The 69,742-nt window shown below is 34.4% G+C and overlaps 5 protein-coding genes across 6 annotated transcripts; 3 read left to right on the forward strand and 2 right to left on the reverse strand.

The window, feature by feature from the left end:
- The first annotated feature begins 12,241 nt into the window (after positions 1–12,241).
- Positions 12,242–30,381, forward strand: LOC117913596 (protein trichome berefringence-like 7). The gene is made up of 4 exons (XM_034828602.1): positions 12,242–13,599; positions 19,927–20,085; positions 20,514–20,824; positions 29,941–30,381. The coding sequence occupies exons 1-3, from the start codon at positions 12,806–12,808 to the stop codon at positions 20,809–20,811; spliced, it is 1,251 nt and encodes a 416-aa protein (XP_034684493.1). The 5' UTR covers positions 12,242–12,805; the 3' UTR covers positions 20,812–20,824; positions 29,941–30,381.
- A 1,235-nt stretch (positions 30,382–31,616) lies between these two features.
- LOC117913353 (leucine-rich repeat extensin-like protein 3) lies at positions 31,617–32,519 on the forward strand. The gene has a single exon (XM_034828293.1). It carries the CDS (start codon positions 31,617–31,619, stop codon positions 32,517–32,519), a length of 903 nt encoding a protein of 300 aa, XP_034684184.1.
- A 265-nt stretch (positions 32,520–32,784) lies between these two features.
- LOC117912309 (pentatricopeptide repeat-containing protein At5g04780, mitochondrial-like) lies at positions 32,785–35,586 on the reverse strand. Its single transcript, XM_034826847.1, has 2 exons — positions 33,780–35,586; positions 32,785–33,450 (listed from the first exon to the last, which is right to left on the reverse strand). Exon 1 carries the CDS (start codon positions 35,321–35,323, stop codon positions 33,845–33,847), a length of 1,479 nt encoding a protein of 492 aa, XP_034682738.1. The 5' UTR covers positions 35,324–35,586; the 3' UTR covers positions 32,785–33,450; positions 33,780–33,844.
- A 442-nt stretch (positions 35,587–36,028) lies between these two features.
- On the reverse strand, positions 36,029–45,987 carry LOC117912063 (chromatin assembly factor 1 subunit FAS2). 2 transcript variants are annotated; one of them, XM_034826517.1, is made up of 12 exons: positions 45,750–45,987; positions 44,853–44,964; positions 41,426–41,452; positions 40,411–40,483; positions 39,178–39,281; positions 38,876–39,090; positions 38,674–38,770; positions 37,389–37,461; positions 37,043–37,131; positions 36,807–36,945; positions 36,600–36,700; positions 36,029–36,515 (listed from the first exon to the last, which is right to left on the reverse strand). In XM_034826517.1, the coding sequence occupies exons 1-12, from the start codon at positions 45,861–45,863 to the stop codon at positions 36,289–36,291; spliced, it is 1,371 nt and encodes a 456-aa protein (XP_034682408.1). In that variant the 5' UTR covers positions 45,864–45,987; the 3' UTR covers positions 36,029–36,288. The 2 variants fall into 2 exon arrangements, with proteins under 2 accessions (XP_034682408.1, XP_034682407.1); XM_034826516.1 differs by having other exon boundaries at positions 38,674–38,776.
- Positions 45,988–57,388: 11,401 nt separating this feature from the next.
- On the forward strand, positions 57,389–58,452 carry LOC117913009 (cell wall / vacuolar inhibitor of fructosidase 2). The gene has a single exon (XM_034827851.1). It carries the CDS (start codon positions 57,615–57,617, stop codon positions 58,161–58,163), a length of 549 nt encoding a protein of 182 aa, XP_034683742.1. The 5' UTR covers positions 57,389–57,614; the 3' UTR covers positions 58,164–58,452.
- Positions 58,453–69,742: the final 11,290 nt, after the last annotated feature.

The following is a 69,742-nucleotide window of genomic DNA, read 5'->3' on the forward strand; positions in this document are numbered from 1 at the left end:
GATATCTCACATCCAGAATTCTGTTCGGCCAACGTTCCACCTTCTTCGAATATCTCACATTCGGAATTCTGTCCAACCGACGTTCCACCTTCTCCGGATATCTCACATCTGGAATGTCCGGCCAACATTCCACCTTCTCCGGATATCTCGCATCTGGAATTCTATCCGACCGACGTTCAACCTTCTCCAGATATCTCACAGCCGGAATTCTGTCCGGCCGACGTTCCACCTCCTCCTCTATTTGCTTCTTTGATTGAGAATTTATTGTTTTTAAATAGATTTTTTGAATCATTTTTCAACTAAATATTCTCAGCATTAAAAAACCCATATTTAATAATCCCTTGCTGCCATTTTTCCTCTCGGCATGCACTTTCACTATTTTCTTTGACTTTCAACCATTTTCTAGATCTTCTTGATTTTTCACAAGCATGAATAACTTTCATGATTCCAAACAATGGAATTCACTGAACCGATTCATGCAAAAGCAATTAGGGCTTTGGTGGGGGCCTGACATTCATGATATTCTCATCAATATTGTTTGCTTGGTATTTGATTGATTGTGATTCCTCTTTGTGGCATTGAGATTATTTCGCACTTGTTACTAAGCAAACTTGTTTCTCATAGAGGAGTATTAGCTTGCTATCCGGGTACGCTCTTCTTGCCCTCAAACTCTAAAATTCTATGAATGTGTATGTTATCATGAGCCATATCCATGTTTGATGCCTTAATTGATTGCCTTGATGCTTGTTTGATCATCTTTGATAAAAATGTATATTATGCGTCATATTTTCAAACTAATCTTTGATGTCTTGTGATAGCGCTTAAGAAGCAGTCCAGGTACATACCCTAAATCTTCTTCATGATTGTGATTGGTTTTCCTATTAAGCCGTGCTATTTTTTCGAAATCACCTAGCCTACTAAGGTATTCATGATTAACCGTTTAATCGCTCTATTTCCCTCAACTTAGTTAGTAAAGACCTCTTTAGGGCTTAGAGGGGTGTTACCTCCTAGAGGTACCTTCCCAATAAGTAACCTGATCCCCAAACCTAGACTCAGGTTTCCCAAAAACATGTTTTTTTCCAAAACCATGGAGTCACTTTTTAAGGTTTTTCTTTCTTATTTTATTTTCCCTTTAAAATAAAAATAAAATAGATGGTGACTCCAACTTTTCTAAAATTAATTTTTCACTAATAAAAAGCGAGTCTCGCCGATCGAGTGGGGACGCACGTGAAAAATGCGGGTCCACAATTGGTTTTTTAAAATTTGATTGATTCAAATAAAATAATTCTTTTGAGTCAAGATAAAAAGGTTTTTGTTTTTCTTTAATCAAAAATGAAGTTTTTTCCAACATGGATATGGCTCCTTGATCATAATGAAAGGTGGCCAAAAAGAGAATCCAATTTGATATTTCTTTTATTTTCAAAATTGTTTTAATTTATAAATAGAAAAATCCTTATTTTGTATCCAATGTTTTGGGTTTATCAAATCACATGGTTCTTTCTTTCTTTTTTTTTTTCCTAAAATCATTTTCAAAAGAATTTAAATTATTTATTATTTAAAAAAAATCATTTTAGGTTATAAGGCAAAGATCTCACTTTCTTTTTAGAAAATATGCAACTCAGTTTTATCAAAGTTGCATTCTTTTTTTCTTAGTTTTTCAAACTTGTGTTTTTTTTATTCACATAGGTTTGAACTTGTGCTTCCAAACTAATGGGAATACATAGGCGAAACTTATGGATATTGAATGGGGACTTGATGGAACCCCTATATGAAAGAGTTTTCAAAACTCATCTTTGTTGTCAGCTTCCATTCTACTACTGACCCTTTAGTTTTAAAATTCATTTTGATAATTTTAAAGTATTTTAAAAAAAAAAATCCAAAAATCGTACGATGTTCTTTACTTCTCAAACTTAATTCTGGAATGTTATTTGAGTAAAAAATCTTTTCTTATAGTCGAATTATGATCATCTCTTTCAGCATGTACTTTTTAGGCCAACTTCTGTACACTCAAAAGCACTTTGCAAAATTAAATTATTTTTTTGATATTTTAATTTAAATGAATATTTTTCCCGTATTATTGACTTTTGACACATAAAATATTTTTTAAAAAAAATACGTTTTCTTGAGGAAAATATGATTTTTCAAATTCTCATTCACCGCACATGACTGAATCTAGAATACTAATAAATTATAGTATTCTAAAAATTTTTATGAATGTTTTTTGCCCTTGGATTAATTTTTTGTACAATCTGACATCTTAAGTGACTTGTGTGATTTTATGTATGAATTTAGGCCTCTAGGTATTATTTTTTTAAAATTCAGTTTACAATGGTTACTATTTTATGCCTAATGTTGGATGTTCATGAACTTTTGGGTGTTTTTGCTTAAATCTATGATTTGAACGAGTGTTTGAGCTTTTGTATGTTGTTTTAGACGTGTAGAAGATGTTTCTTGAAAATTTTTGTAATTAAATTCCACTTTAAGATATTTTTTTTAGGATTTGTTTTGTGATGCTCCCTATTCTGACTACATGCTGATGATCTTGTACTTTGCTTGATATTGTTATTTATTTTGGGAATTGTTTAACTTATCTTGGCTCGACTTTGGCTCTAGTATTGTATATAGACATAATTAGGATGCTTTATAATTCATTCCATGATCAAATAATGCCTCTAGGTATTGAATTATGATTTTTCTTGTATAAGTTATTATTCTGCCCCTTTGCCTCTTGTCCTGTCATGGTTGCTAATTTTTATTTTTTTAACTCTCTTGTACATTAGTTTAGTTTTAACCTTGAACTTCATGTATGTCATATATGATAGTTATGGTCTCAAACTAATTTTTGACAATGTATGAAGACTTGTTTTGTTGATTGCATGAGATATACATCTCTGAGTTTATTTTTTCCTTGTCATTCGATCTTGCTAAGTTCTTGCTATTCATTTGAATTATGCATGTGCAATGTGTATTAGGATTCACTATCATTATTATTTTTCATTATTCTTGTTCTCATTGACTCTACTATTTTTGGAAGCACCTTGTAAATTATGCATGCTATCAAGATACACCTCTTTCCCCTTTCATCCTTCTAATTTCTGTTAATAGATATGTTTTGTGTGTAAAGTACCCTCATGTTTGATTGTGTTTCAGATTGCTTTGATTAGTGTCTGATCTTGTGAATAGAAGAGAATGCATGTTATATTTTATATATATTGTTGTTTGAATTAACTTTGATGTCTTATGATAGCACTTAAATTGCGGTTCAAGTACGCATACTATCATTTCTTTATGATTGTGTTTGGAATTCTTGTTTGGAATGCTAGCAATAATAGAGTTTTAAAAACCTTAGCCTATTAGGTATCTTCAATCAACTGACTAATTGTCATATTTCCCTCAACTCAGCTAGTAGAGACCATTTTAGAGCTTAAAAGAGTGCTACTTCTTTGAGGTACCTTCATAGTAGGTAACATGATCCCCGAACCCAGACTCGAGTTTTTCACAGACAGATTTTCCAAAAGTCATTAGTCATTTTAGGGGTTTTGTTCTTACTTGATTTTCCCTTTAAAAATAAATAAAAGTAAGTGGCAATTCCAAGTTTTTTTACAAAAAATACAATTTTTTTTATTTTATAAAATTTAGTTTTTTTCAAAAAAAAAAATCAAAAGAAAGTGTTACCAGTTGAGTAGGAACGCACGTGCAAAAATGCTGGTCCACATGTATGTTCATGGTCCTTCACTTAATTCCATAGTCTTTTAGCATTTGTTTCATTCACAAGAGTTACATACAACAACTTTCAACAACAATATATTCAATTTCAGCAATAAATAAGGATATAGAGTTTTGTTTCTTATTAAGCCAAACTATAAGACAATCACCAATAAAGAAACAAGCACCAAATGTGTTTTTTCTATCCTCGACATTTCTGACCCAGTCAATGTCAGAATATCCAAAAATCATAAGAGAATAAGGATACCACAAACCATAATCAAGAATCTCATTTATATAATGTATAATTCTTTTAATAGTAGTTAAGTGTGACTCTTTAGGATTTGTTTAGTACTTAGCACAAGCTCTAACACTAAAAGATATATCATGATGACTGACTATAAGGTATAGTAAGCTTCCTATCATACCTCTATAGAGCTTTTGCTTAACATCTTTTCTAGATCCATACTAGTTGAGCTTAGTGGTAGTGTTCATAGGTGTCCTAGAGCATTAGTGGATTCTAGAATGAATTAATTTCTTAATGTTAGGACATGGAGTCTTGTTTTTATGTTGGCAATTTTGTTCTAATTTATGTTTAGCCATAGAAGTCTTTTTAAATGGTGATTTGCTCTCCATTGAAGATCAAGGTTGTTGTTCATCCAACCAAGAAGCCACAAGTACATCTAAAAAGCTTTGGTTTGTGACATATAAGGCTTCTTTGAGGTATAAAAAGGTTTGATATCATTTTTAGGCTTAAAATGTTTTAAAATGGATTTTCAAAATAAGCAAAGGTCGCTTAAGTGGTAAGGACCCCTCAAACGGTCAACCTGCTCAAGTGGTAAGGACCGCTCAAGTGGTAAGAACCACTCAAGCAGTCTAGATCAGCTCAAGCGGTCATGACTATCCTACCGAGTTTAGAAATGGATTTTAGATGAATTTCACTCAATAGCATGCATAAATTGATTTTTTAAGCTAACATATAAATGCTAAAAAAAAATCATACCAAAAATCAAGAAACATTTTTAGATTGTATCAATAAAAATAAAAACAAGGTCAAAAAGCACATGGATCAATTTTAAAAACTATCAAACCGCCCTTCTGTTCAAAATTAAGGTAGTGCAATGAGTGCATAAAGGGAAACTTATATCTTTCAATTAGGAAAACTATTTTCAATATTTTGTGTCTAAAATCAATTTCAAGAAGTCTAAAATCAATTTAAAATATCAAATAAAATTTATAAGGTCACCTTGTAATTTATTTTTACAAAAACATTCCAAGTGTCCAAAACTGGGTGAAAACAAAATCCCTAAAAGACTCATTTATATCATCCATCTCAAAAGTGCTTTTTAACTCAAAAAAAAAAAGTTCTAAATTTGAGTTCAAGAAGTCTAAAATATCATACAATCAATAGAAATATTTTTGGAGTATCATAAGTGAATCAAATCAAAATTTCTTTTTAGGGATGCAGTAAATTAAATAACTTAACGATAAAAGGTTTTTTAAAAGCAATTTTCATGTAGGGGTTTCACCAATTCCCCAATTAATATACACAAATCTATCCTAGAATTATCCCATTAATTTGGGACCACAAGTTTGAATTCGTGTTCCATTCAAAACTAGAATTTTAACGAAAACAAAATAGTGCAAACTAAATGAGATATAGTTGCATATATTTAAAAAAAAAAAATATTTGACCCTAAGGATTCTAAATGAATTTTTTAAATATATTTTCAAAGGGATATTTTGAGAAAATATTTTTTTTCTTTTAAAAACGAAGAAATTAATTTGAAAACAAAAAACGCATGAGACAAAATATCAAGCAAAACAAAAGAAAACAAAATCACCAAATAAAATTTTTGACAACTGAGCAAACTAAAGTAATGAAAAGGGACCAATCATCATTATTTTTTAGTTGTCTCTAAAGATTAAATTTGAAACATAATCACCAAACTAAAGATTTGTTCACTAGAATTCTAAAAGCACATGAGCTAAAGTATATTCAATCAAGAGCAAATGAAAAATGAACCCAATAGGATAAACCAAAAGATAAACTTAACCATTCGAAACATGGATATAATGACATGAAATCAATTAAACTAGGAAACTAAATTATAAAAAACTCAAGAACCATATAGGATCAATCAAAAACTGAAGTTATCAAAATGAAAACACAAATAATGGCATGGAATTAATCAAACTATGAAATTAAAATTGTACAAAATATCTAAACTAAAAGAATAAATTAAAACTAAGCTTAAGATAGAACCTAAAGAAAGAATTTGATCATATGGGATTGATTATTTATTGAGCTGAAATGACGAGAATATAATGACATGGAATTAATTTAACTAAGAAACTAGAATTCTAAACACTCAAAAACTAAATGTAATTAATAAAAAGGAAAAAAAAAGTTATAAACTTGAAAACTCAAATACAATGACATGGAATTAATTAGGCTAGCAAACTAATATTCTAAAAACAAACATGTTTGGAATCAAAAAAACCAAAACTAAACAAAATCCAAATTTTCTTTATTTATTACATGCAATGAATTGAAATCAAAACTAAACTAATTTTGAACCATTTTAATTTAATCTAGCAAATTAGAAACTAAAACGAAATAAAACCAAACCTTTTGAATTAATGTAATGAATCAAAATTAAGTTAACAAATTTCCAACTTACCTTTCCAGACAATGCGCATGGGCTGTAGAATCTTCAAAGGTGTGGGTTGTGTCCTTGGGGAATGATTTGAAGTGGTGGCTTTGGAGGGTTTTTTCTAAAATTCTGGGTTTGTTCCCACTCATGGTGCAAGTTGTTGATGCAAGTTGTTGATCCTTGCTTCTATTGGAGAGTGCTCTAAATGGTTGTATGGTGTCCTCCTTGCAGCGTGTTGACTTCTTTGGAGCGGCTACGTGTAGAGATTTAAGGGTGGTGGTTGTTTGTTCCTTTGCTTAATGGAGCCTGCGTGCTGCCCTAAACCCATATCACCAGGCTACGTGTTGTCTTCCCAATGGAGCCTACATGCCTCTCCACATGTTGATGTCTTTCAAATAATAATGCAACCAATGGAGCATTACAGCTGTGCATGTGGATCCTTCTTCAGTGGCAATTTGCATGTGTCATTCTTCTTGAGTGGCAATCTTTGTGTCATCCCTCCCATGTGCGACTGTGCATGGAGATTTCTTCCTAGCGGTGTCTGAGACCTTGGTGCCTCGGATCCTTCTTGAGAAATTCTGGTGCTTCTCTCAAAAAAAATCCCCCCCAAAAATTCGATTTTGAATGTCTGTTGTATGGTAAGTATCCCACCTTCCCCCATGCGCTATGTCGCCTTGTTTTTTTTATCTTTCCATGGTGTGTGCCACCCCCGGATCTTTTAACATTGCAACCTTCTTATTTTCTTCCAAAATGGTACCTGTCCTATGTGGAATATGTGGCTACCCTTATATGGAATGCTTGCTTGTCGCTCAAAAATTTAGTGTATTTTATTCTTAAGGTAAGTCAATGGCAGCCTCAGTCTTCCTAGAGGAGTCTTCTCTCAAAATTCCATATCTACTCCACCAAAAAATGATCTTTCCTATTTCCAAAACTCATATTTTCGTGTGTTGGGCTTCCCTTAGAATATCTTTATGTGCCATGGACTAAGTGAGTTTTCCCAAAAGAAAATACAAAACTAATCGGTGCACCACCAAGGAGTCTCACCTTTTTCAAAAACTTCTTGATCACCATATTTAACTCTCCAAAGGTGATCTTCAATAACGCCAAAAAAGAGTTTCTTTCCTTTTCAAAGCCTTACAAGAATCAACTCTCCCTTATCCATCGGTAAATTTCCCTATATATAAAAAAAATCAAATTATTAAATCAAATAAATGAATAAAAAAATTTAGAGAATGATAAAATAACAATAATAAATAAGTAAATAAATAGCAAGATAATAAATATATAAATAAAAATAATAAATAAGTGATTGGTAATAATAAAAATATAAATATAAATAAATAAATAAATAGAAAGAGTCATGTAAGACATGCAACCATGCAAGTCATACAAGTCATGCTAAGAATGCCTAATGAGCCAAAGTGAACCTAAGTGGACCTAAGTGACCTAGATGGGCCTAATGAGTCTAAATGGGCCTAGAGGTGTCCAAATCGGCCTAAGTAACCTAAATGGGCCTAAGTGAACTTAGATGGGCCTAAAGGGGTGAGGCAAATAAGCTAGAATCTAGATTAGAAGTTTGTCAATTTGTTAGGTATCCAAAAGGAATTAAGGATTATTGTTTTTATAGTCAGGTCAACTAGAAGGTATTTGTAAGTATAAATATCAAATTTTTGAAAGATGACTATATGATAAGTAATAAGAATAGGAGTGAGGTCGATTTGAGAGCATTAGATGAGACTCCCATAACAGCACAGGATACTATGGATCCCATACCAACTATTCTCATTTCTAATACATCGGTGTCTCATCATAGTGGGAGGGTTGTTATTCAACTAGACTAATTCATGTATTTAGTGGAGTCTTTCAAGGCCATTTCAAAGGAACATGAGATCAATTCCATGGATTATGATGAAGCAATAAGCGATATGGATGCACATATTTGGTAAAAAACTATGAAGGCAAAGGTTGAATCCATGTATTCTAACCAAGTTTGGGATCTAGTAAAAGCACCTAAAAGGATAAAACTCATAGGGTGCAAGTAGGTCTCCAAGAGGAAGGGGGGAGTAAATGGAAAAGTTGAGACTTTTAAGGTTAAACTTGTAACAAAGGTTTATAACCAAAACCCGATTTCTACTATGAGAAGACTTTCTCGCCAATAGTCATGCTCAAATCCATCAAGATTCTTCTATCCATTATGACACATCTCAACTATGAGATATGAATGTCAAGACTGCATTCTTGAATAGCAATCTTGACGAGAGCATCTATATGATGTGCAAATTGCACAAATCCATTTATGAATTAAAGTAAGCATCCTGCCCATGGAACAAATGTTTCGATCGGGCAATCAAGTCATTTAACTTTGATCAAAACAATGATGAACCATATGTGTACAAGAAGGTACAAGGAAGCATGGTGGTTTTTGTGGTCTTATACGTTGATTACATCCTACTCATTGGTAATGATGTAGAGCTATTATATATATCATTTTTTAAATAAATTTTTATCCTTATTAGTTTAAAATAATAAATATGAAAAAAAAATTATTGGCAAAAGAACCGGTCATTTTTAAATTATAACTGTTAATATTTAAATAATAAATTTTATTTTATCCTTATCACATTAAATTATATTTGTACTATTTAAAATTAGAAATATGAATGAACTTATAAATTTACATTTTATTTTCATCATGAGTTAATTTGTTAGTGCTAAGAATAAAAAATGAAATATATTGAAGTTTTAAAATTATTTATATGTTTTTTATTAATTTTTTTGTAATCATTTTTATTTTAATAATATATAAATTGTATATATATAACTTCACCGGTTCAACCCACTGGTCCAACCATAAAACTGTGAATCGAAACTTTTTTGATTCAATGTTCAGTCCAATTCTAAAAATATTGAGCACAAGTTATAATTATCTTTGGCAAAATGATGCAAAGAAGCATTAAGCATAAAGATTTTACAAAATAATGTATTAAATTCATAATTTGCCAAAATATACCTTAAGCATAAAGTTATAGCAAGGTACATTTTTCAGGGATGACAGTAGGTTCTATCGTGTCAAATTTATATCATATTGATATTAGAAATAATAAAAACTTACTCAACCTGAATCCAATCCGTGTAATAATCATATTAAAATGACTAACAAGAACATGACCAGTTTCTTACATGGATAAACATGACACAACTCATTTAATCCATTTAATAAATGAATTAATTTTATTGTATATGAATCTACATGGATAACCCATGAACACAAATCCAATTGGGCAAACCCTATAACTTCTAACCCATTAAACTTGTTAAAATGATTATAATTCTTTTAACCTATTTTAAAATATTATATTTATAAATATGTATTATTTTAAAATACTTTTTAGTTGTTCTAATGTTCAAGTTTAATTTTAAAAAATTTAATTAATCTAATTATTTAATTTTAATTATAATATATTTATAATACAAAAAGTAAATTAAAATTGACATTTTACACTTGTTTATTATTTTATTTAATATTTTAATCTTTATTATGAAATATATAAATTTTAACTTAGATAGTCTTAAATTTCTTTAAATATATAACATTCACAATTAAAAAGTACTTTTAATTTTTTATTTTAAAATATATAAAATTAATAAATTTGTATAAATTAAACGGATTATAAATAAATTAAGTTGTAAATAGATTAATTTGACATAATTAAATAAATGAATCAAATTAAACAAGTCACAAACAGATTGTTTTGGACCCGATTAATGAAACGAGTTTAACTTGACATACAATGTGACAAGATTATGACACAAATATGACTCTACTAACTCAAATCCTCAAATTATATTGTTGTGTCATACTAAAATCATCATCCCCAATATTTTTCACTTATCTAAAATAAGAAAAATATTCAAACATAAGAAAAGAAAAGGAGACATCAAATAACCTTAACCCTAACCTAAATCATTTCATTCTCTTGATCTTCATTTTCTTCTTCTCCTTCAATTTATTATTATTATTATTATGCAATCATAATGACAATCACACTAACCAACCACCATAAGGTGTAGGTCCTTCAATTTTTCTCATATCTCCTTCATTTTCTATTCAATTTTTATTATTATTATACAACCATAATGACAATCACAATTACCAACCAACCACCATAAGGCGTAGGTCCTTGAATTTTTCTCATATCTCCTCTATTTTCTATTCCATTTTCTCTTTAATTTATCTCGAGATTTTATTATGATAATTAGTTTTTATCTTATTGCATTATACAAATTTAGTAATAAAGAAAACAAAATTTATATCTCTAACCATTCAAGTATTAACAAAAATTGAAAATACCTATAAGCCAAAATGAATACTACAATTTGCAATCAATTAAATAAAGTATCAAAATAGAGTCAATGAGAGAGAGAAGTGTTGCATGAGAGAAAGACAAAAAAGTGATGAAAGCAAGAAAGATATCATTGAGGAAGACAAATGAGTAAGAGAGGAAGAAAGAAGAGGACATGCAAGGAGAAAGCAGAGAAAATGGGAGGACGAAGAAAATGGATGAGAGAGGGAGAGGGGCAAAATAAGGAAAAAAATATATTTAATACTAATGCTAATCAACAACGCCTAACATGGAAGTACAATATGGCATTATTAGTGTGGAAAAAAGGTTTTATTTGAAACCTAATGTGTTTTTTTTTTACTTAATTTTAAATAAAGATTAAAACAAAATACTGCTTAATAATATTAAGTATTAGGTTATTATTTTTATAATATTTTATTTTTATTAAATATTAAAAAAAAATTAATATATTATTTTTCTTATTTAGAAAAAGTCAAATACTTTGACTTTTTCTATTCAATAAAAAATTTACAGTAAGTTATGAAAAAAATAGAAAAACAAATAATTTAGAGTTTGAAAGTAAATTACTTTTAATAAAAATTCAAAAAATAAAATACCCTCTTAAAGTTTAATTTAATTATTTTATTATTATTATTATTATTATTATTTACATTCTTCTTCTGTGTTCTAAACCATGCATCAACAAACCTACTAACTCATGTTTCTTGTGCTTGAACTTGAAAAGACTTGCGAACAAATCAATTTTAAATTTTAATAATATAATATTAAGTTGAAGTGCATGCGACAAAAAAATAATTGAAAGGAGGTAAATGCATTTGAATATTGCCACTTCACTAATATGATGGATAACAAGGCTGATTTACATATACAAAAGTGATCATTACAACTTTTTACCTTAGCTAGGTATCATTAAAGTGACTAAGGAAGTCATTCTATAAGTTGGATTTCTAACTACATAGTGGATGATTCGCATTCTCAAAGGGGGAAGAAGAAAAAAAAAGATCAAAAGATAATCATTTCATTATGATTCATTATGAAAGGTAGCTTTATATCTAAATGAAATTTAATAAGATTTTAATGAAGAAATGATTTCAAATTTGTTGAGCAAATTTGAATATTCAAGTGGGTGATCTCATCATTTCAGGATTGGTTGGGATAGTTGGGTTGTGCCTTTCAACCTATTTTTTTTCTTTTTCTTTTTTGGGACCAGTAAAAAAAATTAAAAATTAAAAGTAAAAGTAAGTAATTAAGAGGGAAAAAAAAACTTCTACAAACTCAACAAAATTAAAATTAAAATTTAAAATTCCGTAAATATACAGAAAATTCCATTCTTTAAAGTAGTGGAGAAATTATTACTTGAGAAGTTAAATATCATTTATTTTGGACCAAACTAGAACACCCTTACCTCATAATTACACAAAATGCCATTGAGCTGGAAACTTACAAAATTGACCTCCTTTATGACCAACTCCCTTTGGCTTTCTGTTTCTTTTTTCATGTGCTGCTTTCAACCACCTCCAACTCCGATCTCCACCATTTCAAGCCGAACCCCATTCTCCAAAGCCCTCAACCCTTCGCTTCTCTTTATTCATCTCTCTGCCTTGCAATCCTCGAAGAATCAATGGTAGATTCTCTTAATCTCTGCGCAGCCCAATTTGCTACTATCTCATAGTTTGACTTGTTCTGTTATTTGATAAAGATTCTGGGAATCTTTTGCATTTGGGTGTGTTTTTCTTAAGATTTGTAGCGTACCCATTTGGTTTACGCGGCAGTTCTCTGATGGGTTTTGATTAAAAAATGGGTTTGAGCTTGAATTTTTGAGTTCCTGATACGGGATATAAAGATTGTAGAGGCTCTTTTTGTTAAATGTCTTTACCCTTGAAACATACCAGAGAAATGTATTTTTCTGTGGCTTGAGAGTGTTGGTTCGATTCTGGAGACTCAATGTTTACTGTTCATTTGAACTGATTTTGATATAGTAATGGTTGGGAAGGTGGTTTTTGGGTTGGTTGTTTAATGGGTTTGATTAGAAATTTTTTTCGCTATGGGCACTGATTTTGTTGAATCCTGGTGGTATGGATGTTTGAGATGATGGATAGTTTCAACAGGACCGCATCATTCAACCGCAGGGCATCGAGTTTTAGTAGCCCAAGAGTTCACCGAAGGAGATGGGGTCGGCCACCCTTTCTAGTTTTCATTGGGTTTCTGGTATTCTGTTTCTTTAAAATCATTGCTTCTGGATACATAAATGCCTCACCAGGTTCTAACCAGGGCTTTGATGGATATAGCATTTCCAATTTCAATGGTTCTGTGGGTGTTTGCAATGTTTTTGAAGGCAATTGGGTCCAAGATAATAGTTACCCATTGTACAATGCTTCTGAATGTCCTTTTGTGGAACAGGGATTCAATTGCTTGGGAAATGGGCGAATGGACAGAGATTATCTTAAATGGAGGTGGAAGCCCCGGAATTGTGATATTCCAAGGTTTAATGTGCAGAATGTATTGGAACGACTCAGAGGGAAAAGGGTTGTTTTTGTGGGGGATTCAATGAGTAGAACACAGTGGGAGTCTTTGATATGTTTTCTAATGACTGGGGTGGAGGATAAGAAGGGTGTTTATGAAGTTAATGGGAATAACATAACGAAACGGATTAGATTTTTAGGTGTACGGTTCAGTTCATTTAACTTCACGGTTGAGTTCTTCCGCTCAGTTTTCTTGGTACAGCATGGCTGGGGTCCCAAAAATGTACCAAAGAGGGTCAGGTCAACACTTAAATTGGACAAATTGGATAATATTAGCAGGGAGTGGATTAATTCAGATGTTCTTATTTTCAACACAGGACAATGGTGGGTGCCAGGGAAGCTTTTTGAAACGTGAGTTCTTGTCCTTGCAACTGAATTTTTATCGTGAACCATGGTTTCTTTAGTATGAATTGCTTGCATAGTCAGCTTTTCCTCCTCATGAATGTTTTTTCATGGACAAAATGCAATCTGGCTCTGTTGATTTTATAATACAGTTTTCCTTCATGCTTTATAATCAACATTGATTTGATTTTATTTGTTCAAAGTACTTCTTTTATTAGTTACCACCTTCCTTAAGCTTAGTTCCTTTATCATATGTTAACTTTTCTTCTTTAAGTGGTATTATTATCTCAATTCTCTCTGTTGCAAAATTTCACTAATAATTTGTCATAATCTTTCTCTAGGAAATTTGGTGTATACTAATACCAGAAGGAATTTCACATACCAATCTCTAAGATGGACCGTTTACCAAATTTTCTGTTTTTTTTTTCTTCTTTCCATAAACATACAGGATATTTAACTGGATAAGTAATCATGTAAAAGAAGTTCTATTAGTGCCCTTCCCCTAGCCATTGCCACCCTCTTTTTCTGCCTTATTTCTCTTCTCTAAAAAGGCTAATAAAAACTAGTGTAGTTTGGACTAATTAATTTGTATCTGAATGTGACTTGTGGGCAGCAGGTATAGAAGAAGCAAACAACCATGAATGAAACCCTTCTTGGGTGGATTTAAAATTTAATATAATTTTACTAATTAATTCATACAAACATATGCTTTGTGTATGCCACAATGTCGGTTCAGAAGAAAGAAGCACCCACAAATGGAACCCTTACTAGGGTGAAAAGAAAACATGGCATGTCATTTTACATGAAACATATAATCCACATTGATAGGAGATAAAAGTGGCTTTCTAGGTACTATTCCATCATATTGTCGCTTCTGCCTGCTTGGATTCTGATTCACCAGTGAGACTTTAGCAGAATCACCTTTTCTCCAGTTAGATTATTCCATTTAATGAAATGCTTGTCCTAGTCTGTAACCACCATTTCAGGCTTATTACATAAAAAAGGAAAGTAGTGTGCCATGCAGCCAATGTTTCCCATAATTAGCTCGAAATCCTGGAGGAAGGGGTTGTGGTTGATAGAAGGCCAAAAAGCTTATGATTGCACCTCACGTACATGAATTTTCAAATTTTGCAAGCACCTGTATCAGAGTGAGTTGATTCAAGTTAAAAATAGTAAAAAGAAAAATGAAGGCCAAAAGAAACATGAATCAAGGTGGTGAGAAAAAACATGAGTATTGAGGATTTAATGAAGTATGGAACCCTTGATAGAGCTAAATGGTGAAATAGTATTCATGCTGCCAACCCCAAGTAGTTAGGATTGAGGCTTTGATGTGTCAAACCATACCCAAAAATTTATCTGAGCCTCTCAATCCATCAGCAGTTATATTAGTGGATCCTTCATTCGATACATATGGTTTAACAGAGGATGTATACAAGGTTATGCCTCCTTTTGGTGTTTTCTTTTAATATATATCATACTACTTTCTTTTAAAAGAAATGGTTTAACAAATTATATATGATGCAGGAAAGGATTCAGGACTTTCAGAAATGGAGTCCATTAAGAATAAAGTGTACTGTAGGAATGGTAGAATATGTAGTAGGGTACAAATTGTAAAATGGTATAAAAGCTTACTAAAGAAACGGATGGAAAGAAAGGAAGGTTGATATATGAAATGGATGTACTAGTAGAAATTAATAAAAGGAATCACACTTTCAAAGAGCTTTACATTATTGGCTTGATGTACATTGGTGGCTCATATCCATACATATTAAGCTTTCAGGGCAAGTAGTTGTTTAACATGGTACCAAAATTCTAATCTCTCCATCTATTTATTTCCCATTTGTTTTTTGAGAATTCAACACAGTTTCATTTACCTCTTCACATGTGGGTTAGGCTGCGCATGAGGGGATTGTCAGCTTGATATACATTGCTGTCCCATCCTCTGGCTATTTGAGCTTCTAGGGAAAGTGGTAGGTTAAAAGACATCATACCAAATAAAAGAAACTTTGATTTAATTAAACATGTTCTACCCTGAACCTTTTTACTTCCTGTCATAGTGGAGGTTACTTCAGAGGAAAATGTCTATTCCTTGAATAATTGTCTCTTGTACATGAATAACTATCTAAGTTATTACTTTCTGTTTAGTAGAATTAACTATCTTATGTCTCATCAAAGGAACTATTTAATTAACTTTTAAGGAATATATTATTTTGGGAGGAAGAAAATACTTCACTAATAATTGAAGTAATTACTTTACATTTAACAAAACTAAAATATGTTGTTTTTAGGCCTTGGGGCTTGTTTTATTTATTTTTTTTTCTTTTTTCAACCATTCTCTTTTTGTAGGATTCTAATGGTTAATTGCCTTCAATATGGCCCTAAATGGAGCTTAATGGAGCTCTCATATGGATGTTGATGATCAATATGATTTTCTATATGGTTGTTAACTTTATATTTTGTGGACTCATGGTTGTTAATGTGTGTTTTCAGCATGCCTAGGCTTAAGGTGTAGTTGTGGCACCTTTAGGGATGACAACAAGATGGGTTCGGAATAGGTCACCCTTATCCCCACCGCATCCCATTTATTTATATCTATTTTCATCCCTGTCCAAAAAATTAAAAAAAAAAATGATTAAATGAAGTGGGGCATGTATAGGAAATTCCCATACCCACGCTCCCCTACATCACCCCATTTAAATTTTTTTAATTTTAAATCACATTAAAAAATAAATATAATTTATAAGTAAGTAAATATTATAAATTTTTGATAATATATTTTTATAAAAAGTAATTTATTTATTTATATATATATATGTTTAAAAAAGTGAAAAATTATATATATATTTAAATTTTTCACTCAACCCAACTTGGGTTTTAAAAAATCTTGAACCTTCCCCTAACCCATTTATTCACATTCCAAATCCATCTTATTAGGGAAGCATAGCGGGTACCCAAAAAAAACCCACCTTATTGCTATCCCTAGGCACCTTGCTTTGCCTGAAGTGGGATGCCTCCATTCACGCGTCTCAATTGGCTTGTGGCATGCTAAAGGCATGCTCACCTTTTTTTTTAAAACAAAAACCAAGGCAAAACGACGTCGTTTTGTTCTTTAAGAAAAGGGAAATTGAATAGAGGCAAGCAATGTTTTTTTCCTCTTTTCTTAAATCTGAGAGCAAAATACAATTGTTTGTACCTACTTTTAACCCCGATCTGTGCTCGAGTTAACAATCTTTTGTCTCATCAAAATAACTATTTAGTTAACTTGTAAGGAAATATATTATTCTGGAGTGAGGAATTACTTTCACTGGCAATTGAAGTAATTATTTTACATCTAAGAAATGTAAAATATTGAGCTTTAGGCCTTGGGGTTAGATTTTTTTTCCCATTCTCGTTTTGTAGGATTTTAAGGCTTGCTTGCTTTCAATATGTCCCTAAATGGAGCCTAATGGACTTCCCATATGGTTGCTGATGAGAAATACATCTCTTTTTGGTAAAACATTTATAGCCCATAGTGAGGTCTTCACAAAATATATCTCTATAAGAAAACCTTATTTTATGGGGCCATAGTTGTTATAAGTTTGCTGTCAGCACAGCTAGGTTCAAGTTGCAGCCGTGGCGCCTTGCTTGGCCTCAAGTGGGGTGCCTTCTTTCAGGCACTTCAATAGGTGTATGGTGAGCTAAAGGGACACCTCATCTTTTTTATCTGTTGCAAAACAAAAAACAGGGGCAAAAGGACGTCATCTTGTCTTTTAAAGGAAAAAAGGAAAATGAACAGCGGCAAACAACGTCATTTTGCCCTTTTAAGAATTAAAAAGAAAAAACCATGTTGTTTTGTCTCTGCTTTTACCCCCAAAATCCAGTAGAATTAACGATCTTATGTCTCATCAAAGTACCTATTCAATTAACTTGTTAGGAAATATATTATTTTGGGAAGAACTTATTTCTTCATTGACAATCGAAGTAATTATTTTACTTCTAACCAAAGTAAAATATGGTGTTTCTTGGCCTTGGTGCTAGATTTCATTTTATTTTTAACCATTCTCCTTTTGTATGATTTTAAGGCTTGATTGCTTTCAATATGGCCCTAAATGAGCTTAATCAAGCTCTCGTGTGGATGTTGATTCCATGGTGAGGTCTTTGCAAAATAAATATCTACAATAAGAAACTTCATATTTTGTGGGGTCATAGTTTGTTAAAGTGTGCTTTCAGCATGGCTAGGCTCAAGGTGTACAGCATGCTTAAGGCATGCCTCGCCTTTCTTTTCTTTTTTTCCAAAATAAATTAAGGGGCAAAATGACATCGTTTTATCCTTTAAAAAACAAAAAGGGATTCAAACAAGGGCAAACGATGTCATTTTGCCCTTTTATTGCAGCAGAAGAAAAAAATGGTGTTGTTTTGTCCCTGCTTTTTAACCCCAAAATCCAACCCACACTCCCCTACTTTTGAATCTAATAGCTTTTTCAAGGCTTATTTCATTGTCCCTGCTTTCAATTAATTTGTTTTACATAATTATAATGCTATTTTCCTCTGAGAAAAATATCTACAAGATGACAAATGATCCTGCTTGGCCAGCCAAATGCTGAAGTGCTGTCCCTTCTGGTCTAGAATATTATTAGGTAGGATTCTGAAGATGACATCAACACCTATTACATTGGCACATTTCCCTACTTTTGATTCTGCTAATCAATAATATGTTACTGGAATCACCCTTCCAGGAGGTAGTACTCACCTTCAATAGAATGATTATCCTTCCACGTATCCAATTTTGCAATCCATTTGAAAGGAATGGCAGATAGTTTGCCTTGTTTCCATAAACCAACTGAACTTTACTGTCCATGGAGCACAAGTGTTGGCTGTCCTGTTGTTCTATTATGCTAGTGAGCACACATAATCTTACTATCATTGAATCCTGAGCGGAAGCTTGTACTTAACAAACCTGTCATAAACTTCATTGCACAGGTTTGTTTGACGGAAACAAGAGTACTAAGTTCTTCCAAAAATTGGCAATGCTCATAGGTGTGGGCAACCTCATTATTAGCCTTAAGGTGGATGGGGATATATAGCATCTCCCAAAGTTCTTTAATTCTAGATGCTTTGAGAACATGAGACACCCTCATGGCGCATCTTGTCTTGCAAATCTGTGGACAAATGGCACCTTCTTGTTGCTTAGGAGAATAGTAAGTGTAAACAGCAGTCTAAACCATGGATTCACCAACCCTCATAGGGCTGCACATCATCCTCATTGTTGACCAACACTTGGTCATCTAAAGCTTAATTCCATTGGCTGACACATGAATAATTCTGAGTGTGGAGGTATCCTAAATTTTGTCAAAAAAATAAGCATTTGACAATTATTATGTGGCCTGGTCAAAAACAAGTTCCAGCATACAAGGTCAGAAATATATAGGATTCTTACTCTTTTTCTGTTTTCTAGGGTCCTTGAAGTCCAAAAAATTTACCTATGATCCTGTCAATGTAAAACAGTAAGGGTCTTTGAAGACATGGATCTCCATATCCTGATTTTGCTTTTCAATGTAGTAATCCACACTTTTTCTAGTACTTAGTCGATTTCTAATTTTCTGGCCATAGTACAGATTGAGCTTAAATCACGGGTTTCATCTTTCCTCAGTCCTTTTCTTTGTAGCCCTTTTGATTAGATCTTCTGGTGGTGATAGTGTGCGACCATTACAATGTGGCCACTACATGGACAAAATTCTTTCCACCCACCTGTAATCAAACTTTTGACTCCTCTGTGTGTGTTTGTGTGTGGATGATTCTATGGGCAGAACCTCTAGTTATTCACTACTGAGACTTATAATTTTCATTAGTTTTGAATTAAATATTTAGTTAATTTTGAAGTCTATTTGGAGCAGATTTTCATTCTTCAAAGGACTATTTATAGGCCTCTGAAAGGGGAAAAAGATAGAAAAAGAGGGAGAGAGAGAGAGATAACCATGCATTTATGGATAGCAAGTCTGTATAAATGCATTTAAGAGTGATAACCTCCATGTTTGTTTCATTCTGAGGGTTTCATCTTCTTTTACAACCACCTTATAAAGTTCTTGCACACCATATACTTCTGTGAAGTTTAATCACATACAATTGATATCATGTGATTGTAAAATGGTTGGCAATAAAACTTTGGATATATGGCTGTCACTGTTAGCCTTTATTATTTTTATACTTATTATGTTTTGTATGTGCTGTCTGCACATGTGATCTTCAACATGGTAATGGATTTGGAACCTGCATCTTTTTTAGAATTTTCCCACAATGCATTATCTGGACATCTTCGTATTATGCTTGAAAATTTATCCTCATTTGTATTCTGGACAGGGGTTGCTATTTCCAGGTTGGAGGTTCATTGAGGCTTGGAATGTCAATTCCTGCTGCCTTCAGAATAGCACTGGACACTTGGGCTTCATGGATTGAGACCACAATTGACACCAGAAGAACACAGGTCTTCTTTCGGACATTTGAGCCATCACACTGGGGGTACTCTTCTTGTATTTAGTTTTTGTATTGGATATGTTACTGGTACCATAATTCTCGGTAAATGAAACATATTTAATTTTTTGGTCCATGGACTTGCTCAGAAAGTAACCAGTTTTTCGGTGCATCACTAATCATAGTTACTCGTTGTAATTTGTCTCATTATCATTTATCATGAATTGCATGTCATCATAAACCCATTACATCTTTTTAATCCATAAAACAGGTGTTAAGGCATTCTACATTATGTTGATTTATGAAGATTTCTAAATACTAGTGGCTGCGATCAAACATATTTTTACAACTATTTTTTAATCCATGTATTTATGTTAGTTTAATTTGTTCCATTCTTTCCAATTCTTGTTGAATCCACTTTAAGCTACAAAATTGCTCCTCAACATGACTAGTAATGGTGTTTGTTTCTGCATCAGCAATGAAACTCATAGACATTGTAATGTAACACTGCACCCTATGTCAGACACCAAAGGGATGGACAGAAGCCTATTTTCAGATACCATATTGGAGGTGGTAAAGAATATGACTGTTCCTGTGACTGTTCTGCATGTGACTTCCATGTCAGCTTTCCGGAGTGATGCACATGTGGGTACTTGGAGTGATGGTCAACCTGTGTCTGATTGTAGCCACTGGTGTCTGCCTGGAGTTCCTGATGTGTGGAACGAGATTTTCCTCTCATATATGCTTACTAACCATAGACTTTCTCTCAGATGAATGGAGCCATAAAGTAAGTATTCCTTTCTGATTTTTTTTATTTTTTATTTTTTTGCTTTTTCTTGACTAGGCTGCATCCTGTTATAATTTATGTGCCAGTGGGTCGCCATTACAATGCACAAGAACAAAATTGTGCAACATGATAAAAGTACGATGGTAGATTTGTACCATAGCCTGGGTCTGGTGATAACTTATGTGGAGAAAATTGTATTTCTCATTCATGTTTATAAAGTATACAACCTTAGAATTATATACAACAACAAAAAAGAAAAATGAAGGAAATAATTGGAAACTATCCTATTAAAGATCCCTACAAATTAAGGATTATATACACAAATATATATTACAGTTGTAATAGACTGCTGTGGAAGATATACGGTTGTGATAATCTTCATATACAGTTGTGTATCTTCCACAACTATATATACAGTTGTAATATACAGCTGTGGAAGATATACAATTGTAATAATCTTCATATATAGTTGTGTATGCAGCTGTAATAATCATCATATATAGCTATGTATACAATTGTAATAATATTCAACACTCCCCCTCAAGTTGGTGAATAGATATTATCCATTCCCAACTTGATAATGATTTCTTGACTTCCAATGGACACATATGGAGTGTAGATTAAGCCACTATCTAACTTTTTTTTAATAAAATATTTGTCTACTTCCATATGCTTGATTATGTTATGTTGTACCAGGTTCTGTGCAATGTTGATGGCTGACTTATTGTCACAATAAAGTCTCATTGGTGTCTCCCACTTAATCTTCAAGTCCTCCAAGATAATCTTGAGCCAAACAACTCACAGATTAATTGGGCCATTGCATGAAGCTCTACTTTTGTACTAGATCTTGAAACAATATTCTATTTCTTACTCCTCCAAGTTACCAAGTTCCCTTAAAAAAAAGTGTAATATCCTATAGTGGACCTTCAATCAACAATTGATCCTACATAATCTACATCAACATAAGCCTCCATTGATAGCTCAGTGTTTTTCTTAAACAAAATTCCTTTCCCTAGAGTTGATTTCAGGTAGTGCAGGATTATGTATATAGCCCATAGATAAACTACCTTTGGACTATGCATAAATTGACTCACTAGGCTGACTGCATAAGCTATGTCCGGCCGTGTATGTGAGAGGTAAATCAGCCTGCCAACCAATCTTTGGTACATACCCTTGTTTATGGTTGCATCCTCACTTGCTTCTCCAAGCTTATGATTCAGATCAATAGGCATGTTAGCCGGTTTACATGTTTTTCCTATCTCCTGCAATAAGTTAAGAACATACTTCTACTAGGAGACAAAAATTCCCTTGTTTGAGTATGCCACATCAGTTCCCAAGAAATACTTTAGTCTTCTACGCTCCTTTATTTCAAACTCTTTTGGTAAGCACCGCTTCAATGCTTCTCTTTCTTTAAGATCATTTTCATTCACTATTATATCATCCACATAAACTAATACGGCAATTACTCCCCCTTGAGGTCGAGTGTTTAACAAATAAGGTTTGTCACTGTGGCTTTGTTTGTAGCCAATAGTTATCATGACTTTGACAAATCTTCCAAACCAAGCCTGTGGAAATTGTTTTAACCCATACAAAGCTTTCTTCAATTTACATACTTTTTTTCCTTTCGAGTGCATATTAAAACAAAGTGAAAGATCCATATAAATTTCCTCTTTGAGCTCTCCATGTAAGAACGCATTTTTCACATCAAATTGTCGTAATTCCCAATCAAATTGGGCAGCCAAAGAGAGTAAAACTCTCAAAGTGTTCATCTTGACTACTGGTGTGAAAGTCTCTTGGTAATCTACTCCATATGTCTAAGTATTAACATTTGGCAACGAGCCTAGCTTTGTATCTCTCAAGGGAACCATCCACCTTGTATTTTACTGTGAACACTCACTTGCATCATGCTAGACTCTTCTCTCTTGATAACCCAACCACATCCCAAGTCCCATTCCTTTCAAGTGCTTCCATCTCAACCCTCATGGCTTGTTTCCACTCCTTACCATTTAGTGTCTTGGATAAGGTCTTAGGTATGGCTATGGTGTTTAGGCTAGTGAGAAAATTTCTATGAGATGATGACAATCTTTCATAGGACACAAAATGGGAAAGTGGACATAAAGGGTGTTGAGTACATATTCTTGTGCCTTTTTTAACTGCAATGGGCAAATTTAGATCACTCATATCAACAGAATCAAGGGAAATCTTAGGAGAAGATGGATCATTTACCTCATAGGATTTGGTTAGTTCTGACTCATAGACCTGCATATGTTCTATGATGGTTGCTTTCTTCCTTGAGCAAACCAAAATTGGCCTTGTAGAATTGGGAACTTGTTTCCCTGAAGGTGGACTTGTCGATTCAGGAATTTGTGAGAGCTCAGACATAGATGATTGTGATTGTGAGGGTTTAGACACAAATGGGGGCAAGTTAAGTAAGAACAAATCTCTTGTATCTATATCTTCCATGAATGATGTCTCTTCCTGAAGATAAGGATGATTGAAGTAGCTTTCATATTCAATAAAGGATACATCAAAAGGAACATAAAATTGTCAAGTGGGTGGATGATAATATTTGTAACCTTTTTTAGTAGATGAATACCCCACAAAAATGCACTGAATTGCTCTTGTATTTAGTTTCCCTCTATTATGAGCGTGGACATGGACAAAAGAAAGACAACAAAAAACCTTTGGAACAAGACCAGTAGATGTTGTAAAGTTTAGGAAGTATTTTGAAAAAATTTCCGTTGGATTTTTGAACCCCAAAACTTTAGATGGCAATCGATTTATAAGATGAGCATTAGTAAGTACTGCTTCCCCCCAATATAATATAGGAACATTTTTTCTTGAACAAAAAAGTTCTTGTAATAGTAAGAAGATGACCATTTTTTCTTTCAACAACCCTCTTTTGTTGGGGAGTACTAGCGCAAGAGGATTTATGGATAATACCTTCTTTTTTAAAATGAGGAGATAGGACTTGATTGAAGTAATCTTTTGCATTATCAGACCTAAACTTTTTTATTCCCACTCCAAAATGAGCTTTGACCATTTTGTGAAAATTGGGAAATACAATACTCACATCCGTTTTTTGTTTGAGAGGAAATACCCAAGTTACTCAAGTGCAATCATCTATAAATCAAATAAACCATCTAGAGCTTGAAAAATTAAGAATTGTGGCAAGACCCCAAATATAAATGTGAACTAACACAAAAGAAATTGAAACTCTTTTGTTACTTATTGGAAAAGAAACATGATGATGCTTTACAAGTTCACAAACATCATAATGTAATTTTGGTACATTAATTCCCTTGAATAATAAAGGAAACATAATTTTAAGAACACCAAACAACGAATGTCCAAGACAATGATGATGAAGTCATATCTTATCTTTTGTTGTGGATGGGATTTCATAAAGGAATGATAAGGGTACCTAGTTCTCAATCCTATTTTGACCAAATGGTAACTCAAGATAGTAAAGTTCGTCCTTTTCCCTAGCATGTCCAATCGTTTACCCCATACCCTGTTCCTAAAATATACAATGAGAAGGATAAAAAATCACATGACAATTTAGTTCTTTGGTAAGTCAATAAATGGAAACAAGATTGGTGGAAAGCTTAGGTACATATAACACATTCTTCAAAACTATGGATTTATTCAAGTGAACTTCCCCTTTACCAGCCATAGTGGCTAGAGAGCAATCAACAATGATTATTTTCTTATTACTAGGACATGAGCTATAGGTACTAAACTATTGTGAGGAATGAGTCATATGATCTGTAGTTCCCTAGTTGATGACCTAAGAGCCTAGGAAAGACATATCTGATACACTAGAAGTAAGAGAAGGAGAATACTTATTTGACTAAGTGAGAGAGTAAGCACAACTAGGACTCTCAAGGGTTCCTAAGAGATTCTTTAATTTCTCAAGCTTTTCCTTGTTAAGCTCAATATGTTCATTGCCATCAAAATTCACCCTCTCTTGTAAAGGGTTTTCATTGATCCGAGAGTTGATGAAGTGCGTCTAAATTATCTACTATCCACCTTTGAAACCTTGTTGTCCACTCTTGAAACCCCAATCTTTGTTGAAAGTTTGAGGCTTTCCATAGAGTTTTCAACACTGGTCCCTTGTGTGTCTCAGCTTCTTGCAGTACATACACCAAATAGTGTCCTTGTTCATTGTTCTGATGAATATGCCATTGATGGAGGATTCACACTATCGTAGTTGTCAACAATCTTAGACATGGTGGGCAGAATTCAGAAATAATTTTAGAGAAAAATATAGCAGAGTGCCTTTGAAATCACAATGAAGGCCATTAAATTGGGGTTCCAAAAAACAGAGGAAAATGGGTAGTACAACTCAGCAATGACAACCGAAAAGAAAAATCCCAAGGAGCCTAATTCAGCTCTGATACCATGTGGGGAAAAATTGTATTTCTCATTCATGTTTTAAAAGTGTACAACCCTATAATTATATACAACAACTGAACAACAAAAAGAAAGAATAAAGAAAGAATTGGAAACTACCCTATTAAAAATCCCTACAAATCAAGTTCGGTCTCAATCAAGTTCGCGTTGGATGGATGCGAATCTTTGTGGTTATCTGCAGTTTATGGCCCAAACAACTCAGCTCTAAGGAAGGATTTTTGGGTGGAGCTTTCAGACATTGTTGGGCTCTCTCATCCGCGTTGGTGTGTGGGCGGTGATTTTAATATTATAAGGAGAAGTTCAGAAAAATTGGGTGGTTCTAGATTAACTCCAAGCATGAAGGATTTTGATGACTTCATAAGAGATTGCGAATTGATAGATTCACCTTTAAGGAGCGCATCATATACTTGGTCAAACATGCAAGAGAATCCAGTATGCAAGAGATTAGATCGCTTCTTGTACTCAAATGAGTGGGAACAAGTATTTCCTCAAAGTCTTCAAGGAGTACTGCCAAGGTGGACTTCGGATCATTGGCCGATTGTTTTGGAAACCAATCCATTCAAGTGGGGTCCAACGCCTTTCAGGTTTGAGAATATGTGGTTGCAACATTCTAGTTTTAAGGAGAATTTTGGAAGATGGTGGAGAGAGTTTCAAGGAAATGGGTGGGAAGGACACAAGTTCATGAGGAAATTACAGTTCGTTAAAGCCAAATTGAAAGAGTGGAATAAGATTTCTTTTGGAGAGATAAGTAAAAAGAAAAAAGATATATTATCTGTCTTAGCTAACTTTGATTCCTTGGAGCAAGAAGGGGGACTATCCCATGAACTTTTAGTCCAAAGAGCTTTAAGAAAAGGGGAGCTAGAGGAGTTGATTTTGAGAGAAGAAATACATTGGAGACAGAAAGCTAGGGTGAAATGGGTAAAAGAAGGGGATTGCAACTCAAAATTTTTTCATAAGGTGGCCAATGGCAGGCGAAATAGGAAATTTATCAAGGAGTTGGAGAATGAAAGTGGTCTAATGTTGAATAATCCAGAGAGTATAAAAGAGGAGATCCTAAGGTATTTCGAAAAGCTTTACGCGAGTCCTTCTGGAGAATCGTGGGGAGTGGAAGGCTTAGATTGGTCCCCTATTTCTGGTGAGAATGCGTCTAGATTGGAATCCCCCTTTACTGAAGAAGAGATTTATAAGGCCATTTTTCAAATGGATAGGGATAAGGCTCCTGGGCCGGATGGCTTTACCATTGCAGTGTTTCAAGACTGTTGGGATGTGATAAAGGAGGATATAGTGAGAGTGTTTGCAGAATTCCATAGGAGCGGAATTATCAATCAGAGCACTAACGCTTCCTTTATAGTTTTGTTACCCAAAAAAAGCATGTCAAGGAGAATCTCAGACTTTAGACCCATTAGCTTGATCACTAGTCTTTACAAGATAATAGCCAAAGTGTTAGCAGGGCGACTAAGAGGAGTACTTCACGAGACTATCCATTCCACTCAAGGAGCCTTCGTGCAAGGGAGACAAATTTTGGATGCAGTTCTCATAGCCAATGAGATAGTGGATGAGAAAAGAAGAACAGGGGAGGAAGGAGTTGTATTTAAAATTGACTTTGAAAAGGCCTATGACCATGTGAGTTGGGATTTTTTGGATCATGTGTTGGAGATGAAAGGGTTTAGTCTTAGATGGAGGAAATGGATGAGAGGTTGCTTATCCTCGGTTTCTTATGCAGTCCTAGTGAACGGTAATGCGAAAGGGTGGGTTAAGGCATCTAGAGGTTTAAGACAAGGCGACCCTTTATCACCTTTTTTGTTCACTATAGTGGCAGATGTTTTGAGTAGGATGTTATTGAAAGCTGAGGAGAGAAACGTCTTGGAAGGATTCAGGGTGGGTAGGAACAGAACAAGGGTATCCCATTTACAATTTGCAGATGATACCATTTTCTTCTCCAGTACTCGAGAAGAGGATATGATGACGCTTAAGAATGTTCTGCTAGTGTTTGGATATATATCTGGTTTGAAAGTTAATCTTGATAAAAGCAACATCTATGGCATTAATATTGAACAGAATCACCTTTCTAGGCTGGCCGAGATGCTTGACTGCAAGGCTTCTGGGTGGCCTATACTTTACCTAGGTCTTCCTCTGGGAGGGAATCCTAAGGCGAGTGGCTTTTGGGATCCTGTGATTGAGAGGATATCAAGGAGATTAGATGGATGGCAGAAGGCGTATTTATCTTTTGGAGGTAGGATAACTCTCATTCAATCTTGTCTAACCCATATGCCTTGTTACTTTCTCTCCCTTTTTAAGATTCCCGCTTCTGTGGCAGCAAAAATTGAGAGAATGCAAAGAGAATTTCTTTGGTCAGGCGTAGGGGAAGGCAAAAGAGACCATTTGGTTAATTGGGACGTTGTGTGCAAACCGAAGTCGAGAGGGGGTTTGGGTTTCGGAAAGATTTCTATGAGGAATGTCGCTCTTTTAGGGAAGTGGTTGTGGAGATATCCTAGGGAGGGTTCTGCTCTGTGGCATCAGGTTATCTTAAGCATTTATGGTTCTCACTCCAATGGCTGGGATGTCAACAATATTGTTAGGTGGTCTCATCGTTGTCCTTGGAAGGCCATTGCACTAGTCTTCCAAGAGTTTTCCAAATTTACTCGGTTTGTGGTAGGGGACGGGGATAGAATTCGGTTCTGGGATGACTTGTGGTGGGGGGATCAACCTTTGGGAATACAATATCCAAGATTACTTAGCGTAGTCACGGATAAAAATGTTCCTATTTCATCAATTCTCGGATATTCCCGTCCTTTCTCTTGGAATTTCAATTTTCGCCGAAATCTTACTGATCCTGAGATAGAAGATTTAGAAAGCCTTATGCGGTCTCTTGATCGTCTACACATATCTCCTTCGGTTCCAGATAAGAGATCATGGTCCTTATCTCCTTCAGGTCTTTTCACAGTCAAATCTTTCTTTCTGGCCTTATCCCAATATTCTGAGTCGCCTCCAGTGTTCCCTACTAAGTTTGTCTGGAATTCTCAAGTCCCTTTCAAAGTCAAGTCCTTTGTCTGGTTGGTGGCGCACAAGAAGGTTAATACTAATGACTTGCTACAATTGAGGAGACCCCACAAAGCACTTAGTCCCGACATATGTAAGTTGTGCATGAAGCATGGAGAAACAGTAGATCACCTTTTCCTCCATTGCTCTTTGACCAAGGGGTTGTGGCACAGATTATTTCAGTTAGCAAAGATGGATTGGGTCTCCCCAAGGAGCATATCTGACATGTTTTTTACTAATTTTAATGGTTTCGGATCTTCTAAGAGAGGGGTTGTTTTATGGCAAGACGCGTGCATCGCGTTAATGTGGGTGGTGTGGCGGGAAAGGAATGCAAGGATTTTTGAGGATAAAGCAAGGAATTCAGGGTATCTTTGGGATTCTATTCGTTTTTTGGCTTCTCTATGGGCTTTTTGTTCTAAGGTTTTTAAGGGGATACCTCTTAACGTGTTACAACTAGATTGGTTAGCGGTGTGTAAATAGGCCGTTAGTCTTTTTCTCGTTGTATATCTTATATTTGATTACTTGTAGTCTTGTTTTTCTTTGGTGGGAGGATTTCTCATCCTTCTATTTGTATCTTCTTTTTATCAATATATTCCGTTATCGTTTCCTATCAAAAAAAAAAAAAAAAAAAATCCCTACAAATCAGGGATTATATACACATATATATTATAGCTGTAATATACAGCTATGAGAGATGTACAGCTAAGTATGCAGTTGTAATAATCTTCATGAACAGTTGTAGTAATCTTCAACTTATGACCATTACAGGGCATACACCATCAGTCTATTCTAACTCATGGAAAAAATAATATTAATTTTTTTACCTTTAGTTGTACTAAATTACATTGATTTTTTGTTTCTTTTTTTTTTTCCTATTTTTCAGAATAAATATTATTACACAAACACACACACACACAAGCAAGGCCTGACCCTCCAATGGGTTCTGGTGAAAACAAAATCAGAGGAGAAGATCCCTAAAATATTTAGATATATAGACATATGCATGTGCAGTCAGATGTATATGTATATATTAAAAGAGGTTGTTCTCTTAATAAGAATAGTTTGCCACATGGTAGTAGAAAATTTAGGATGTCAGAAAATTACATTCGCCTAATTGCCATATGACAATGGCTTTGAACTTTGTTCTCCATTTGTTATGTCCATAGTTATTTAAGCTTTTACCAACCTTTTAGATGAGAAAAAATGAATCCCGATTCTCTTCCACCTTATGTGGGACAAAGTATTTCTATTATTAACTTAATGGCCTTTGTGCTTCTCACAAACTTGACATAAGTTACTTTTGGCCTCTTGTTTTAGCACCTTCAGCTTAGATTTAGTGGCTCCTTAATAACATGGTCATTGGACTATGTTGCCACAGAAGGGGATGTTAATCAAATCTGCTATCCTCCTTATCTTCTTTTTGTAACCTTTCAGTGTTGCATTAATTTCTACTGTTCTTTTTAGGATGGCTTGATACTTTGGAGTTTATTTTATCTTAATGTAAAAGTAAAGATAATGTAAAACTTTCATAATACTAAGATTGTCCATTTAAATTTGCTGCTTCTGCTTTACCTTTAGCTTCTAGTTAAGGTGAAAAGAAAAATGCCAGTTGAAAGGAAAACTAAAACCACCTTTGATTTTGCTCATTTAACATAGTGCAGATTCGAAGAGTGTACACATTCAGGCACTAGTTTGCACCTTAGCAGACAAGCCGCAACATCTCGAGTCCACAGGTGTCAGTGGTTTCAGTTCTGAAGGCAGGGTGATTGAGTACTATATGATGTGGATTGGCGTTTTCTCTCCACAGAAGCACCCAAGAGTATTCTGCAGTTCTTGAGCTAGTACCAAAGCAGTAGAGTTTGTAGGGAAATTGTAGAGTTTGATGAAAAACAGTTAGTTCTGTGACACATTTTTTCATTCATTCTTTCTTTTTCTTTTTCCTTTTTTTTTCTTTTTTAAATTTGTTCATTATGGTGAAGAGGCTGAATTGATGAGAGAAATGTAGCTATCTTTTTGTCCAATTGTGTCTCTGTCCGAGTATAACAATGCAATTTTGGTGCCCCACAGAAGGAATAAAATCAAGATGGAAATTGAACGTTGTACTTGCTGTTTCTTCTGCATTTGGATTGTTCCTCTGAGATAAAACAATGGTGTCTGGTGAAAATGATGGCTTTTCCATCTAAACATGAGAATTTGATTATTGCATTGTTTCTTTAATTCTTTTCCATACTAAAATGCTGATTAATGACAACACCGTTTTGTAGGAAAGAGGAAAATGGACAGGATGAAAATTCCATAGGAATTTCTCAATATTAGACCAACTCCAAAGATGATTAACATTTTCAGATTTTCTGGGCATGGAGCGAATGGTTTGAGACAACCCTCAATTCCATTTTCCATACAGTAAGGTTGCAGTAGAAATATTATTAATCTGAAATGAATGGCCTTAGCTGAAGAGATACCACCAATACTTGGAAAACTGATCACTCTATTTGATCACTACCTCTGTATGATACCCTGTGGTACCACCATTTGTTATCAGTGACTGCTAAATTACAGAGCAGTTCTACTACAAAGAGTTAGTAATGAAGTTTTCTGTGATCATTGAGAGCAGCCGACTGTAATTTTTCATTCATTGGCTTCATTTAAAACAATCTACCATCTCTAACACCCAAGCCAATAGGATGAACTTAAAAACTTCACAATTCACATTAGCCAGGAGCACATGGACAAATAAAGTTTCAATCCTCCCATAAAAAATGATTCAGTTGTGAGTGAATCGGAAATACTAACAACTACAAGGTTGGTCATGGAAGACATTTGCTTTGAAAACTAGCAGACATGGAACTTTTAGATCACCATTTGAACCCAGTTGTTCTACCTCTAGGATTACCAAAAAAATGGGTAATGATTAAAGAAGATACTATCTTCTTTTGTCACTTGCAATGAAAGTATAGATATGGTGGACCCATGCATCCCAAATTTGTCATTGCAGAAAACAACTGCCAATCTGCCCCAACAACACCCATATCATGAGGCATACAGGAACACAAGGGAAGTTGATAAGTGTTTTTCAATGCAATCAATGACAACCCTTCAAAATCTTAGCATGAGTGCCAAGTCACGAGAAGCTTAGAAGTATGCCATTAGCATGAGAACCAAGTAACTAGAACCTTAGAAGTATACAAATAGAATGAGAGCCAAGTCTCTGGAAACTTATGAATATACAACATATAAACAGATCTCCTTATTGATCACTACAAATATGAATCAACACATGCCATATTCTCCACCTCAGCCTTCACATCTCCATTTCCATTAGTTTTCTAAAACTGAAATGGCTTCTGTTCAGAACTATGGTTACTTCCCCTACTTTCCTCTGCCACCACCTCATAGCCCTTCACCTCCAAAAGTGATGCCACCCCACAATTCTCCACCTCCTCCAAAAGTGGCACCACCCCATCTCCCAACAATACCACCACCACCATTTCCAACACCAGCATCACCGCCCCCTACTTCTCCATCCCCTCCAAAAGTGGCACCACCTCATCAACCCATTAGACCACCACCACCACCACCAACACCACCATTTCCAACACCGGCATCACCGCCCCCTACTTCTCCATCCCCTCCAAAAGTGGCACCACCGCATCAACCCATTAGGCCACCACCCCCACCATCATTCCCGACACCAGCAGCACCACCCCATCATTCTTTCCCCCCACCACCTCCTGCAGCAAAACCTCCTAGTCATGCAATCCCACCTCCGGCACCAATTATCAAACCACCACCTCATCCTCATTTTCCGCCACCACCCCCACACATTGTTCCAACTCCTCCGCCACCACCACCACCAGGACACCATTCCACAGTCATAATCATTGTCTTTGTCTCACTTGGTGGTCTATTTTTTCTTGCATTCCTCTCAGTTGCTCTATGCTGCTTCATTAAGAAGAAAAAGAAGAAAATGGTTCAAGAGACTGACATTGTTACAATTGATGAACATTTGAAAGTCCACGAAGCCATCATACCAGGTCCACATGGTCCACAAGTCATGATATTGTCCATTGAGGATGATGTGCATATTCAGGAAGAGATCAAAAAGAATGAGAAGGAAATCCAAGGTTCACACGTTAGATCTACACAAGATTTTCCTCAAGCTCTTGATATGGAGGCATCCACTTCTGAGTCCAGTCAGCACCATATTATGCACAACCACAAGCAACAATCCCAATCATGATTTTCCTACTCCCAGAGGGAAATAAACTTCCCTTCTGGGCCTGAATAAAATTTGTTTGAATATATGATAAAAAGAAGCCAAATGTTCATATATTAGGCCAGCAAAGCATTGTTTCTATGCCAAAACCTAGTTTTTCTTGTCATGTACTGCATTTGTAAGGACATAATTTAATGGAAAAAAAACTACAAGGTCTTTGAATAATCTATTATATTTCTTGTTATCTTAAAAATTCCAAACAAACAATAAGGAGGAAGAGAAGGATGATACTTGTCTAATACAAATACAGATTTTCCGACCTATAGAGCACCAAAGAAAATTTAATATCAGTTGAAAATATTTTCTGATTATCGGATTATCTTTGTTCTTTGTTTTAGGATATAATTCTTGAATTCTCCTCCTTTTCATCTTGTAATTTAATTTTGTCATGGTTTTCTAATCTAGTGCAGACAATGTACTCTGGTGAAATGAAAACCTTCAGTATAATGCTCATTGTCTTTCTATGTAGATTACTATACATATTTACACAACTTGCAAGAAAGGAAGAGTGGATATCATGAAAACTAAATACAAAAAATTACCTCCCTATGAGATGATTTGAGGATCCAAACAGGTTAAAAACCAACATATTATGTCGATTTTGAGTTTTTATGAATACGGTAGCATACCAACATTTTGAAATAACATATACTAAATTTAATAGAAATGCATAATTCTCCCTAAAACTTTACAGTGACTTCATTCGACCAAACGCAGTTATAGCAATTATATCATTTTGACACAAGTCACTTAAATAGGAGAAATGCCAATGTCCAGGTTTGAACAGATAATACATTTCAGTACCTTAAATTGATCAGAACAATGCATTTGGGAGGACAAAATATCAAAAGCTGCTAAACTTTCAAAACATTTGACGAGGTTGGATTGATAGGACCTGAGATTTATATAAATGGAGTGTGAAATTGATTCCGTGAGCCGCAACATAAAATAAATAAATAAATTAAATTAAATTAAATTAAATAGCAATTTAATATGTGAATGGGCTAAAGATTTTAAACACAGAGTGTACACAGTAACATTGAAAATAAAGCTGCTCTCATTTTGCAGCCTGTCTATTAGTGTATTCAATGTATCTTTCCGTTATAGTTCAAAACCATTTGATTGTGCTGACAAGAGAAAAACAGGTCACACCAGAGTGCTTCCTGTGCTAAAGAACAATGGCTCAACTCTAAATTTCAATAACTGGTAGAGGCAACCACTCACCAAATATGATGCTAATGAACATTGTTACCTTTTGCTAAGATTGCCAGGACTTAATGGTCATTTCCCTATTCCCAACCTTTGGGCAACATAAGTATGTTAACAATTCCATGCAATGTTTCATATATCATCTGAGTCTCAGGATGAGAAAGGTCCTCTTGATAGAATTTATGGACTCTTCCAGCAACAGTAATCCAGCTACAACCAGGAGTCTTAACCAATCCTAATCCTCTCATTTTTGCCCTGGTTCTTGAAACACTGTCCCATATTCCAAGAGAATCATACATACTACACAAGGCTATATAGTTGCTAGAGTTTCTGGGTTCCAATTCAAAGAGGCAATGAGCAGCAATTTCTCCAATCTCAATATTCTTGTGCATCAAACAACCAGCAAGCAGGGCACCCCAAACACTTGCTGTTGCTGCTGACTTCATATTTTTTATCAATTCAAAAGCTTCCTCAAGATATCCAAAACGACCTAATAGATCCACCATACAAGCATAGTGCTCTGCACTGGGCTCAAACCCATAGTCTAAATTAATTGAGTAAAAAATTTTCCGGCCTTGTTCTATAAGACCAGAGTGGCTACAACTAGCCAAAATTGCAGTGATTGTAACACAGTTAGGCTGAAATCCACAATATTTCATTTTCTTAAAAAGAGCCAAAGCTTCCTGTCCTTTACCATGGACCCCATAGCAAGATATCATAGAGGTCCATGTCACCAGATTCAGTTCACTCATTGTCGTGAAAACCTTTTCTGAATCATGCAAGCACCCACACTTTGCATACATATCAATCAACGAATTTCCAATAGCAATATCACAACCAAAAATTTGATTCTTAACCACTTGCCCATGAATTTCTTTGCCTTTCATCAAGTCTCCTTCCCCTCCACACACACTTAAAATGCTTGGGACTGTCCTTGAATCCATCTTCACTCCCTCACTAAGCATGTCCCTAAAACATTCCAAAGCCTCCCTGAAAAAACAAGCCTTTCCCAACCCCACAATCATCAAATTCCAAACAACCGAATCCCTCCAAGACATATTAACAAAGCACCGCCATGCATCAACTAAATCCCCACATTTCGCATAAAAATCCAAAACCGAGCTTCCAACAACGACATATTCTTCAAACCCAATCCTAATCACCCAACTGTGAAGCATCTTCCCCAGATAAGAATCTCCAATTCCTGCACAAGCCTTAAACACTGGAGGCAATGTGAAATGATCCGGTCGAAACCCCATTTTCAAAAAACTATCAAAAACACCCAAAGCATCGTAAAAGAAACAATTATGAGCATATGAAGCGATCAAAATGTTCCATGAGTGCATATTTCTCTCAACCATTTTGTCAAAAACCTTGCGAGCATCTTGAAGAACACCGCATTTGGAGTAGACCAACAAGAGATCAGTTTGAAGTGTGATGTTGGGGATGAAGCCATGAACAAGGATTTGGGCATGGGTTTGCTTAGCTTGTGAGATTGCTGAGTGGGGAACACACTTTCTAAGGATACACGACAAGGAACTGGCCGTTATAAGCCCCATATTCAAGAATTCTAAAACTTGAACCGTCTGGAAAGGTGATGGAGAGAATACATGAGAGGGTGCCACGTGGTAAAATTTTGGATCTGGAAACGTTCGAAAATATCCAGCAATTGGGGAGCATTATAAATTTATAAAGGATGGACTAAGAACTGATTGTGGATACGTACTCCTGAATCCTAATGACAACGAGGGATGCGTGCGACTTTGAGATCAATGTTTGAGTGCACCACACTTTTGGTTTCATTGCTCTTAATTTTTTCACCCGATAGATATTGTTCTTCGCTTTGCTTTGAACTCAAAGGAACCGTGACGCATTTACAAAATTAAAAAAAAACTCATATTTATATAACGTAAAAAGTATTTACAAAATTAAAAAAAACTCATATTTATATAACGTAAAAAACTTTGTAAACATCACATTAAATAGAACTTTGAAGTGGCTTATGAAAGAAACCAAGTCAAATTTTAAAATTCTCAAGTCAGTCTACTTGTGTGTTTTACAGAAACCAAATTTTGTTTACGTCAAAATGGAGAGAATCAAGACCGCGGAATCCAAACCTTATTTCAAATCCCTGTATTCAGAGCTAAAAGTAAAATCCATGTATTGCAGCAGTGTCACCATCACCACCACTCTTCTGCAAAATGCATGGAGAACTGAAATTGAAAGTCTTAATTAACAAATGTCCACCACTCAAGGGAAAAGAATAGCATAATCATCACGCCAGCAGAATTTTTTGTATTAAACTTTTCTTTCATGTTAATTTTTGAACAAATATACCAATACATTCGAGTTCTTGAGCTAAGATTTGTGTGGTGCGTCAAAATGGCAACGAGCCCATACAACATCAAAACTTGCTCTATATTCCCCCCGATAGTAGGGGATTTGTTTTTCAATTCAAGTGCCGGAGCCTTCCCAACGTTGATTCCATTTCCTAATGCACAGTTTACAGAGGGTAGGATGAGAATTATGATGGCTCGATTGACACCGGAGTGATTCTCCTCTTTGCTGGCTTGGGGGTAGAAGTGGAACTACTTGTTGCATTTGGCGATGCCTCTTTCAGATCATTCCTTCCTACTTCTCTTTTTCTGCTATCTGCTGAAACAGTAACAACTTGTGTAGTTTCTTCAACCTCCATGGCCTTGGGCTGCTGGACAGGGCTCTTCTTCTCATCACCCGAGACACTCTCGACTTCTGGATCAGAATGAAAACAAAAACTTTAAGAGTGGATGGAAATGGGATGCAACAGAATATGCAATTGAAGAAGCAATGGCAGACCTGATAAAAGGAAAGGGGACCCAAGTTCACCATTTTCAAATTCTACAAGGGTACTGTAACCGTCTTGGGAGGATATAGCTAAATATTTGCCATCATGCGACCTTTGAAATAGCAGCCAATCAAAGTACAAATATATTATCATCTGAATTCATCAATAGGATTGTGGACATGATACAAGGAGGCACACTCAGTGGTTAAAAAGAATACCATGCAATGTCCGTTATGGCTGCATAGTGAAGACCAGCCAAGATTGCTATTGGTGGAATGCTTTCTGTGTCGTAGATATATAAAGAGTTAAGACTGGCCACCGCAAATATTAGGCGATAAGGAAGCTTGAAGAACCCAGCTGGTTAAGTAACCACAGATAGCATGGATTAATTATAGAAATTTTTCTAAGCCATCATACATCCAAAAGCAACATAAAGCAACCAAGATGTAACTACCTGAGTTTGATCCCCGAAGGCGAAAAGCCATAGGGCAGAAGCGGACAGCTATGACAGGTTTGCTAGAACCAGGGAGCTGTAAAGCAGGTCTGCATTGAAGATTGACCACAAAGATGAATTCAAGACACAGAAGAAAAAATAAAAGCCTCCACAGATTTAATTTATGATCTAAAAAATAAAAATCTATTATGATATTCTGGGTAGAATAGAATGAACCTGTAATAACGTATTTTATGAATTAAGAAAACCATGCTTATTACCAATGTACAACTGACCAGGAAACTCATTTTAATTGATCATGGGAAGAACTAAGAAGAGTACATTAGTTCAAAAGTAAATGCCTTGCCTTGAAAGATCTTTTCTAGAAAACACATAAGCAGTGTTTACTGGTCCTGATGCAGGTGAGAATTTGTAAGATCCTGAAACAAGAAAAATGTTGCATTAATTGGAATTTTAACCATAATAGATACAACTGCCACAAATCATCTGCTGCTGTTAATGGAGCTTCATCAGGAAGATAGAGATTTCCAGAAAGATGCGACAGAGAACCATATAAGGTTCTCATTAAAAAAAAAAAAAAAAAAAGCGCACTTTGCTTATATGGTTCTTGGATATACAAGTCATCAGGTCACCTAATTTTCAAACTAAACTAGAATTCTTCCATCTTTTCACGCCCTCACAAGCATGTATAGGCACAGCAAAGATAAACAAGCAAAATTAAGATGATTCATATCCATATGTGATACCCCTCTCATTCCTTGATCTCAATTTTGAAAATAGTGAAGTGGGTTAGAACCACAATCATGGAATGGGAAATTGCATCCTCCAATCATGCTAAAAAAACAAATCATGTTTTTGATACCATAAAAGAGTAGATTGCACTTGAATACTCATAGTTCAGGATTAGTGTCTGGAGATATTAGATCTTTGCATGAGTCGATCCTAAACCATCCTAACCCCTTTGCTAACAAAAAACTAAATGATAAGATTTTCAATCAAGGACAACTTTTTTCCAACATGTGCATACAAGGTGATACATTCATTCAGAAACTATAATGACAAAACATAACAAGAGAATACATGTGATAAGGGACAACGAAAGGATATCATGAAGTTACTATTCAAACATTCTCAGACAACCATATATGGGAGATAGTATTGGACCGCCTTGTTCAAAGTCTCACGCAGCTACAAAGGCACAAGAAAAATGAGAAAAAACTCAGTCTATAATGCTATACTTGTCAACAAATGCCATGCTGAAAAACCATAATAAGGGAAATATGCAACAAGACATAAAAGCAACCAGGAATGCCCATTAAGTTACAAAGAACTTTCTTAAACAAACCCAACATTCAGAGAAAAGGTAAGTTCATATTTAACAAGACTGAACATATACTAATTAATATCAATTTAGATACATCCCTGCAGGCACAAATAAAAATTAACAACTTAAAGCCTGAGAATATACATCAATCAGCAGCAACAATGCCAACACACGATAATAATAAGATCACATAGCATGCAATACCATCAAGTTACAATTCCAGCATTCTTAGACGAACATTGAGAAAGTACTAGACTACAATATTTCGCATTAACTAGCCCATCTCTTATTATATTTATGTGCTTACCTGCAGGTACAAGCAAAAATGATCCATCAGGTGACCACTTTAATCTTCGGAAGAAAGACGGCAATGTCTCATCATGAAATAGATGACTTTTTACAGACTGCACCTTAAAAAATTGTGAGACTTCTTATGTATAGAAATAAAAAATTAAAAAATAAGAATAATTCATCTACAGAAGACAAAAGTTGATAGACCAGTTTCCAACCTTGGAATCATCTGTCATTTGCTGTTCTGATTTTGTGATGACATGCTGACAAACATAGTTCATTTTTTCTATCCCTTTGGTTTTATTTTGAGGCTTATTGACATAAATCCTGCAGGATCTATCTGAACTAAGAGATGCAACATACTTGGACTGTGGATCCCATGCCACACCCTGAACATAATGCAGATGGGCATCCAAAATCTGATGAACAGAACCTAAAGAATGGTAAAAGGGATAATCAGCATATCAGTCAAAAATGCATTTTAAATGATATGGCCACAGCCATGTATTGCCTTTAGTACCTTTATTAACATCCCATATTATGCAAGAATTATCAACAGATCCAGAAATGAGAAATGCACCATCGGTAGACCACTGCAGGTCCAGGACATCCTTGCGGTGAAATCTAAACCACACAAGTTCAGTAATGAGTACAGTATAGGAAGATTGGTTAACATAGGAAACTCTATTGTCTATCTCTGGAGGTGGCATACCACTGAAAGAATTAAATTAAGAGATTAATTTGTCCTAAAAATAGACAATACTATTTTTGTTAAACATTTTAAGTCCATTGGTGTTTACTTATAAGATTATTTCTAAAATCATTGCCAATAGGCCTAGAGCTACTCTAAACCTGTTGATTTCCCCTTACAGGGTTCCTTTTTTACAAATATTCTTATTAGTAATGATGTATTGATACCAGATAAGATCTCATCTAGACTTAACAAAAGAAAGGGAAAACCTTGTTTTATGGCTATCAAGTTAAATGTGGAAAAGGCATATCATTAGACTGAATGCAGTTCAATCTTAATGACTGCTTTCAATAGAAATATGAATGTTTGTTCTAGTATTGCTATCTTCATGTATGATATTTGGACTATTATTGGGCAATTTGGGGTTATCACTTGTAGGTAAAACATTTAGAGAAGCTAATGGATAAGAAATTTATAGACCATCTTGGTCATGATATTCATGATGAAAAATTTTTAACTGATAAGTTACCCAGGGGTACTTTGAGAATTGCATACAAAGATGCTAGAGGAACACCTTGTTCAGACAAAGTAAAGTTTTTCTTGTTTTTGTAATATTGCTTTTCGTTTACCCAGAAAAACACACACCAAAGAAATGTAGATGGACCAAAATAACAAATTGAGGTTGGGAAATTCACTGAATGACTGGGCCAAACATAATTCTATAAACTCAACTCAATTATAGATGGATTTGAACTAACTTGGGTCCTAGGACCTGAACACCTGAAGCAACCATATTAACTTAAAATTTTAATCCTCATTTCTAATATATTTCACCTTCAACCTGCCTAGTAAGTGTTTATAAAATTTATAAATAGGCTGATGGGTTGGTTTTCACACAGTCCATCTAGATGGGTTCAAGTAGATGTTTCCTAAGAAAACTATAAATGGGTTGGCTACAGTTTTGCAACCCAGAATCCAACAAATCAACCCGAGACAGATCTATGGAAAAATACCAACTGTTATCATGCAAGCAGCTGCTTAATAATAAATAAAATGTCTTACGACAATGTCTTGAGGACTTTCCAACTTGGACCAGTATCTGTAGCGTGTAACTTCCAGATGATCAGCTCACCTCCTGCAATATGGAAAACCCAGCTGAACAACAAAATGCCTAACTGAAAACAATGAAAAACAGTCCAGTTAACGGTGGACAAAGAACCAAGGAGACCAATAGGCTTAGAAATTTTGAAATGTTTTGACTTATACCCATTCTACTACAGGTGATTAGATCTTAGGTTGACAAGCCTGTCTAATAGATTTGCCTTACAAACTATGCATTAGGCTAAAAAATCTCAACAATCTGATTTCCATATTCTTTAATCCGTGCCATTCCAAAAGCTTCTACACCATTTAGACAACATGATCGAATCAGAGGGTCAGAATCAAATAGTAATGGTAAAATCTTTTAAATAAGTAGACATTAGCTATTAGGTGGGAAGTATGAAATCTAGAAAGATAATGTTGCAAACCAAAAGCACCTGAACCCATACAACTAGCTGTAGGGGCTGTTCGCCTTTAGAATCAAACAGAGTCAGTAGTAGTGGCTTCATGTCAACTTTCATTCTAAAGGAAACTGAGGGACCAACCTTTAGTCAACGTGTTATATAGAATAAACTATGTAAGAAATATGATGATGAAAGAACTTCTAAGAAACGTTATGACATTAAACCTTTAGATTGGATGACAAATTTTCATCAAATTAAATCAATTCTGTTACACCAGAAGCATTTATCAGGACAAAAAAAAATTGAGACACATGAAGAATGCTTGGATTTTACAAAGGTTGCCTCAATAAAATACTCCTTAAACTGCAAGATTTTGCATATTATTAACCAAACCTAAGGGGTTGTTGTTGACTTAGCATTGGTGATAATTAGGGGATGACTTACTAATATTCACCTAGTTTCCCACTTCTTGGTCCCCCTTCCCAACCCACAAGTTCAATCTTAGATCTGCCACCATTTTTAATCATATATTTGGTAACAAACAGGCAAAGGTGGATTAAGTCATGTCATACCATCAGCACCAGAGGCAAGTTGTTCTCCTGCACACCCAAAGAAAAAAGAGTACATGTATTAGTCCCATCTCAAAAAAATTCAGTACTGAAAACAACACACGGGATAACACAGTAAACAAACCATTGCATCACATGTTCCCAACTATGTAAAAGGACTTTTACCTAATAACTTACAAGAATTAGTCAAAATTAACCAAGCAAAAACAGAAGTGGAGAAAATTTTATATTCTACCCAAGAAGGGAGGATTTCCTATGTGGAAGAAAGGTTGCAGGAAAAGCAAAAGAGAACTAAGAAATTAAGAACACTATCACCTTAGCATTATTTTTACATATTTTGTGCTGCTATAATCTTGGGATAATGGTTGAGATTGTTTCTGACAATTTTGTATTTATTTTCTTCCTAAAATAGAATTTCATAGCTATGTATTTAACAAATAATTAATTTATATCCCCAGTATTTTGCTGTAATTAAGATATGCTGTAAATGGATAGTACTATTTTCTTTTTCTTTTCCTTTTTTGGATCCTAGGAGGTCATCCAAAATTGTAATAGATTATTTACATTTCTCAAAGGAATAGAAGATAAGAACTTCATCGTATGTTTATTTCCCGACTGTATTGAGCTCAAAAGAGGTTGTTTGTGGTTTGTTTATCTATGGGTCTATGTGTGGCTATGTGTATCTCCAATGAGGGAGGTATTGGAGTGCATGATATACATTATGGATCCAAATCCTACAAGCTTAAGCTTTTAGGAAAATTAATTGTTCATCAAATTAATAATTTTTGGGAACCAAATTCTTCTTGGTCATTGATAAGAGAGATGTCAAGGAGACCCCTGAAATGATAATGACCTTTAAAAATAGGCAGTAATACAAGGCATCAAAAAGTTCTTATGGAGAAACTTCACCTCATCAGAAAGTTTATAATACATGGCCAACCACTATTAAACTTCAAAAAAAAAAAAAAAAAAACATTCTCCAATGAAAACAATAGCCATTGTACGTGAAGAATATGTTAAGGTCTTCAAGAGGCCTCTCGCATAGCATACACCATATGAGATGACTTTAAGACATTACTGAATCTATTTTCGTTCATCTCACTGTGTTTATATGTGCCAATTGTCATATCACACTTTTTCTTCTTCCAGTCTCCTTTGTCAACAACCATTCACCATCAGAGTTATAACAGAGGCCAGTAATCAAATCCTCAGCCTTCAACAGAGTTGGTGTTTTATGCATATGAGGTGGGGTAGAATGTAGCCCATTGTCATCTTTGGACCAAAAGAAAAAAGATACATCCATCTCTGTCCTAGGAGGATGCTTTCCATATATGTTCAATTTCTAACTTTATATCCTTTACAATGTCATAATTTACTGTGACATATCTTCTTCTTTGATAGGCAAAAATTAATACTTTACCATGGAAATATTAGTCAGTAGATCAATGAATGAAAGACTATAAGACTCACTATCATTGTATCCTACTCCAGGTCATAAGAGTGATAAGTTGAATAAACATTCAAGAAGATGAAAACTAGTTGTGAAATGGTAAAATGTATAATGAAACACTTTTTCCATATAGAGAATCAGGTGTAAAACACATATGTATTGCAAAAAGGAACACTAAAGAGGAGAGAAGAAGCCTAAAATTAACAATTAAAAAAGGAAGACATTATAGTAGGTTGGATTAGGATTTTTTTCAAACCTCAAAACTAACAAAAGGACAACTGTGTTATATAAAGAAGGGATTTAAGCCTTGTTAGCCATAGGACAGCTCTAATTCTGATCCTTTACCCTAAGAGAGGGGAGACAAACAAAAAGGTCAATGTGGCCTATAGAGTAAGCCTATAACTTCTCTTTTACCTACCAAGATAAGTTTCAAGCATTAGTTTATCAATAGTAATTGCTCAATGCATCCAATAGTTGTTAAGTAGTGTTGTGTATCATTTCCTATTTTTCCATATTAAGCATCATGTTGTATATGATTTGAAATATAAATTACAAACATGGTTAAACAGAGGCATTCATTTAAAGTGTATATCTTAATAGTGAGCATTAGATTTTTGATAAATCAACATTATAAAATGTCGAATTTTAATGCAAAGATTCATAAAAAAATCCACAAAAAAGTTTAACTATAATTATAGGTTCCATGTTCCAACTAGCCCCCTAATAAATATAATTATTCCAAAACCAATATAGCTAAAAAACCAATACTCTTATATACATGGACGATTGAAGTATGTGATTAGATGCCTTGTTCAAAGTCCTAACTCCTAATTTTTTAAGTTCAGCATTATCTCCTAAGAGGAAAAATGCAAAAATTAATTAATACCTTCAAGCAAAGATTTTCATTTTTCATTTGTTGCCATACTCAATGTTCTCATTCAAATCATTTAATAAGAAATGTCCCATTTGATTAATGCCTTCATATTCATTGGAACAATAATCAACTAAGCTTCAGATTTCAAAGCATGTGTTCCATAGCATGGATACAATGTCTTGATATATGACCAGTCTCTCTGTTCCTTTCATTTGTGAGTCCATGAATCTATTTTAACCTTAAAGTACCTTTTACCTAATGATACAATTAAGAAAAATAAGCCTGTTCATCCACTACACATTGTAGGCCAATATTCTAAAGATTTAAGCTTTTAGAAAAACTGGTCTAACATGGTATTAGAGCTATGGTTGACTATAGGTCTTGAGTTTGAATATCTCTTATTGCTAATTCCTCAATCTTTTTATCTCATAACTATTACTCTCCATGTGAGGGGGAGTATAAACTTTTAGAAAAGTTGATAGCTTAACCAATTCAAATCTGATTATTTTAAAGAATTGCGAGAAATAATCATTGACCTCAAACCATATAAACTATGTGTTTCATTCATAACTTATGTACCATAATGTAAGCTTAAGATGCAACACAGATAGTAATACACAACATTTTACCCTAAAAAGCACATCATATTGCATGTATTGTGTCTTGTATCATAATCTTTGACATGTACACCACAATCAGTCTATTCTGGTCATACAGATAAAGATAGGAAATCTCCTATGGTCCTAATTTGCTTAAATCAGATTCAAATATTCATAATTATATTATAAATAACACAACATATTTTAAATTTTGAGGGTATAAAATTATTTGTAAGATTGCAAATGGATGAAAGTCACAAGGAATCAGCATTTGCATGCAACAACTGTATATGCTGATAATACCTTTCCAACCTGACAACAAAATGAGAATCAACAGACACCCTAGATTCATAATTCTAACAAAAGTAATTACTTGCTGCCTAGACATCACAACTTATATTTCCTAGATGTCCATATCTTCCCTTTGTTATGCAGCAAGACAGATTTTTATCAATCTATCTCCTAACTTAGCATCAAAATCAAGGGGCATAAAAAACAAGTTCTTACCAGTTGGAGAGAAGCGAAGAATATTTACTGCAGAACCATGGTAAGAAAGGCTAGTTTGGTAGGAAACAGTTGGAACTTCCTTTTGCACTTCCCCTGAATTTATCAGCCATAGCTGAAAATTTGAGTTTAGAGAAATCACAGTTATTCAGTAGAAGTACCAACACAATAATTAATACTTTTATAGATGGAAGCTATGGAAAAACCCATTTCAGTACAAATAATATTGGCCAGAAACTTGGAATGATAAAAAGTACAGAAAAAAGGTAAAGCCAGAAAGAAAACAACATTTTGAGGAACTTAAAAGAACAAAAAACCAAAAAACAAACAAACAATTCTAAAGGTCCTCAAACAAACGAGCATACCAGTTGGTATGAGAACAGAAAACAAGGACTTCTGGCAGAATTTTAGATTTGAAACATTGAGATAGCAGTAAAGGCTTACACATTCATCATGGTATTATAGAGGACATGAAATCTTTATCGTTTCTTTGAAATTGATGGATAATAAGATCCAATATACTTTCAAATGACACCTCAAAAAATGGTACAAAACTATGGATATTTACACATGGACATCAAAGTAATCTAAAACTATGGATATTTACACATGGACATCAAAGTAATCTAAACTGTTTGAATTTCAATTTCTTCAAAGTGGAGCCTCGCTACATTCTCAGAAACTGGATCCAACATAACCCACTATAACCATTAACAAATATAAACTAATCCATTGTCAGATATAATCCCTACTAATCGAATTTGAAAAATTCCCATATTTTCAGCCGGAAAGATAACAACAATCAACCCAATGAACCAATAAAACGTACAAGAAATTCAAAATTCTCAGACTTAAAATCAACAGAATCCGAACCAAGAAAATGGAAAAAAGAGGCGAAACCTTGATGTCGTAATCAGCACCGCCGGTGGCGAGAGTTCCAGAAAGGGGATGAAAATCTAGGGTTAGGATTGGCTTTGTGTCGTGCCAATTGATCTGAACTGTTCCACCCCTCATTATCTTTTGGTTCTCTCACCTTTGCTAGGCGTTTGGAAGCTAGGAAAGCTGGGGTTTGGGAAGAAAAATGGACAAATAGATGAGGAGAAAGAGATTTTGGCGGTCTGCTTCGCTTGTTTTTGGCGGGAAATGGAATTTCACTTTGCTTTATATCTGGGCATCCTAAGGACACACAGTGGGTAAATACCGTATATAGAAACAGTAGACTGAAAGAATGGTGTGACTAAATCAGAGCGTCAACTGGGTTGACCCATCAAGGCCGAATGGACGGCTTGATAGCACCCGTTGTGAAAAAGCAATTACTTGTCGTTTTCCTTTAAAAAACATGTTTTGGGAATGAGAGTGTGTTTGATAATGTGGTTTCCCTTGTTAAAAAACATGTTTGGTTATTCAACTTAATGACTTAATTAATATAATGTAATAATTTAATTTAAACCATTAAATAAATTAAACATATTTGATAAAATAATTTAATATTAGAACTTATAATTAAAAATAATTTTACGTATTAATTTAAATTAGTTAATTTATTTTTAATCTCAAATATCTTTTATATCATTTGTCTTATTAAATTTGTTTATATTTAATAAGAATATATTCTATGACTATAATTTTACATTCACGATTCATTTTTTATAGTAAATATTTTTTTATAGTTATCTTATACATCAATAATACTTTAAAAATATATGTTTAACATATAAATTTATTACTTAAAATTAATATGATTCAATAACTTAATTTAACGAAAAAGTAGAAACATGTTTAATAAAATAACTTAATATCACAACTTAAAACTAAAATTAAATCTGGGGATTAAGTTAAAATAATTTATTTATTTTCAATTCCAAATCTCTTTTGTCATATTTGTCAATATTTAATGAAAATATTTTTTATATCCATGACTTATTTTTTATAGTAAATATTTTGAAATTATTTTGTGTCTACAATATTTTTTCTATGGATGTTGAACAAAAAAAAAAATATTGCTTGAGATTAATAAAAGCAAATAGTAAATAAAATTAAAGAGGTTAAATGTTATTAAAAACTAATGACCCCAAATATTTTAATTTAATAATTTGAAAACAATTTTAAGTTAATTTTATTAAATAATCTTAATACTTAAAAGTGAAAATTAAAAAATAAGTTTTAAGCCAATAATTTAATTTGATATCAACTTAAGTTTTATTTAATAAGTATAGAATTTAATCAAACATCCTTTGAAAGGGTGAGTAAATCAACTTAATCATTTTGTTAGATTTAATAGCTTAATTTAAATAATTAAAACGATAAGTATATTTATAAAATAATTTAATATCACAACTTAAAATTAAAAATAATTTTAAGTATTAAATTATAATAATTAATGTATTCTAAATCTCAAATTATTTTTGCCCCAATTACCCTTATCTAATGAGAGTTTCACTTACACCCAACTACATCCATGGCTCATTTTTTATAGTAAATATTCTATAATTGTTTTTTACATCTATAATACTTTTAATATATATGTTTAACAAATAAATTTATTACTTAAAATTAATGAAGGTAAATCTTAATTAAAATTAACAAGGATAAATTTACACTATATATTAAAGACAGAAGTTTTTGTCAACTTTTATTTTTCTAAAATGGTCTTATCATCTCACTTATATGCGCTTAAGTCCTATCATTATTTTATTTAATATTGGATACAAATGATTTAGATAATACCAACTTATAAACAACTTAAATGGTTTAGATAATGTTTCTACTTAAAAAAAATATCATAGATGTTATATATTATTAATGAAAGTATTTAGATAAATATTATTTTATTTCACTCTTAAAAAAATTACAAATATATAAAAAAAATTAAATGAAATTATTTTTAAAATGTAAATATTGTTACCAAAATTTGATGTAAATAAAAAGGACTTGATTTAGATAATGATTTTCTTTAAAAATTTATGATAATTTTAGTCTTCATTCTTAATTTATTCGATAACATAATTTATTTTAAATAATTAAAATATGAAAAGTGAAATATTTTTACCCAAACTATTTAGATAACATGATTTTCTTTCACTTCTTAAAAAATTTTAAAAATACAATTATCCATGATTTTAATTACTTTTTATTACTTTCACAAATTTAGGTGGTCTATTGCACAACGACCTTTTTTGTTTTGTTTCTTTCACTCTGACTTCTTAGAAGTCTTGCCCTTAGCCTTAGTCTTCCTATCTCCCCATGCAATATAGACATCAAATTGAAGAGTTTATCCCCTCTGACACATTTTTTATGTCAAGCATCAAAGAGCTAAATTCCTTTACATAGTCTATCACGGATTTGGTGTGTTTGAGTCTCTTCAATGATTCTCTGGCCACCCAAGTAGTGTTGGTGGGGAAAAAATAGTCTTTCAACTCTTTTTTTAGAGTCTCCCAAGTGGAAATTTCGGGCTTTCCAAACTCTGCATCATCTCCCACCCTAGTGCACCACCATAATTTCATATCGCTAGTCAAATATATACCGGTGATGGAAACTCTCTTACTATCTGGGATATGAGTAGCCTTAAAGAATTGTTTCATGTCCCACAAAAAGTTCTCCAACTCCTTTGCATTCTGATTTCCATTGAAGCCATTAGGATCTAGGACCCCAATTTTGGAAGGAGTTTTAGAGCCTTAGAAGGATCCCTGCAACACCGTCTTCTTGAGGATTGCAACATTCTCTGTAAAAAAAATTGCAAGGTGCCTTTGGAGTCATCTATCAAGGACTGGATATTCGCCTTCAAACCAACAACCTTATCCTCAAAGAATTGGTATACTATTCCAACAAACTCTTTTGTGCTCTGCCCACGAGGACAATGTACTATCCTCACTTGCCCATTTTTCCAGTGTTTCTTCCATCTGAGCAATCTTTTCCCGCAAGGCTTTTGTTGCACTACCACCAACTATCTCTAGTCACACTAGGATACCACTTGTCACACCACAGAAAATCATCCCAATTTTTTTTCTAAGTGTGCAGTGCTAAAAACTCCTTCTTAGCCAACCTTCTCTAATTGCCTTAATAAAAGTAGTATAAAAAAGGCCAAGTTAAATTACGAGAACCCTCCTCCAACTCGTGTTATTAATCAATCAACTACAAGATTACAAAACTGGCTAAGTGTCTCAACACTTATACAAGAGTTAGAGAACCCATAATGCTTACAACTTACTAAACATTCTCTATCTCTATGTTTTTCTTATGGAGAAAGTTTTTATACCCCACTACCTATAGTTCACAATTCAAATTCGAACTCTTGAATTTCAAACCAGAAGCCTTTTGGTGGTTATGCAACTGCCATAACCACTCAACTGGAGACACTCTTTCAAATCAAGGCGTCTCTTTGTACCAACTACAACCAATTAACCATCCATCTATATGTTCCTTGATGTTGAACCTAAGATGCTATACTCTGGGTGCTTTCTTAACCGGATGCCACTTTTCAAGATGCTCTTAGCTAGCCTTTTCCATTAAGCCCTCTCTTCAAGAAGCAATTGCTAATGAGTCCCCAATAAGTTGTCTCATCCCCACAAGGTGTCTCTTGCGAACAGGTGCCCATCAAGGTGTCCTTAAATCAAGGGCTCTCTGAACCAGCAATATCATGCATCAACCATCTAATTATTTCCTCTAATGCATTAGCATGCTTCATTTTAAAGTGCAACAACGGATTGTGTGCAAGATATAGGGCACCAATATTCTCACAATAAGTTGAGATTGGTGAAGATAAATGGACTTGAAAATCACAAAACAAATGTTGAATCCAAGTAAGCTCAACAGTTGTTGTATCATAGAGGTTGAATATAGAGTGCGCTACTTTAGGTTCTTTCTTGGCATACCAGGAGATCAAATTTGGACCAAGGGAGACACAGTAGCCTCTTGTTGATCGTCAACTCTCCTGACATCCAACCTAATTGGCATTGGAAAAATACTTTCATACTCTTTTGAATCCTTGTAAGATTGTAAACCATGATCAATAGTTCAAGGCAAATAACATAGGATTCTCTTTACTGATTTAAATGTAAGCATGCTTGTTGTAGATGTTGAGAAGCGAGATTTACCGCAAATTGAATATGTGGCCGAGTGAAGGATAAGTATTGTAATCTTCCAACTAACCGTCGATATTTAGTAGGATCTTGAATAAAATCATAATCAATTTGGTGTAGGGAATGGAAGAATAGTAAGAGACAGGGTTAAAAGTAATGTGCCTTTTCCCACACTAATGCTTAAGCCCATGCCATGTTAAGGTGTACATGGCATTGGGCTTGTATCATGCTCCATCTAGTTGCAAGGCCTATTAGTGCCTTGCTCATGCCACGCACTACCAACTCACCGGTTTGTTGCTGCATCAGTGCCTCTTGTCAAGCCACCTAAGTCACAACACCAAGCTATAGCATTACACCCATAGCCTAGTCATCCCCATGCACAGGGCATTGCACCTATGTGCCATACATAAGCATTTGGTTTGAGTCAGTTGCATGTCTAGTCATCCCATCGAGCTATGACATTGTGCCCATGGCTTCTCGAATCGCCTTAGTGCACAAGCTTTAGGCCTCCTCGTGTTAGTGCAGGGAGAGGATAGGTCGCACCAGGCCCCGTGTCATCATGTTGTGGAGCCCCATGTGTGCATGCTAGTGTGTCATCTGAGTGTCCTAGGCACGCCCTAAGCCATGCCTTGGTGCCTCCTTGAGTCAACTAAGCACTGCCCTTAAAGAGCATTATAAGCCATTTTACAAATGTCTAAAGGAGACATCAAACCTCTTTGAGGAGATATAATGAAATATTTAAATGATTAATAAATAAATTCCATAAAAAACCTCATCCTCCATCTACATCGTCACCATAGCCATCCTAGGGTGCGAGTCAGGTACTGAAGATGCCCAAGTGCATGGGATATGCGAAAGATGTATACTAAAGAAGCACGAGTGCAGGCTTGGTGCACTTGCGCAACTTGTGTCTTTTGTGCATGTCTTATCACTTAGCTTATTTAGGTCGAACCACCAAACCTCCATTGTTTTCTTTGCTTTCTGCCTAAGGCCCCCTTGGGTACAAGGCCTACCCATGAGGCCCTTTGTTTTGTCATCAATTCAAGGGTCTAGGGGCTGACAATGATTCTTAAGGTTCACTAAGGTGGTACCTAAGGTTTAGTAAACCAATACCTAAGGTGAACCGACCAACTTATTAAAACATAATGCTAATAATATATCCAACTTTATTATCTCAATGTGATAAAATTGAGAGAGGATTGGGTTGCAAAGCACACAGGTCTAGAACAAGAAAATTTACATCACAAAATAGGCAATGCAACCTACATAGAAAGGAACCAAAGAAACTAATCAAAGACTATCCCCATCATCCCAAGCTTCCCTCATGTCTAAAAAATAGCTAATCGAGTACACATAAAATAGAAAACATGAATGGTAGTCATTAGTATATGTTCACCCAAAATAAGTAAGTCGTAACTTCATTACACTATGATATATATATATATATATATATATATATATTTGACCTATTTTTTAATTTATTTTTTCTTTGTATAATAATTTGTTGAGAATTTGTTACAAAAATAAGTTTTATAAAGAACAAACCCTAATTGACCTTTTTTTTTTTTTTAAATGTTGTTTGCTTTTAAAAACAAAGGTTTTTTAAAATAATTTTTTTTTCAAATAAAAACAATCTTTATATTTGAGTTTTTTAACAAAATTTTATTCTTAAAAAAATTATAATTATTTTTTGAAAATTGTTTTTTAAAATACCAAAGTTTTGGCTTAAAACCAATTTTAAACAAAACAATTTTTTAAAGAATCCATTCTAAAAAAATTAAAATAAATTTAAGTTGTTTAGAAAAAAACCTTTCTTTTTTGTTTCTCATATTTGAGTTTTGAAGGAGAAATTTGTTCTTAAAATCAAATAAAATAAAGTTTTTAAATATTAGATATACAATATTGTATCAGTCTCAAAAGCACAAGTTATCAACAAATAAGATAACCACTTTCCATATTTTAATTTTTTTTTATATACAAAATATCTATTTTTTTTTAATAGTTTTTAACATTCTTAAAATCAATTGCAAGAGCTATTAGAATTCCAATATAATTAAAAAAAAAAAAAGTATAAAGGGTTCCAAATATCCAATCAAAATTGGGAGGCCAAAAATCATCGGAAGAAATAGACTATTTGTCAACATGCGAATAGTTAGAGTAGCATTCCTACACCTAACAATTTGAATCTTCAATATCTTTATTATTTTCCAATAATTTTCTAACATACCAAACAAGAGGTCAAACACATTAAAGCTTCAATATTGTCTTTATATTATTTTCTCAAAATCCAATGAGTGACTATCATTCATAAAATAGAGCATTATATATTTTGTGAATATAGTGCTACTGATATACCCTAATGATTGTTAGGTAATATCCCTCTTTTGGTCACTTTCAAGAGAGTTCTATAACTCTGAGGTTTAAACACACACAAACAAGATGAAACAGAAAAAAGCTAATTAACTGTGGTATCTACAACACAATATTTATAAATAGGGCTTTCATACTAAACTAATTCATAATAGATGAACAAATTCATTGTGGGGTTTGAATAACACCCATAACATAAGATTTGAGATTTTGAAAAATTCATGGTTTGTTTTGAAGCACTTGAACTATTGAATAATGAAATTAAGTATAGATCATGGGTGAATCAAACATATCTGGGCTCGTATTGTAAGATTTTGGCAAAAGAATATGATACTTGAAGATAAGTAAAGTGAGATGGGATTTGTAGGATTTGGTCTACAACAACTAAAGTCTCTTTCTCACACTAAATAATTGAGTCTTCAAAATGTATAGACTTCACTTGTGAAAGCTACAATCCTCATTACATCATGGTGATGAGAGTTTATGGGCTTGAGAAAATGAGAATGAGAGATGAGAGCAAAAAGCGATGCATTAGGGCTTTCACATCATTAGCCTTTTTAGAGAAACACAGAGGTTAGGGTTTCACTAGATTTCAGTTTTTGAGAATTAGAGGAAGAAGACAAAAGATTAAGCATTCATGGGATTTCGAGACTTTAAGAAATGGTGGAAAGGTTACGATTCACAGGATTTTGGGTTTTCCAAAAGAGAGGCAGAGAGCAAATGCATAATTGGTTAAGTGCTTAGTGGAGTTTCAAGGTTTTTTCCTTTTTCATATGTGGGAGCCTTAGTTGAAGGCTTGATTGGCAAGGTAGAGGATAACTTCAATATTGAAATACATATCAACAAAGAGTGCATGAAATTCTGAATATTTTAGGAGTAAAACGGCTAATTTGAAATAGATAAAGTTAGGATTCCATTTGCTAATATTTTCGTATTAGCACATGAAAACCTACTTTGGCCTTTAGAATATTTACCTAGGCTCTTTTGGAAATCGACTTTGTGAAGTGTTGAATTTGATTATTTGATTTATTCTCTAAGCAAGAACAGATTTTCAAATACTCCAAAAAAAAACCACAAAATTAGAAATTAAATATTGAAAATGTAAAAACTTTTACTTCTTTTGTATTTATTTTTGTTGTTGCTACATATACTTTTTCTCTGCCCTAGGCTTACTGTTATCAACTTTTTGTTGGTCATACTTTGTCGCCTTTGGTCCAAGTTATTAGGTAGGGTAGGTTTTATTGGTTGGTTGAAGGGTGGTGCCTTTGATTACTCGAGGTGAAGGTTATTCGATATTATGCACCTCACCTTCAATTATTACAAAAGTAAACAATTAACCATTTTACATGATTCAAAATAGCTAATTTTAATTAATTTTTCTCATGTCTAAATTGCATAAGAAACCTAACTAAACCTCTATAGTTGATAAAATAATTTGAAAAAAAAAAAAATCCCATATGAACATACAAAGTTAGAGGTTTAATTTCATTTTTCACCAAGGAGCAATTAGAGGTTGCCACATTGGAGAACATGGAAAGTATACGAGTCTAGACTAGTATAAGTCCCCTGAAAGTTGTGTATTCCTTGCAAGTTCGGTAAAATTTTGTAATCCTTGGTATACTTAATGAATGATCTTTGCAACCTAATTAAAGTCAATGATTTACTCCTAGAAATGGGTTTTTTTCTTTAGGAGGTTGTATATATATGCAATTATAATTTTGATAATTGGCTCTTGGATTAACGAGGATATAAAATATTATAAATAATAGAATATGTTTTTTTTTTTTTATCTCATAATTATTTCAATAAATAATCAAACATTAAAATATCATATCCTAATTTAAAAAAAAAAAATCATATTCTTCTTATCCTCTTTCATGCTATAATATAACCTAAATAAGTTCTAAGGTTTGGATGGGTTAAGCATTAGACATGAAATTTTTTGCACCCATAATTCTGTTCACCCACTTCTGGAGGGCTTTTTTTAACTTCTATAGCTAGTTTAAAAAAAAAAAAAATTCATAGAAAATGGTAGTTACACAGTTATTGATAAATCTACTACACTTTTTACCACATTGAAGGATGTTGACACTTTCCTTATTTTCATAGCAATAATATATCTTAAAAAAAGTTGAATTTATATTAAAAATGTCTATTCAAAATACACATTAATCCACAATTCCATAAAATCAAATTTATGTTAAAGGTGCTTTTTCAAGAGACACTTTCTTATAATTTTTTATTAGTCATATACGTTAAAAAAATTAAATTTATACTAAAGGCGTCTCTTTAAGAGACATCTTTTCAGTAATATCACAAAATTGAATTTATATTAAAAGTGAATAAACATTTTTCATAATTTTCATATCAGTCACATAGTAAAAAAAATTGAATTTACACTAAAGATGTCTTCACAATTCCACAAAATTGAATTTATACTAAATGTGTAGTTTGAAGTAACGCTTTCTACAATTTTATATTACATATCCATAAAAAAAAATTGAATTTATACTAAAGATATCTCTTCAAGAGTCACATTTTAGTATGAATTTAATTTTGTGAAATCATAAAAGGTGTCTCTTAAAGAGACACCTTAATTACAAATTCAATTTTTCAATGGATGATTGATATGAAAATTGTGAAATGTATATCTTCAAGAGACACGTTTAGTATAAATTTAAGTTTATGGAATTGTGGAAAGTGTTTCTTAATGAGACATCTTTAGCATAAATTTAATTTTTTTCATTGTATGACTTATATGAAAATTGTGAAAGGTATTTATTTAAAAGACACATTTTAATATAAATTCGATTTTATGAAATTGTGGAAAAAGTCTCTCATGAAGAGATAAATTTTTTTAATGTGTATGACTATGAAAAAATGTCTTTTGAAGATGCATATTTAGTATAAATTTAATTTTATGAAATTATAGAGATATCTTTAAATATATTTTAATGAAAATTAATTTTTTTTAACATGTGATTGATATGAAAATTGTGAAACTTCTCATGCGTCATCGTCATCGATATTTTTCAATATATTGTATTTTTTTTAAAAAATAATTTTAAATTCATCTTACTTTTATAAAAAAAGTCCTCCATCTAGACTCTTCTATAGGTCTTCTTTCCTGAGGCTCATCCTCACAATTTGAGAAATTGGAGTGTGGGACCAAGCTTTCTTTTAAAATATTTTATTTCTTTATTTTTTAAAATATTTCTTTTAAAATATTTTTTATTTGCATTATCATTTTTTCACGTGATCTGGGTCATGATTCCAAACAACTTGACGGTGCCAAACATGAGTTTTATATTCCAAGCTTTTTTTGCTTGGAATTTTCCAGCGATCTTTCTAACCCGTTTTATATTTTATTTTATTTTATTTTTAAATTGCATAAAATTTCTCATTGGATGGATAGGGATGTCAAGCTGTTGGTATATTGAGGGCTATGCCCCACCTTTCCAAAACCCAAACTCTATGGGCCTGTTTGGTTGCTGTTTTTGAAAACTGTTTTGGAAAACAGTTTTTGAGAATAGTTTTTAAGAACAGTTTTTGGTGTTTTTTAAAAAAAAATTGTGTTTGGGAACTGAATTTTGAAAAACAGTTTTTGTTTTCAAAAACAAAAAAACATGTTTGGTTGAGTTAATAAAAAAAAAATTTAGAACAAATAAAACAAAAAACACGTTTGAAAGATGTTTTTTTGTTCTTTTCTAATTAATAAATTATTTTCTTCAAGTAATTTTATATTATAAATTTATAAATATTTTTTAGATATATAGTTCATTTAAATTAAAAAAATTATTTATTTTATTAATTTTAAAATAAAAATATTTTTTATATTTTTTTAAAATAAATCAAACATAATAAAATCATTTTTATTAATATTTTTTTATTTAATCTTTAACTTTATTAAAAATTATAGCATATCCTTAAGTTGAGATAAAATTGTTCTCGTGATTTGTTAAGTTTTTTTTTATCTCTTCTCTCAAAATAATGAAATGACCTTTTCTCACTCGGGCATCAAGAAGCCCTTTTCTGAAGCCCTTTTCTGAAGTTGCCCTCCAGACGAGAGAATCCCTAAAAAGGCCCAATTTTCCTCTGCCACTCTCAATCCTCCCAGGTACTAATCTAATCTTGTTATTTATTTTTATTTTTCTGCAACCCCATTTGATTCCCAAGAAAATCCATGCCTCCGTTTGATTCCCAAGAAAATCCATGCCCATTCATGGATTGCTTTTCTTTTGCTCCCTGTGTTTTCTGGATCCGTTTTAGGGGTCTCTTTGCTATTGTGCCATTGGATTTAAATTTCACGAACCCTGAATCAAAACTGAGAAACGGGAAAAATCAAGAAAGAGGCGACGCGACTGTGCTGGAGAAGAGATGAGAACGGGAAGAAAAAAAAAACACGGAGAACAGATGATTTTTTTTTTGTTTAATTTTGTTCTGTAAACAGTAAAAAAATGGGGAAAACAATATTTTGTTGTTCTCTAAACAGTGCCATTTTGAGAACACGGGGAACAACAAAAACAAAAACGACTCTCTCAACCAAACGAGTTTTTGGTGTTTTTTGTTTTCAAGAACAGAGAACAGTTCTTGAAAACACTAAACAAACAGGCCCTATGATTCCAGTCCAAGACCATGAATTTCTGCAGATAGATCCTGAGCCAATCCGGATTCAGTGTTTGGGCAAGAACCAAGAATGTTTCACTAAATACAAGTGAAGGGCACATTAAGTAGCAAGCTAATTAATTAACTGACCCATGAAGATATTGGCTTCTAAAGATTCAATATATAAAAAAGGTTGGTGTGTCAACCAGGCATCTTAAATATTTTCTTTGATTATTCAATTGGGTCGTGAAAGTTTCTTCTAGGGCTAGATAGAATCTAATAGCTAGTGGGTCATTCCGGATCCTTTGCAAAGGGGGACGCATGTCGAGATATTGCAGCTCCCTGTACTGAAAGGAAGCATTTATATTCAACAAGGATGATTGAGGGGCCATACAGAGTGTTGTTGTTTGTGGCCCGTGACCCTTGTTTTGGCATCTGGCCAGGTGCCAAACTGTGCCTTACGCACAGCCAGCAACTTGCCAAACAAAGCCAAACGTTTCTATCGAGGGAAGCAACCAAAAACAACTCATTCCGCAGATCAATAGTGACCATGTCAATGTAAGTCAAACGGCCTATAGATATCAACCATGGGAACAGTAAAGGAAGGCACTATCATCTCTAGACTCCCCCCGTCCTTAGCGTCTCTGCATCTCTTGAAGCAAAGCTGATTTTTATCCCCCGTCTGTTCAAAAACTTGGGCACAATACCTCTCATGGGTTCTACTGGTTTGTTGTTCCTCTTTCTTCTCATGTCGCTCCTTCAGTTATTTCATCCCCAGTTTGTTCTTGTGAGCGGTGACTATGACTTGATCCAGAAAACTTGTAGAAGCACCAAATACTACGACCTTTGCATCTCATCCCTCAAATCTGATCCCAACAGCCCCAATGCCGACACCAAGGGATTGGCGATGATTATGGTTGGAATTGGAGAGGCTAATGCCACTGCCATTTCCTCTTACTTGTCCTCCCAATTGGTCGGCTCTGCTAATGATTCATCAATGAAGAAGATCCTTAAGGAATGCGTCAACAGGTACAACTATTCTAGCGATGCGCTCCAAGCTTCGCTCCAAGCTTTGACCATGGAGGCTTATGACTATGCTTACGTGCATGTTATAGCAGCCGCAGATTATCCCAATGCCTGCCGCAATTCTTTTAAAAGGTGCCCAAGATTGCCTTATCCACCGGAACTCGGGCCAAGAGAAGATGTTTTGAAGCATCTGTGTGATGTGGTCTTGGGAATTATTGATCTTCTTGATTGGTAATGGTCTCCCCTTTGCTTCATTCTTGGTGTTTAATCAACATATTGCAGACTTCCAAAAATATTCGTTGTGTTTCTTTGATCTTTGTACAATGACTTCCACCTTGTCTTTGAAGCCAAACCGTGCTTTGTAACTGTAGCGTTTGATAAGCTTAAAGCTTATATAACTTTATTTGTCTGCAATAAGTCTCCCACTCAGGCTGATTATGCTACCAAAAAGTATACCGGCCAGCTGGGTTGTGATTTCAGAAATCTCCCACTATGGAAAATAGTGTTTGTGGCATTTATATATAGTTTTTGTGGCAAAAGAGAAACGTTTGCCTTTTACTTTTCCATGGAAGTCTTTTTATTGGCCATGGGTCAGTGATTGGGACATGGAATTTGAATAAGTGGCACAAAGTTTTTGACAAAATAAAAATCATTTTCAATGCAAAATATGGCATCCACATGGCCATATAACAAGCTAGATTGAACCTAATCAAGTGTTAATAAATGCCCAGATTTTATAAGTTTTCCCAAAAGAGGCCATTTTGGCTCAAAATTTCATTAACAATCTGTTAAAGATTTTAAGTCAATTTGTAACTTGAAATAATTAAATATTTTTATCAAAATATTTATCTTTTAAAGTAGAAAATGCTAGTTTTACAAATATTTTTAGGCATAGCAAGTGATGATTGAAAGTCAAGTTTTATATTTCATAAATATTTGAAAGTCCAATGTTGAAATAGTTAGAGGGCAATTGAATAGGTAGTCCTGATTTTATGCCCAAAAACTCAATTTACTCATAATTATATTTTTCTTAGATCAATATGAGATATAAAGACATCGAAATAAATTTCATTCACATAATAGGTTGAAACCTACTGACAAAGTCTACAAAAAATTATATAGATATAAAAACAACAAGTCTGATTGATTATTAGAGTTGCAACTTAAGCGGGTTAGTTAGGTAGATGTTTACTTAAGCTTAACTTGAATTAAGAAACAATCAACTCGAACTCCACCCAACCCGATTTTTAACTCAAGATACTCAACTCAAACTCATTTCTTTAAATTTGGGTTATTCAGGTTAGAATTTGGTTGGTTGGGTTAGACTTGAGTTGATTGGATTGCATGTTTCAAAATTTATCTATAATATTTAATTTTTTTAAAAGTATTTATTATATAGAATAATTTATATTATAAATATCATATAAACATTAAATTGGGTTAGGCTCAGGTTGTCTAAACCTTGGCTCAAGTCTAAACCAAATTAAATTTAGATTACAAAAAAACCCCACTTAAGCCTAATCCAAGTATGAAAATAATTGTCGAAGCCCACCTAAACATTGGTTTAGGTTCAGGTTAGGTAGGGCCAACCTACCTAAGTTGCACCTTTATTGATTATAAGCAAATTCCCCAAATATATAAGACTAATTAAGGACATATATTACTAAGGACATTTGTCTTCATGTCCATCATGCAACACCTCATTCTCCTTAGTTAACTCTTTAACAACTTAAGGGGATGTAGTCAAACACCATGAACTAGTTTGAATCAAGAATGAAAATCTTAAGAGTGCTAGAAATGCTCATGGAATAATGAATAATGTTTATACTTTGAAAACCATAATGAGTTTGACTGATCATGAGAGAAAAAAAGAGACAAAATGTTTAAAAAAATGAATTGGAAAATCAATCTTGAGTGCTTGCATGCTCGTATGGACTGCTTGAGTTCCCAAAGTGCTTGAGCACTCATTTCCAAATTTGGTTTATTCAACTTGTTAAGTTTACATATTTCATTGAAAACTAAATTGCACTTTCTAATGTCATTATTCACTTGAACAAATTCAACCATACACTTGAATGATCGTGAGTATGAATTTGTTAGCAAGGTGTCACGGACTTAGTCGTTCACTAAGCTCGTGCGGCACTTAGGCAAGTCAATACGTTTGATCTTGCTAAGTTAGCCTTGCTCCCAATGCTTAGCTTGCTAGGCTAAGACACTCACGACTCGAAAGCTTAAGAAGCTTAGTAGGCAACTCTTTAAAGAATGGAAGCTCTTTTTAACTCAAGGAAGCCTTTACAAGTACTTGGAAGTTCACTTTCTTGGTGCCTTGGCCAAATGAGGCTTTCACCTATTTATAGGCACCAATGGAACTCTCTAGAACCTTGGAGGGTTCCTTACAACTCAAGTATATTCTAGAATGTCCTACATCATTCTAGGTACAAGGCTATGTACAAGGATATACAAGAAACCTCTGGAATTCTCTAGAAGGTTGTGGACTCCTCTCATGTCTTCCACCATAGTGTAGAGTTGTGTGGATTTCTCTAAGCGTTTCTAGAACTTTCCACACTCTTCCTACTCTAGGAGTCTCTAGAAGTTTCCTGGCTCTAAATAAGCCCATGGGGAGGCTCATTTGAGTCATCCTATGACACTCTCCCCCACCTAAGTCGCAGACGTCCTTGTCATGCCTTCTGCTCGGAATCGCTCAATCTGCTCCAAGAACTGCCATAGTGCATCTACTGGCTCCCAGCTAGCCTCATTTTCTGATAGTCCCTTCCATTTCACTAAGTATTCTGTAGCAGGAGGTACACCTCGTCTCCTCATGACCCGATCTGCGAGAACGTGTTCTACCTCCTTATCATAAGAGGTCACGACCGCTGTAGGTGCCCTCTTAGACAACCCTCAGCTTGGATCATCATTGTCTTCATGATAGGGTTTCAAGTAGCTTACGTGGAAGATAGGATGAATCTTCAACCTTGGTGGTAGCTTAACTCTATAGGACACCTTGCCGACCTTTCTAAGTATCGGGAAGGGTCCTTCATACCTCCTCACAAGGCCCTTTGCACCGGCCTTAGGGATTTGAATTGATGAGGCAGGAGCTTGACAAGCACCATGTCTCCGTCCTTGTACTAAGTTTGACGTTGCTTCTTGTCAATCCACTTCTTCATTTTCTTGGCAACCTTGTCCAAGTATGAGTGTGTTATGTCAGCTTGCTCGTGCCACCCTTTCGCGAACTTGAAAGCCGCTGGACTTTTCCCATTATAGCCTATCGTTAGAGTGTGAGGAGTTAACGGTTGTTGCCTTGTGGCTAGCTCGAACGGGTTCTTATTGGTTGCCTCACTCCTTTGCAGGTTGTATGAGAACTGGGCAATGTCTAGCAACTTAGCCCAATCTTTCTGGTTGGAGCTCACAAAGTGCTTTAGGTAGAGCTCCAGTAAGGCGTTCACTCTCTCTGTTTGCCCATCCGTCTGTGGGTGAAAGCTTGTGGAGAAGTGAAGTTCCGAACCCATAAGCTTGAAGAGCTCCGTCCAAAACTTCCCAGTGAAACGCGGATCGCAATCACTGATGATGAACTTAGGCAACCCCCAATACTTGACTACGTGCTTTAGGAATAGCCTCGTAGTCTTTTCCGCAGTGCAGTCAATCGAGGCTGCTATGAAGATTGCATACTTAGAGAACCTGTCCACTACCACTATGATAGAGCCGCTGTCCTCCGACTTGGGTAGCCCAATGATGAAGTCCATGGTAACGTTGTCCCATGGGCGCTCTGCTATAGGTAGTGGCTCCAACAGGCCTCTAGGTTGTCGTTGTTCCAACTTATCTTGTTAGCACACAAGACAAGTCCTCACATAGGCCTCAACCTCATCCTGTATTTGAGGCCAATAATAAGCCGACTCGAGTAGTGCCCTTGTGCGTCGTTGTATAGGGTGTCCACCCCACTTGGTGTCATGACACTTCTTTATCAGATTCCGCCTTATGTTCCCCCACTTAGGCACTTAGAGTCGTCTCCCCTTAGTGTAGAGTAGGTTGTTCTCCACCCAGAACCACTTAGTCTTCCATTCATGAGCCAGGACGATGAGACTCTTAGCCACTGGATCATGTTACAGTCTCTCCCTTAGAAAATCCATTATGTCTCATTGGGGCTGACTCGTCATGGACGCTAGTTCCGCTTTGCGGCTTAGGGCGTCAACCACATGATTAACACTTCTTGGCTTATACTCAAGCGTATAGTCGAACTCGGCCAGGAAGTCTTGTCATCTAGCTTGTTTAAGACTTAGCTTCTTCTGTGTCTGGAAGTAGCTAGTGGCAACATTGTCGGTCTTCACTATGAAGTAAGACCCCAGAAGATAATGCCTCCAAGTGCTCAAGCAGTGGACGATGGCAGTCATTTCCTTTTCTTACACCGTGTAACGTCTTTCCTTGTCGTTCAACTAGCGACTCTCAAATGCGATCGGGTGCCTTTCTTGCATAAGGACTCCCCCAATAGCAAAGTCTGAGGCATCTGTGTGTAACTTAAAAAACTTGGTGTGGTCGGGTAGTGCCAACACCGGCTCCTCAGTCATAACCTTCTTAAAATCTTCAAAGGCTTGTTGACACATTTCGTTCCATTCTCATGCCTTATTCTTCTTAAGAAGATTAGTGAGTGGAGCTGCCCTTGCCGAATAACCCTTGATGAACCGTCAGTTGTAATTAACTAAACCAAGGAAAGATTTGAGTTGGGGTACCTTGGTTGGTGGATCCCATTCCTGGATGGCTTTCACTTTGCTATCATCCATCATCAGCTTGCCATCTTTGATGCGATGCCCTAGGAAGCTCACTTCCTCCTTAGCAAATAAGCATTTTTCCTTCTTTACATATAACTCGTTCTCCCTTAGGATCTTGAAGACCTTCCTTAAATGCTCTACGTGCTCCTTTAGGGTGTTACTATAGATGACAATGTCATCCAAGTACACTACCATGAACTTGTCTAAGTATGGGTGGAAGATCTTGTTCATGAGGGTGTAGAACGTTGTTGGGGCATTGGTGAGTTCGAAAGGCATCACTAGGAATTCATATGGGTCGTACCTGGTCACACATGTAGTCTTCGGCACGTCCCCCTCCGCAATCCTTACTTGGTAGTAGCCCGACCTTAGGTCTAGCGTCGTGAAGTACCTTGGTAGGAAGTCAGCGATGAGTGGAATAGGATACTTGTTCTTTACCGTCACTTTGTTGAGTGCCCGATAGTCTATGCACATCCGTAGGAACCCATCGTGCTTTTTCTGGAACAAAACCGACACGCCATAGGGAGCCTTGGATGGTTGGATGAACCCCGCTTCTAACAACTCCTTAAGTTGTCTCCTTAGCTCCTCCAACTCAGGCGGTGCCATCCTATATGGCCCTATAGCAGGGGGCTTGGTTCCCTGCTCCAACTCAATCTTGTGATCTTCCTCTTTTCTAGGAGGAAGTCTCTTAGGCAATTCGGGCGGCATCACGTCCTTGAACTCATCAAGGACCCCCTCGATTTCCTTAGGCATGGGTTTTCCTGACCCATCATCCCTTTCTTCATTCAGGGTGGTGAGGTAGGTCACCTCTTTTTTCTTTAACCCCTTCTTAACTTGCATAGCTGATAACATAGGGGTCTTGAGCGTACCTTCGGTGATCGCAAGGACCATGCATGACTTCTCCTCCTTTAGGATAACCATTGAGCGTAGGAAAGGTAGTGACACAACCTTGACCTTCTACAGGAAGTCCATCCCTAGCACCATCTTGAAGTCATCCATGGGTGCCACTATAAAGTCGACCCTTCCTTCCCATGAGCCGATGTGCATAGTCACCCCGCGAGCTACTCCATGTGATGGCTTGGCAGTTGAATTGACTGCCTTGAGTCATCTTCCTTCCTTGGATGCTTGGAGATTTAGTCTCTTTGTCTCATCTTCCGAGACAATGTTATGAGTGGCACTAGTGTCTACTAGGGCCTTGGTGGCCTTCCCATTCACAAGGGCCTCCACATACATTAGCCTTTTGCTTTGAGGCGTATTAGGCATCGGCTTGGCCTTAAGGGCATTTAGGAGCTACAACGATCCCACTTTAGCATCGCCTTCCTGCTCTTTTTCCTCAATCATAGCATTTAGAGCTTTCCTCTTAGGACAATCCCATGCCCAGTGTGGACCATCGCACAGGAAGCAATTGGTCTTGGGCGTGAACTTCTTCCGTTTATCCTTGCCTTTGCCATCCTTGCCACTAGGGCCTTTGCTTGAGTCTTCCTTAGAAGTGTGGCCTCGTGATCCCTTGTCTCTCCCACCTTTGGCTTGGTTACCCTTGGATGGTGGCTTGGGCTTGGAGGAGTCTCCTCTTCTATAATCTACCAAGGACTCTGCTAACGCCATGGTCGTGGCTAGGTCTTCGACACCACGTCTCCTCAACTCTTGCTCGACCCAGTTTTGCAAGTTGTCCATGAAGTTAAATAGTAGCTCTTCCTCGGCCATGTTGGGTATCTCAAGCATAAACGTAGAGAACTCCTTGACATACTCACGGATCGAGCCCGTGTGCTTGAGACGCTTCATACTCTTCCTTGCTAGATAAACGACATCTTCAGGATAGAATTGCCTTTTGATTTCTCTCTTAAAGGCATCCCATGTGTTTATGGTGCACGTCTCTTTCTCTATGTTAGCAAACCGTCGACGCCATCATAGAGTAGCATTATTAGTGAGGTAGAGGGTCGTGGTGCGTACCTTAGTGGCTTCATCCGTCAATGCAATGGCCTCAAAGTAACGCTCCATGTGCCATAAGAAGTTATCCAACTCCTTAGCATCCCTCTTGCCACTGAACGTGTGTGGCTTGGGCACCTCCACCCTTGGTGCCTCATGAGTGGCCATGACTCGTGCTGATACCGCAGTCTTATAGATGGCTAGTTCTTGTCGAATCTCTTGGTCTCGGGTCTCCATGCGTGCAGCTAAGGCCTCCATCCTTGACTCCACACTAGCGAACATGCTCATGACCTTGTCTTGGAAGGACATGAACTCCTCGTGTGACATTGGCTGAACTTGTGAGCCTAGCACCCCCTCGCGAAGGTCTTGGATTTGCTCCCTTAGATCCTCTAAGCCCTTCTCCATGCCTTGCTCAATCAAGTCCACCCCTTCCCGGGTGTCCGCCATGGCTAGCTCCACTTTGGCTAGCCTTGCCTCCATGTTGGCTAAGGCGTCACGAGACTTATCCTTCCTACTTCTGCCCTATGTAGTATGCTCCATCTCCCTTCCACGAGTTTGCTCGCTAGTCTCCTCCACGTTAGAGCCCGACATGCTTCATTTGCTATGCCCACTTCATAATCGCGCTCTGATACCACTTGTCACGGACTTAGTCGTTCACTAAGCTCGTGCGGCACTTAAGCAAGTTAAGATGCTTGATCTTGCTAAGTCAGCCTTACTCCCAATGCTTAGCTTGCTAGGCTAAGACATTCACAACTCGAAAGCTTAAGAAGCTTAGTAGGCAACTCTTTAAAGAATGGAAGCTCTTATTAACTCAAGGAAGCCTTTACAAGTGCTTGGAAGCTCACTTGCTTGGTGTCTTGGCCAAATGAGGTCTTCACCTATTTATAGGCACCAATGGAACTCTCTGGAACCTTGGAGGGTTCCTTACAACTTAAGTATATTCTAAAATGTCCTACATCATTCTAGGTACAAGGCTATGTACAAGGATATACAAGAGACCTCTAGAATTCTCTAAAAGGCTGTGAACTCCTCTCATATCTTCCACCATAGTGTAGAGTTGTGTGGATTTCTCCAAGCGTCTTTAGAACCTTCCACACTCTTCCCACTCTATGAGTCTCCAAAAGCTTCCTGACTCTATATAAGCCCATGAGGAGGCTCATTTGAGTCATCTTGTGACAAAGGGCTCTTAAGAAGAAGAGTTTGGAGGCCCACCATAGGCATGCTTTTCCTTCTTTTAAGGAATGAGAGAATGGAGAACCACTTATCAAAAGCCAAAAGGATAGTTTGAAAAGGAATAACGACCTTATTAGCAACAACCAATTTACATAAATAACTTTGAAAAATCTTCTCATGAAAATTTACTTAAAATACCAAAATATTTTTCTTTTATTTCATGCCATACATGTGATAAACATAAATAACATAAAATAATAAATAAAGAAATAATAAAACAAATATTTCCTCATGACCTTTTTGGATCCTATTGTGTAAGTAGTAATAAATTTGAATAAAATCCAAATAGCTAATATCACAAAAAAATACTTGCAACCAAAAATAGGGTTAAAGAATTAAAAAACAAACCATACAAATACCTTAGAAGCGCCAATTTGTTGTCACTTGCGCTTGAGAACCTAAAATTTATGAATAGGGAGAGCATGGAACCGCTTGAGTGCTTAAAGTGCTTGAGCATTGTGGCCACTCAAGCGCTAATCTAAGTACTCAAGTGCTGCATCTTGCAACCACTCACTTGAGAGATTTCTTCAACCTTTTTCCAACCACTTTTCTACTAAAAAACTCATATTTTCGAATGACTTTTTGCACCATGGATGTTGTTGAATGCATGTGAGTTTCGATCTCCACTTTTAAGGTCATCATAGACGAATAAAAATTTGATTTTTACATTAAGGAAAATCCTATGCTCTATCGAAACGGAGCTTGCAATACATCTATGAACAAAAAATGATTTTACATATGAAAATAAAAACCCTATGCTCCTCAACATAGAGCTTACAACCCAAACTAAAGAAAGAAACAATTATTCATTCAATCACAAATATGAACATCATATTAATATCCATACACATTCATTCATTTCTTTGGACCATAGGATGAATAAATTAATATACCCTATAGAACCAAGTGAGAACACCCTAAAATGGATCTAACATGCAAGAATCTAAGTTAGGGCTTTGATATTAGTTTCTAGGAAACTTGGATTGCTTCGTTCCCAGGCCTTAGATCAATAGGGTGTATGCAATCCTATCATAGGCTTCTTTAGATCTAAGCATAATGAAGACATGGTATTAAAAACTAAAATAGACACCAAAAATATAAAGATAGAAACTCAAACATGTGATCTAGATGTTCCCAAATCAAATCCCATTTGATGAAGATATTGAAACCTCAGTCGTTATGGATCTCATTTACCTAAGAGTCTTCCACCTAATCTCTCTTACCCAATCTCTTCTTTCATGGTTTAAGACCCGAGAGAAGGGTGAGCCTCTCTCTCTTTCCTATGAGGGTGGCTAGGGTTCCTCGCTATGGAATTTTTAAAAAATTGAGTAGGAAGAATGAAGCTTTAACCCTTAAGTGAGGTTTATATAGGCTTTCCATTGGGTTTAAGTGACTTGAACCTAAATTGGGCTTGAATCACATAATCCAACCTACTTGGGTCATAATTAATTAGCCCTAATAGGTTTTAATTAATTGATTAGCCCATTTAAGAAAGTTAATTCATAAGATCTAGAGCAACCTTATGTTTTTACCAAAATGCTCTTATGCATACTTATTAATCACATAACAAAAATATCCTAAAAATGTGCTATCATAAACTAGGAGTTCAAGTGGGGACAATTAGGACCCATAGGAAAATACTAACTCTCTCATAATTCAATTCTAAAGTTGAATCAATACTCTACTAAAGAAAGTCAACTACACTCTAGTACCTTATGAAATTACAATGAGTTAAAGCTCGGGTTTATGACCTACTATTCATCACATGTAGACTCTCAATAAATTAGTGTATGTAATCTAATAAGGTAGTACTATTAACTTATCAAGACTATTTCTCAAATCCTTTAGTTACATATCCTCTTATTATGTGATCAATCAACATACTATAATCTAAGGAGCACATGTTAAATTCCAACAAATGAATTCTACTATAACTATAGATTTCATGATTATAGATCCTTTGAATCACCCAAGGGATACACTCTCTCAATTCAATAAGATATCTTAGTGCCTTTGTTGAGAATATTTGTTTTCCTTTAGGCTACGTTTGGTTGGTATGATAGGATATGATAGGATTTGTATATCCTATGACATCATATCCCATTGGATAGGATATGCACATCCAAGGATATGATTTCCAATGGGATATGATATCCTTAGATATACATATTATATGGATATAATATTTTAAAATAACATATCCAATGGGATATGCTATATTATATTTATATTTAATTTTTGAAATAAATAAAAATAATATGAAATATATATTATTTTTTTAAGTTTAAAATAAAAATGATATGACACTCAAATATTTTCTATTTAAAAAAAATTAAATTTCATTTATATTTAACAATATCTATCATTAAAATATTTAAACTCTACAAGTTTTATTTTATTTTATGTTATTTAATATATAAAAATAATTTATATATCATATATTAATATTATTTTATAAATATTTTTTTAGTTTTTCTTTTTTAATCATAAATTTAATTTATAATAAGTTTTTTTATTTTATAAAATGAATATATTAAAAATAAAAAATTGATAAATAAATAAAATTTTTATGTATAGGATATGAGTATCCTATATCTTACCATGATTAACATATCCTATAAGAAAATGATGAAAAATGGAGGGTGAATAATATATCCCACTACTTTTCTTACCACATGTTTAGTTAAATATAGGATAAGATAACTTATCGTATCTCATCATTAACCAAACATAGGATAAGATATACTATATCATTTCTTATGCTATGTCCAGTCAACCAAACCTAGCCTTAAGGTATTGGAATCTTATTCATTTTCTAATTGTCTAATTGGATAGATGAATTGAAGTGTTTTCCTTTATGTTATGTTTGGTTCCCGAAAAGTATTAAGGAAAGAAGAAAAAATAAAGGAAAATGATTTTCTCATGTTTGATTTCAACATAAAAAAAATATGAAAGAAAAAAAATAGTTAGAAATTTATATATTTTAAAATTATTTAATCTTTATATAAAAAATGAAAAATAAGTGAAATGAGTTTAAAGTAGCACATGAAATAATTTATTGATTTTAAATTTATTTTTTATTTTCTTTTACTTTTCCTCTCTATTTTCTTTACCTTGTATTTTTCGAGAATCAAAACATAGCTTTAAGGTATTAGGATCTTATTGATTTTCTAATTGTCTAACTGGATAGATGAATTGTCTAATCTTATTGATTTTTTTATTATTATTTTATCTTTCTTCATTTTATCTCATTGATATTTTTTTTCTCTATTATGATTTTATTGTTTATTTAATTAGTTGATTGTAGGAATTCCTATTTATGTTATGTTGCTAAACTTTAGCTAACTTATATGAAGATATTGATAAAATTTGGAATGGAAGTAAAGTTATTTATTTGTAGGATAATATAGGCATACAAATTTTATTTTTATTTTTATTTATTATTATTTTTTTATTATTATTATTTTGGTTATGGACACACTAACATACGATCAAATACCTAAACCTAAAATCTAAACATCACCCATGAGCACCCCACCTGCATCACAAGTTACTAATAGAAGTATACAAAATTTAAATATTCTTCCATTTGCTATTACATTTGTAGTTTCATGTATAAGAATATTATGAAATTTACTTTGTTAATTTGTTGATAATACTAAACACGAATTAAATGATATTTAAGCTAACCATTTTTTTTATTAATTTGGTAATAAAAAAAATATTTGAATATATATATATTAATATTTAAAAAAAATAGATAAGGAGGAATTTATTCTGAAAATAAATCATTTCTTATAATAAATTTATTAATTTAAGATAGTTTTATAATATTTTAAAAATAATTAAAAACATTTTAAGACTTTTTACATGATATAATGTACAAGATTTCACCCAT

Source organism: Vitis riparia, chromosome 4 (genome assembly GCF_004353265.1).
Source record: "Vitis riparia cultivar Riparia Gloire de Montpellier isolate 1030 chromosome 4, EGFV_Vit.rip_1.0, whole genome shotgun sequence".
In the NCBI taxonomy this organism is placed as follows: domain Eukaryota; kingdom Viridiplantae; phylum Streptophyta; class Magnoliopsida; order Vitales; family Vitaceae; genus Vitis; species Vitis riparia.

Coding starts and splice junctions, on each gene's coding strand:
- LOC117913596 (XM_034828602.1), top strand. CDS start 12,806: ATGTTTGAGATGATGGATAGTTTCAACAGGACCGCATCATTCAACCGC. Junction 13,600..19,926: donor CCAGGGAAGCTTTTTGAAAC/GTGAGTTCTTGT, acceptor TATTCTGGACAG/GGGTTGCTATTTCCAGGTTG. Junction 20,086..20,513: donor TTTGAGCCATCACACTGGGG/GTACTCTTCTTG, acceptor TTTCTGCATCAG/CAATGAAACTCATAGACATT.
- LOC117912309 (XM_034826847.1), bottom strand. CDS start 35,323: ATGGGGCTTATAACGGCCAGTTCCTTGTCGTGTATCCTTAGAAAGTGT.
- LOC117912063 (XM_034826516.1), bottom strand. CDS start 45,863: ATGAGGGGTGGAACAGTTCAGATCAATTGGCACGACACAAAGCCAATC. Junction 40,484..41,425: donor ACTTGCCTCTGGTGCTGATG/GTATGACATGAC, acceptor TCCATATTGCAG/GAGGTGAGCTGATCATCTGG. Junction 37,462..38,673: donor ATTTTTGCTTGTACCTGCAG/GTAAGCACATAA, acceptor TTCTTGTTTCAG/GATCTTACAAATTCTCACCT.
- LOC117913009 (XM_034827851.1), top strand. CDS start 57,615: ATGGGTTCTACTGGTTTGTTGTTCCTCTTTCTTCTCATGTCGCTCCTT.
- LOC117913353 (XM_034828293.1), top strand. CDS start 31,617: ATGGCTTCTGTTCAGAACTATGGTTACTTCCCCTACTTTCCTCTGCCA.